Source organism: Heloderma suspectum, chromosome 6, assembly GCF_057233095.1.
Source record: "Heloderma suspectum isolate Gila_16-S chromosome 6, 16-S_ref, whole genome shotgun sequence".
NCBI lineage: Eukaryota > Metazoa > Chordata > Lepidosauria > Squamata > Helodermatidae > Heloderma > Heloderma suspectum.
In genome coordinates this window covers 93,915,375-93,987,463 of record NC_139463.1, presented here as the reverse complement: position 1 = coordinate 93,987,463, position 72,089 = coordinate 93,915,375, and the positions used below count along the sequence as shown (strand labels likewise).

Genomic DNA, 72,089 nt, shown 5'->3' with positions numbered 1-72,089 from the left:
GTCAACATGATTGTTTATGGTGTTTTTGACAATGTGATAGAAATAAATCACAGGAGAAATGTCCTGTTTGACTATATGTAACATGGACAGCGTGCAGCTAACTCATGTGCTATCTTCAAGCTCCTACACCAGAAACATTTTCTACGGTGTGTGTTTCCTTGTGACATGCTTCCCAGTGGGAGGGTACACCAAATGCCTGTGGAGTTAGTAGTCAATACTAGGGATGGGCGAAAGTCCCTTACCTGATTCCGCAGCTTGCTTCGCAGTGGGGGGGAGGCGCCCCATCCCTTCCCTCCGAAATTCTGGCCGGGCGGGAGGTGCCCTGTCCCTCCGGCTGCGAAACCTCCTCTCCTGCCGGGACGCAAATGGCAGCAGCCATAGCCGCCGCTGTTTGTGTCCCTGCAGTCAGCCGTGATAGGCTACTTAAATGTTTACGTAGCCTATCACAGCTGACTTTGAAAAAAAAAAAAGCGCATACGCAAATGGCGGCGCCCATGGGTGCTGCCATTTGCATTCCTTATTTTGGCACGTGTAGTCTACATAAACAATTACATTGACTATGGCGAAAATAAGGGGAATGCTATTTGCCACACACACACATAATGGAAGAATATAGTTCTTCATATTCCCTGGTATGTTTATTCCTCATTTTGTCCATTCCCTGATCATGTGCAGAGTGTGCTTTTTATTCAAACAAAGAGAAGGTTGCTGATCTTTCCCTTCATGCTGCATCTGTACAAGTGAAGTGTGACTGCTTCAGAAAGAACTTTCCATTATACTGTCCCTTTTTCTTCATGAGTTTCATAACAGAAGTATGATGTAGTGGTGAGAGTCCAGCCCAAAGTCACACAGTGAGATAACTAACAGGAGGTTTGCTAATGAGCTGGATGTGGAAATACAAAGCTGAGTTGGGGGCAAGTGGGGTGCTGACATGTGTAGGAGTAAGTTGCATTGAACTCAGTAAGACTTACTTCTGAGTAGACATGCACAGAGTTGGTTCTCCTCTCCATTTTAGCCTCACAATGTCACCAACAAGGCTGGATGTGGAAATAGAAAGCCTAGCAGGCGGAATAATACTTGTGCAGGGCTCCAGACTGGAGCAAGAGCGCATCGCTCAGGCACACCTAGGGCAGCCTTGTTTTGGGAAGCCCCGAGGAGGAGGAAGTGTTTTGGCTGAAAGTAAACGGAGACGGAGGATTTTAATTGAAAAAGAACACACACAAACAAGGCGATGAGCACAATTCATTTTTTTTAAAAAAACTTACGTATTTATTATCGAAATATACTACCTTGCGTTTTTATTTACGAAAATTTCGCGACTCTGTGCGGATGACCAAAAAAAAGCTGCATGACTGCTGGCTCCACAGGACCTCATGGTGCCGTCCCGCAGAGGATTCTGTTGCACAGATAGAAGGGAATTTGATCCCATTTCAGTCCGTGGTGGAATTCTCTGACATCCCTATACCACCAGAGAACCATAAGATTTGCTTGTAGAATCTGCAAACACCTCCATGAAGAATTGACTGTTTTGTGGGTACATTTGACTAGCTAAAATTGCAATTTGTAATTTATCCCTGGGGTTTTTGAACAGCACCATATATTTTGCATTTAGGCTGATGGTGCGGTTGCTTTTTCCCTTGCAGAAAATATTCTGTGTGATGAAAAAATACTCAAGTTCCTGTGGTGTACATACTGGGTAAAGGCCTTTTCGACTTCACAACTCTCAGACGCTGACAACATCAGATCGTCTATCACCAAAAAATTTACTTTATTGAGGGGTAAGAAATCATTATCATCACATTTTGCAGGCAAACCCTCCACAAACTGAATAAATGGGTATTTACATAGCAGATCTTTGTACAGAGGCTGCCAACAACCATAACACCACACAATATTTTCAGGTACAACCAAGAACACACTGTGAGCATTGTCCAGCATATTTTTGATGAAAAAGCTTTTCCCACAGTTGCTAGGCCCCACTAGAATGGCTGAAAAAGGGTGTTGCCAGCATGTATTCATAGTCAAAATCCATATGGCGGTGTGTTAAACCCTTCAGTAATAACTTTTTTATCATATATCACCTTTTGAGTTTTCCTGAGAGTCTTAGTTTCCAGAGTCCAATGGCTTTTGTTCCTTACAATACCTGTCTGCTGTACGACAATCTCACAAGGCGGTCTGTACTCCCTGTCTGAGACGTAGGCAAAAACTAAGTCTTTGAGACTGTTGAAATTAATTTTTTCACAGTTAGTGGTGTTCAATGTAAGGCCTTTGACCTTCAAAATTTTTTTTCCCTTCTCCTGAAAGTTTAAAACCATAAGACTTAGGACCAGCCGACACAAACTCTGTGATAAATTCATCTGCAGGGATTTTGCTTGTGAGGTCTCCTAACTAATCTCTGAGAGGGGGTAGCCACTGCCCCTCCCTACTCACAAATATCACAGAATCTGTATCATGATATAAACAGCGCACTTGCAAGCCATCTAGCAAAGTGTAGAGCTTCATCCAAGCATATGCTGTTGTAAAGGCAGCTATGAAGACATTCTTCCTACCTAGAGTTATCATGCGGTCTTCAGAATGTTTCCAGGACACACCTGCTGCATCAGTATCAATAAATTCACACATTGAAACTGCTTAAGCATCAGAAAACAGAATCTGAAATAACTCATCAGGGTCTCTCACCACTTGTGTGTTAGGCAGGTTTGTCCTCTGGCCAAATTTCCCCCTCAGAGAATTTAAAAATGATTTTGCAATTTGCTGTTTTGTGGGGTTCACGGCAATCTCATTGAGGCACAATGCCACCCCTTCATTTTGGAGATAATCAGTGATATATCGCTGTTTATCTTCTGCGCTGACACACCAGTGTGGGTACCCTGAAGCCTCCTGTTTTTGGCGAAGGTGCATGTCAATGTAATCTGAAAACAAACGGGTGGTCCGCTTTTCAAAATGCCAGACTTCATAAATTTTCACAACCTTGTAGCCCTTTTCTACAGCTGCATTCAGCTCAACAGTGCACCATGTTCCTAGCAGAGCCCGTTCCTCATCAGAATGTTTACACGTTTCCTGCTGCTGCGCTGCTGCACAAGCTGCACACAGGGCAAACATGAGCTTACCACCCACCTTGGTAGGGAGGACCGGGAAGAAAAAGGGTGGGTAAACCTTACGTTTTGCAATCCCAAAGTAATCTGAGAGCGGTTTAAAGTTCTCATAAATTATTTTGGGGTGACCACAAGGGTATGCTTTATTCTTGTTCACATAGGGATACAGGCTTGTAAAATCATAGTAATGAATCCGTTCCCCATCTTCAGGTTTATAATACAGACAGACCGCATTAGTATGCCCCCCAAAGAGAGCATCTCTAGGTTCTAGAGGGTCTGGAAAATGAGCACCAGCAAGAAAACTCTTGAGGTCCTCATCTGTTTTTAACATATGCCTCCACTCGTGTTCCCATATAGTCCTGAGTTCAAACCCCATCAGTTTCAGTTCAGCAGCCCTTTTTTGTGGGACTTGTACAGGAATTCATATGTTTTACCCTGCAGGGTATCCTCTGGAGAATAACACACTATACACCCATGCCAAAAGCAGCTGTGAAATTCAAAGACTGTCTTCTTATTATCTATGACCGCATAGCCATCTAGAAAATAAGGGCCAGCTTTGAATTCCCCACCCTTTAAGGCATGCTGAATCTGAATGTTTTCTTTATGCTCTATGTAGCTCAACCACTGAATTGCAGGGGTAGAAAACCGTTTACACTACCAGTGATAATTATCCGGTGGGGGTATGGCAATGGTGTACTCCATCAGAAACTTAAACCTATACATTACAAAAGATGTACTAGCCAGAGTGGGGTATTGGAATGGATCTATTGCTAACCTTTTCTTCACATACTTCTTCTTACCATTCCAAAACTCTCTCACTGTCTGTGTCAGTTCCATGATTTCGTGTTGGTACTTGGTGCATGCCTGCTCCAAAATATTAACATCTTGCCTGCAGTAAAACATCAACTCCTTCTGCATTTCAAAAGTTTTTGACTTGTTCTTATTATCATACCATGCTAAAAAAGCCTCTCTCTCTCCAGGCATCATGTATTGGGCACCATAGTCCTCTGCTTTAGGCAGTGGGCCCACATAGTCCCCATTCTCAGGTTTGTAAAAATAATGTGGGAAGTAGCCCTTGGTGCCGGTAAAACCCAAGGCTTTTGGTAGCTTTGAGAGGGCCATGGGTAGATGACAGAGTGAATCAATAAATTTTATATCTAGACCCTTCACGGTGATACACAGCAATTTTCCCCCTTGAGTAATAAGATCTACAGTAAGTTTCTCTCTAATCAGCTGACTGAGAATAAAGTAACCATCATACCCCTTTGAGTTATGGGCTATAAAAGTGCACCCTTTGAAATGCACACTGTCTGTGAAGGTCTTGATAAATTCAGAGAGACAAGAATCACCCTTAAACTCCCACGTTTTGCCAGCCATGGCCCACTGGCTTACATCCCCATGCGCTTTCACATGCCGCTTTCTCTTCTTCTTACCCTTACCTGGTTTATCCTTAAATTGTTCTACAGTTTCACCCGCAAATGCTTTTGCAAAACAGAAATTAGGAACATGAAATCCTGAAGACTGGTGCGCTTCAAAGTCATAAAACACATATTTCACAGACACTTTAGGCTTCTTAAGATGCCCCATATAGCACTTATGCTTATCACCATCTATGATAAACCCCCAACAGACAGTGCACCGCCTTCCTGGACAACACTCAAAGTTATGATCACATTTCTGGGAAGTCTGACGGTATTCACAATAGTCTCTAAAGACACATTTTACTTTACCCTCTAAGGCCAATTCTCTAAGTCTATTTAAGCAGGCGCTGGATCTGCAGTTCATCCGACAACGTCCGCACCTCTTCATTTTACTGACATTTACAAGCACAATCTGCACTCAAGCAGAGCCTGCACATATATAGACAACTGTGACTGTGGGTAAAGATTGTATTGCATATTTCACAATAGTTTTGAGCTCCAAAAACCGCCTTTACACTATGCACACCATAATAATGATCATCGTGTAGCATCATAGTATAGGTTTTGGGGTACCTAGGCCCTGGTACTTTAAATAGCCCCCAACCTTTTTTTGCAAAACGTATGACTTGAATGTTGACCCTTAAATGGTTTTCAATCAATGAAATGTTGCTGAGGGCTAGTTTTTTCTGTTCAGAGCAACCAAGTTCCATATGTAACTGTCCGGCGGCGGTCGACAACTCTGCATCTGTGAGTGTCCTCTCGGCCATTACTGCTAAAAGACCCCCAGCAATGTAGAGATTGGTGCCTGTGTAATTTAGATCTACCAAATGTTGTCATTTTCTAAGGATGATTTGACTGTTTGGGAGAGAACCTATTTTCCTACTTGGATTCCCACCGCCCCGTGGAGCCCTCACAGTTGTAACAACCAGCCACAGCGTAACATCCCCACATATTTCAGCATGGCTTTGAAGGAGATTACTGATATGGGATAGAAAATCTTCTACATGTAAAACATCCCTATGTCTTTTAACTGAAAAAAGAGGATACACTAATCCTCCGCGGTCCAATCGTAGTTGGACAAAATCTTGAGGAGAGATTCTCCTGTTAACATCATCCAGGATTTGCTGGATTGTTGTGTATAATGCAGTCACAGCCTGTGAGAATGTTACATGTTCTAAATTAACAAATCTAAATTCTTCACCTATGTGCATTGACCTGTAACGCTCATGTTCCCACTCCCACCTACGCACAAGTTCTGCATATACTTGAGGGGGTTGGTCCTAGGGATGTACGAAACCCCCCTTACCTGGCTCTGCCGGGTTCCACTGGGGGGGGGGAGGCGCTCCATCCCTCCCCCAAGAATCCTCGCCGGCTGGCTCCTCTCCACGGGGATTCCGCCGAGCCGCTGGCCAGCTCCACCAGCAGCCGGACATCTGGCCGCTGGCTAGCAGGGACGCAAATGGCAGCGGCCGTACCCACCGCCGTTTGCGTCCCTGTATTCAGCTGTGATAGGCTACGTAAAGTCTTACGTAGCCTATCACGTCTGGGTTAAAAAAAAAAAATTACGTAGACTAAGATGGCCAAAAATAAGGAACGCAAATGGCGGCGGACGTAGCCGCCGCCATTTGCATACGCATTTTTTTTTAAAGCCAGACATGATAGGATATGTAAGTCTTTACGTAGCCTATCACGTCTTGTAAAAAAAAAAACCCTGACAAGACTGCAAATGGCGGCGGCGGCAGCCGGTCGGAAGCCCAGCCTCTGCAGCCACCGCCTCCGCCGCCTCCGCCGCCTCCGCCGCTGCCCGGAAGATCCACCACAGGTAATTCTCATCCCGGAGGGATTCCGTGGGTGGGCGGGGGGGTGACAGGCCATTCCGCCACAGATTTTGGGGGGGCCAAATGCACTGGCATTCGGCCTCACCGAGATCTGTGGTGGAATTCTCTGCCATCCCTAATCGCCACGTACTGGTGCTCCCTGGTCATGCAGATTCATTTTTACCAATAGCAGCAGGTAGATAGCAGCAGGTGGTTCCCCCCCCCCCACAAACCCCCTTAAAACATACAAATTAACTAGAAAATACATGCCTTCTTTATAGACCTGTGACTTCAAGATTGCTTTTGGGGATTCTTCTATGGATAAGGAAAAAAAAAAAGATAGACCAGCTTTAGAGAAAGAGCCTTTTTTTTTTTACAATATAACAATGCCAGAAAGGGAGATATATATATATATATATATATATATATATATATATATGAAATGAACTTGCCTGCAAGCATACTGCGCCTCTTTTAGAATACTGAAGGGTGTTTTAGTTTTTCTGCCGGGGTAAATTGGGAAAAGAAGCATAAACTGTATTGCATTTTATTTTAGTTTATCTGCACCCATCTACATTAGTTGGCAGAAGGAAAAAGAGTTAAGGTATACTCACATGTATGTAGGCTTCCAGGTCCTTCCCTTCAGGTTTGGGGGGGTGTAAAGACACAGAGAAGTGCAGGCTCTTTTTATCAGCGCTAGTCCTATTGTGTGAATTCTGGTACTGTGATTGGATAAAGTTAAGGATCCCCTCACCCCTAAGGTTGGCCTCCAACCCATCACTAAACCACCCTACTCAAAAACACGTAATGGTCCCCTGTAATCTACCCCCCCAATCTGGAGACATGCAGCATGAGACATTTCAGGGCCCACCCCCTCTACCCTGTAATGGAAACTAGTGATAGAAGTTGATTCTTTCAAAAATGATTCTGACAAAAATAAAATAATAATAATAATAATAATAATAATAATAATAATAAAAAGGGAATAGTTTTCCCCTACATATAAATGCACAAAGTTGGGGGTGTCCCCTACCACCCCATCATGTTTATTTTTAAAAAATGGATACCTATGTATCCATCATTTTAAAGACAGTTATTGAGTTTTTCTCTCTCTCTCCAATATCAGATGTTTACATTAATGCTTTTTTTTACCAAGCTGCTAACAGCAAATGTGAGAGGACTAGGCCATTGCACCCCCCCCCTCTTCTAAAGGGCAGGCCATGTAGGATTTTTACAAAATCTAAGTGGCACTTAAGGAATGTTTTACTTTTTCTTTTCTTTTTTAAGACTCTTGAAGGTTTTACTTGCAGCCCTTGTGTTCTCTATATTTAATGATTCTTCCAAAAATGATTCTGACAAAAATAAAATAATAATTTAAAAAGAAAAGAAAAGAAAAGGAGGGAATAGTTTCCCCCTACATATAAATGTGTAAAGATTAGATTAGAACACTGGTTGTTTTCCCAACACTGAAATTTAGGAACGCCCTACTCAAAAAACACATAATGCGGTTTCAGGGCCCATGTAATCTACTCCCATCTGGAGACATGCAGCATGAGCGTTTCAGAACCAGCCCTCTGTCCTGTATTGGAAGCTAATGATAAAAAGTTGATTCGTAAAATTTAGCAACACCCTACCCTAAACAGATTATGGGGTTTCAGGACCCATCTCAAAAATGGGAATTAATGCTACAAAGTCATTTATAGGGGTGAGCATAGTTTTTGGGAAACCTAGCAGCATTTTTAAATGTGTATAGGGTTATGGGTCAATTGCAGGTAAGCTTATAGTAACTTTTAAAGATAAGGCACAAGTGCTCTGCAGAAAGAACTTAAAACTTTCTAACAACAGAGGGAAACGTTGTGGTTGGATCCTGATATTCTGTGGACTCCTTTGCTTGATCTGCATCTTCTTCATCTCAAAAGTCACTTTACAGGGGTGATCATAGTTTTTTTTTTGAAGGGGGGCTAGCTAGGGTATTTTTTTTAGAAAATCTAAGTGGCGCTTAAGGAATGTTTTACTTTTTAAAGACTCTTGAAGGTTTTACTTGCAGCCCTTGTGATTTCTATGTTTAATGATTCTTTCAAAAACAATTCTGACAAAACAAAAAATGCAGCAGTTTTCAAAAGAGCCATTTTATTCAGAGTTTTGCTTTACAGATGTAAGAAAATATTTATAGGACCTGTTTCTAATCACTTTCATTACATGATTTAAAAATACATGATAGGTATTTTTCAGGGTTTCATCCAGTAGTTTCAGGGCTTTGTGTGAACGACCAATTTTAGACACCAAAATTAAAACTTTATCAACACACACTTGTGTTAGCACGAGACAGTTTAAACTGTATCCGATTAGAGTAATAATATATAGTATACTTTTAAATGGGGATGTACGAAAGTTCCGCCATGGATCTTGGGGAGGCCAAATGCCAGCGCATTCGGCCCATCGAAATCGGTGGCAGAATGGCCTGCCACCCCCCCCGGCCTCCCCCCGGACGAGACTTACCTTGGGCGGATCTTCCTGGCAGCGGCAGCTCTGGCGGCAGCTCCGGTGGCGGCGGTGGCGGTGGCGGAGGCAGCTGGTCTTCCACCAGCTGCCACCGCCACCATTTCCAGTTAAAAAAAAAAAAAGTGATAGGTTACATAAAGATTTGCATAGCCTATGACAGCTAGGTTAAAAAAAAACACGTGATGGGCTACGTAAATGTTTATGTAGCCTATCACGGCTGACTTAAAACAAAAACAAAAAAAAATGCACGTACGCAAATGGCGGCGGCCATGGCCACCGCCATTTGTGTTCCTTATTATGGCACATCTTAGTCTGCGTAAACATTTTCGTAGACTAAGGTGGCGAAAAAAAAGGGGAACGCAAATAGTGTAGACACTACGTTATTTGCGTTCCCCATATTTTCGCCATCTTAGTTTACATAAATGTTTACGTAGACTATGATGTACCAAAATAAGGAATGGAAATGGCGGCGGCCATGGCCGCCGCCATTTGCGTATGCGCGTTGTTTTTTTTTTAAGTCAGCCGTGATAGGCTACGTAAACATTTACGTAGCCTATCACGGCTGACTGCAGGGACGCAAACGGCGGTGACTACGGCCACCGCCATTTGCGTCCCTGCTAGCCAGCGGCCGGATGTCTGGCTGCTGGCGGAGCCAGCCGGCGGCTCCGCAGAATTACTGCGGAGCACAGCGGGCTGGCCAGGATTCCGGGGGGGGGGAGGAACGGAGCACCTCCCCAACATCCAGGATTCCGGGGGGAGGGACAGAGTGCCTCCCCCCCATCATCAGCATAATCCATGAAAGGTAAGTGATTTTCGGAGATCCCTACTTTTAAAACGTATTTTCCCCCATACAATTCTCAGCTTTCTAGAGATGACACTCTTTGGCCAAGATAAGCATTCATGTGAGGATTGTACTGGTGCTTGGATTATACATCCAATACATGTATCATGTAGATATTCAAATAAGCAGAACTTCAGAATTCCAAAAACAGTGGTTCTGACAATGCATTGCATTGCTCTGCGGCGCTTTCTGGGTGAGCTGAAGCTTGTTTCATCCACTTCCAGGCCTAGAATACTTTTCAGGATGACATGGCCTGGCTGCTCCGTTGACAGATCAGCACAACCCTAAAAAGAAATTAAGAAAATACTTTTGGTGTCTCCTAAACACTAGGGATGTACGAAAGGCACTTACCTGGTCCCACAGCTTGCTTCACGGTGGGGGGGAGGCGCTTCGGTTCTCCCCCCGAAGTTCAGGCCGGGGGGGGAGGCGCCCCGCCCTGCCTCACCCGGCTGAAATTCAGGCCAGGGGGGGAGGCGCCCCGTCTCCCTGGCCGTGAAATAAAAAAGTGAAAAAAAAACAAAACACCCATGATAGGCTATGTAACGATTTACGTAGCCTATCACGGCTAGATTTCCAAAGTCAGCCGTGATAGGCTACGTAAATCGTCACGTAGCCTATCACGGGTGACTTTGAAAAAAAAAAAGCTCGTACGCAAATGGCGGCCCCCATAGGGTGCCGCCATTTGTGTTCCTTATTTGGTCCCTGTAGTTGACGAAAGATTTACGTAGACTACGGCGAAAATAAGGGCAACGCTATTAAGCGTATAAGCATTGCCCTTATTTTCGCCGTAGTCTACGTAAATCTTTACGTAGACTACCGGGACCAAATAAGGAACGCAAATGGTGGTGCCCTATGGGGGCCGCCATTTGCGTACGCACTTTTTTTTTTTCAAAGTCACCCGTGATAGGCTACGTAACGATTTACGTAGCCTATCATGGTTGACTTTGGAAATCTAGCCGTGATAGGCTACGTAAATCGTTACGTAGCCTATCACGGGTGTTTTTTTTAAATTAACTTTATTTTCTAATGGCGGTGGCAGCAGCCGGTCAGAAGACCGGCCGCTGCCCCCGCCCCCGACGAACCGCCGCCGAACTCCTGCGGGGACCCACCACCGAGAGGGACATTCGAGGGAGGTAAGTCCCATCCCGGGGGGGGTGGCGGAGAATTTCACCAACAATTCCGGGGGGCTGAATGCGTTGGCATTCGGCCTCCCCGAGAATCGTGGAGAAATTCTCCGCCATCCCTACTAAACACACACAGCATGTATTTAATATCGATGCTACAAATAATCACACGTACCTTTATTTGAAAGTTTCCTATTGAGGCCATCTTCCATAATGCCACCGGCGATGGCCCCTCTGCTTTAATTTCAACAGTTTTTCCAAGGCCTTCTGCACCAACATTATTCACACAGGGGTCCTGGAAAATGGAACAATCTATTATGAAGCTGTATCCTGCCTGTAACCCTTTTGCAAACTTTTGAAACCACCACAAAATATCTCCTAACCATCCATCCATACACATAGATAGAAACATTGAAATCTTACCTGTGCTACAAGGTTCTCTAGTGAAATGGCCTCCAACATTTTCTTCCACATTTGGGAAACCTTGGCCTCCTCGTCGCATAGAATTTTAGGTGATGGAAAAGCAGAGTCATCAGAATGCTGAACGTTATGTAGCCTATCACGGGGGTGGGTTGTTGTTTTTTTCGCGGCCGGGTAGACGGGGCGCTTCTACCCAGCCTGAATTTCGCTGGCAAGGGATGGGGCGCCTCCCACCCGGCCTGACTTTCGGCCGGGCGAGGTGGGGCGCCTCCTCCCCCTCGCATGAACTTCGGGGGGAGAAGTGAAGCGCTTCCCCCCCACTGTGAAGCAAGCTTCGAGGACAGGTAAGGGACTTTCGTCCATCCCTACTTCTGGGTCAGGCAGGTGCTCCAGGGTTGGTCTCGGGGGTTCCCGGCGCCTCCAGACTCCAGAGCCCCTCTGCCGCCAGACATATTGCTGGGTTTACGGGGTCTGTGGCCTTCTTTGTGTAACTCAGCGCATGAGGTTTTGCAGTTTAGTGACATGCAGTTTCCCAGGCGGGTGGCCTTTATTCGGCTGAGGAAGTCCAAAACTGATCAGGCAGGAGGGGGTTAGTGTGTCACTGTTCCCAGCCCTGGTGCCAGACCTTCGTCGGTTGCCGCCCTGGGGGGCTTTTCTCAAGGTCCGGGGGAGTCTCACTATAGCCCCTTCTTCAGCCATAGTGACTCCTCTCCCCTGACCAAATATCAATTCTGAGTAGTCACTCAGCGAGCCTTGAAGGGCTCACATCGGACAAAGAACAGTCCGTCAGCAGATGGCGCTCCAAGACGTATCGGGCCTATGTGAGGCTGTTGCCGGGGCTTTAAGGACTTAAGGATGCTGGTGTTCACATGCTTGTCTCTTGTTCTTTCAGATGTCCGGACTGTGAGCAAACCAGTGCAGGTGCTCATCTGTGGGCTCAGCATGGTTTTCTTGGCTGGTTGGAGGGCCTCCTCAAGTTGCAGAGCCTACCTGGGGCTCAGCCGGTATGCCACCATTCAGTGGTTGGGCAGACGTGATATGTGTTGGGAGCACCTTCTGCCCACATTAATCCAGCAAGGGCTGGTGAAGGTTCCCGTGCAGACTCTGGTTCTGCACATAGGGGGGGAACAATTTATGCCTGCTGAAGGGCAAGGCCTTGATTCTTCAAGCCTGAGATTTACAGCTGTTTCAGCATTGCTGGCCTGGAATTGCCATAATTTCGTCCAACCTGAGCCTAGAGTGACATGGAGGGATGGCTGGGATCCTTGAAGATGGTGGTCATCTCACGAACCTAGGCAATGTTTTCTTTTGGCGGATCTGCGAAGGGGCATCCGGGAGTTTTTGCTGCATAGATGGGGGAAGGATGACTAAGCAGAGGCTTGTTGACCTCCTGTGGCAGTTCTGGGTGGGCACTCTGCTGGGGGAGAGGACAGGTGAGCATTCATAGGCACTGTTTCAGGTGACTCGTAAAGCCTGATGCTTTCGGCTCTGGGTTTTGTGGCCCAAGTTGGGAGATACGGCTTAACTCTGAGGCTGATCCTCCTCACCCACTTGGGTTCCATGTGTTGGGGGGGGGGGTGATAGGGGAAGGTCTCCCAGCCCAGAATTGGGTGGATCTGCATGGTGGCTATGGTGGATGCCATGCCTCAGACAATGAATGCCTCACTCAATACCTGTCACGATTGCTTGTTTTCTACATGCCCACCGGTGCTTCCTTCACAGATTGTAATATGTCAATAAATGTGGCCTAGTTTTATCCCAAATCTATTTGAGTCATCTTGTCATTTCTACCCCCTATTCACCCACAAGTCCCCTCACCCTGCATCTGGCTTGCCTGGCCGGGGGGGGGGGGATGTTGCAGGAGGGAAGGGCAGGACGAGGTCGAAGGCCATTGGCCTTCAGTCTTGATGTCCTGGTGGGGTGGGGGGCGAGCCAGCTGATATTTAGGCCATGCCACCCCCCTTTCCTCCTTCATTTCAGCTTTTCTGGCTCCCTCCCTCCAGCCCAACATGCAGTGTGGGTTGTACTGGTCATCCTATTGGGGGCCAAGTAGGAATTTTGGCTCTTAACCAGATTAGCTGGGCTATGGGTTTTTTGCCTACTTCACACTGCAGGTGGGATAGGGAGTAATGTAGGCTAATTGGTGTCATACGATTGCTGCTTTCATCTGGTCACATAACTGTACTGGCAGTTCCGAGTGTAGGGATGGCGGAGAATTTCTCCCTGAAACTTCGGGGGGCCGAGCGCCAACATGTTCGGCCCCCCGAACAAGTTTCGGGGAGAAATCCTCTGAACCCCCCCGCCCCCCGCACCCCCCCCGGGATGGGACTTACCTTCGCCGAATGTCCCTCCCGGCGGCGGGTCCAGCCGGCGGTTCGGCGGGTGTTCGAGCAGGGCGGGAGCGGCAGCCGGTCTTTTGACCGGCTGCCGCCTCCGCCATTGCAATAAAAGGAAAAAAAACACCTCCCCCTGATAGGCTACGTGACGATTAACGTAGCCTATCACGGCTAGATTTGCAAAGTCAGCCGTGATAGGCTACGTCAATCGTCACGTAGCCTATCACGGGTGACTTAAAAAAAAAAAAAAGCGCATATGGATAATGACGGCCCCCATAGGGAGCCGCCATTCGCGTTCCTTATTTGGTCGCTGTAGTCTACGTAAAGATTTACGTAGACTACAGTGAAAATAAGGGCAACGCAAATAGCGTTGCCCTTATTTTCGCCGTAGTCTACGTAAAGATTTACGTAGACTACGGCGAAAATAAGGGCAACGCTATTTGCATTGCCCTTATTTTCACTGTAGTCTACGTAAATCTTTACGTAGACTACAGCGACCAAATAAGGAACGCGAATGGCGGCTCCCTATGGGGGCCACCATTAGCGTACGCGCTTTTTTTTTTTTAAAGTCACCCGTGATAGGCTACGTGACGATTGACGTAGCCTATCACGGCTGACTTTGCAAATCTAGCCGTGATAGGCTACATTAATCATTTTTTTTTAAAACTTTCACGTTCGCGGCGGGGCGAGGCGGGAAGCCTCCCCCCTGGCCTGAATTTTGGCCGGGGCGAGGCGGGAAGCCTCTCCCCCGGCCTGAACTTCGCGGGGGGAGCAGCGAAGCGCCTCCCCACCACCACGAACAAGCTTCGGCGAAAGGTAAGGGACTTTCGTCCACCCCTACCGAGTGGGCACTCCTCTGGGGGAGAGGACAGGTGAGTATTTGTAGGCAGCGTTTCAGGTGACTGGTAAGGCCCAAGGCTTTCGGCTCTGGGTTTTGTGGCCGAAGTCGGGAGATGCAGCTAACCTCTGAGGCAGACCCTCCTCACCCACTTGGGTTCCGTGGCTCAAGGGGGGGTGACAGGAGAAGGTCTCCCAGCCCAGAATTAGGTGGATCTGCAGGGTGGCTATGGTGGATTTTCCATCTCCAAAGTTGATTTTCTCTCTCACACACACATCTGTCAGTATCATATTCTCAAGCAGACAAGTTATATGACTGAAAATATGAGTATATGTTATCATTTCCTCTCTAGCACCAGACCATCTTTCTGGCATCCATTGATGATCTTTCTGGCATCCCTTTCTTCCTGGAGGTCATTCCAAACCCACAGCCCTTGATTTTCCAACTTGTTTAGACATGACAAACATGTTTCCTTTTGCAATTCCACAGGGAACCTCCAACCTAAATGCAGGGTTATCTTTCTCTTTAAATTGCAAACAAGCTATAATTTTGCTCCTTGTCAAAAATCCCTGTGGAGTTAAAAGTACAGTAGCTCAACTAATGACACAACCTGTGAAGGATGATACAAATATGCCCTGAAGCATCCAGAGGCAGGGTAGGGCCTGGGAAGAGGCAAAGATCCACCTGTCTTTCACTGATACCTTACATATTAGAATATATGCTTCAGGCCTGCCAGTAGAATGAATTAATTTTTTGGTCAGGCTACTGTCATTTTGGGGACTCTATTGAAACTGTTGTTGATGGAAATAGGGGGATGTATGTCTAGAAAGAGGCTTTTGACTCAGGATGGTGGAACTAGTCATATTTTTGCTGATCCTGTTTTCTCATATTGTCTGCAAGACTCACATTATTCAATGCAGTTTCCGTGATCCACACCATCCAATTCACAAATATCATCAGTCAGGAGACCTCATCATTGGTAGCATTGCTTCTCAGATATTTATTGTCTCCAAGTCAATAAACTTCACAGAGGAACCCCTGCCAATAGTGTTTGATGAGCTGAGGTAAGGACTTCATCAGGTTATTTTTCCTTGTATTTACATTTCTTCCACCCCAGAGCTACCAATGGATTTGGTAGTAGGAAAAAAGGTTAAGAAAATGAATGGACAAATCAGACATAATATGTGAAATCCCTGGTGAGGATATCTTGCACTTCTTTTAAAAAATTAATATCAGGCATGGGCTCACTGATTTCATTTGGGGCCATGGCAGTAGGAAATGGGGACTAACTTTTTCCATGCACAGTTTCACCAATCCAAGTTGCCAATTCCAATAGCTTTTCTCACCCCCTCCCCATATATATATATATATATATATATATATATATATATGTGTGTGTGTGTGTGTGTGTGTGATGAAATTATGCCATGGTTATTTATATTTGGTTATATTTTCTTGAAAGGCAAACAGTAGCTATGTGAGGAGGGTAATTCAGATTGAAAGGAAGTGGCCAGGGATGGAGGGAAAGAGTGGTTAAGCCCCTGACACTGGTTCCCCAGATCCATTCTGAAACAGCATGAATGGCATGCCCAAAGGAGGAGTGGGGGAGAAACAAACCCTCATTTACAAGTCACTTTTAATTCTCTTAAGCTTATCACAATTCTTAACTTTCTCCAAGTCCCAAAGACATTTCTCATAAGCAGACCCATTCATGATTCTATGAAGTGACACTAGACTTAGGGTGCAATCCTATGCATGTTTAGACTTAAGCTTGCTTCAAGAAATGAGGTAGAAATGATGGAAGAATGAAAGGATAATGAAGACAATGCATGACGTGTGGAATGTTCTTCTGTTACCGGAAACAACTTTCATTCTAGCATAGTGACGAAGAATTATCAACACATCCTAGCCTTGGCATTTGCGATAAAGGAAATTAATGCAAACCCTCAGATTTTGCCCAATGTCACTGTAGGCTTCCACATCTATGACAGCTATTACGACGCACAGTGGACCTACCATGTTACAATGCTACTTATATACACACTGGAGAGATTTATCCCCAATTATACATGTGGCATCCAGAATAAGCTTACTGCAGTTATTGGGGGACTGGACTCCCAAACCTCCCTTGATGTGGCAACCATCTTAGATGTCTACAAGATCTCACAGGTAAGCCATGTGAATGGATGTTTCACACTGTCTTCACACTTCTTTTGCTCTTCCTGATGCTGTTTTGTTACATAGAGACCAAAGTCTTTCTATGAAAACCTGCACATCGGGTTCTCATATTTTCCCCCCTTTCTACAGTAACCCAGAAAGGCTGCTAAAGGGAACTGATTGTCTCCTGTGCTGTTTCCCTAATACAGCTCAGTGTGGATTGTTTAAATTGCAATGAAGTTGGTGAAGCTGATATTTAATTTGCAATTCTAGTAAGCCTATGAAAGATGCATGAATCTAAAGAAGAGTATGACTGGTTGAACCTACACAACAAAAAGTTGAAGTATGAAGTGTTCATATTCAGGGGTTTTAGCTAGCCAGCCAGACCCACTTCCAGGATATTATATTGCATCCCACAAACCCATCCAGGTTTTCTCCACCCCCATTCACCTGCAGCAGACACTCAGAATTCCTTGGCTACTTTTATCCTCAGCCTTCATTGGCTGATTTGGCTACATAGCCCTCAACACTCAGCACCTGAATTTTAAATTGGAGGGAGGGAATAATATATAAGGAACAGAGAACAGAAATGTAAGGATAGAAATAGGTCTCATCTCTCTTGCAAACAATGCAGTATCCTAATTAGCTGATGAATTCTTTCTGGAGGAAGCAAAATGGCAATTGTTTGACCCCCACAGTATAATCTGATATTCGGTTCTACCTTAGCCAAGCTTTCTTTTACAATGTCAGGGCATAGTTAACCTGTTTATTTACTTACATTTATACCATGGAAGGAAGTGAGAGTTCTAGTGTTGATCCTATCTCCTTACCTTTTATGGATCACACTGGATGTGCCCCCTATTGCCCTGGGTGTGTTGAGATAAGCTGTTCATATAAAATGGTTAGGATCCTGATAACTCCCACTCTGATAATTCCATCTTCCACTGCATCTATAATTTTCAGTTATTTTCCTATCATTGATTTCCCAAAGGGTGTCTGGACCTTTTCTGCCAGTCCCTGTTCATCTCTGGTGTCCTCTATGTAAATGGCCTCAGCTTGCTCTGGGTATCTTATATTCAAATACACACACTCTCTCTCTCTCTTCTGCCCAGTTCTATTCCACTTCCCTTTTGCTGCCAGGTTTATGCAGGAAAGGGAAGTCATGGAGGGTGCATGAAAAAGTCCTGTGGTCTTCAAGTTTTATAACTTAATTCTGAGAGAACTGGCCAGTCTTCTTACACTCTGAGGCTCAAGGAGGAAAATAATAAGCTGTATTAAATATAAGCCCCCAAAATGTAAGTCCCTAAATTTTTCCACAGTGGCCTGAGGCCTGCAAGAGATTAACAAAAGCTACTTAGGGTGCATTCCAATTCATGTTCAGAAAAAAAATAATCCTGCAACTCCCAGCATTCCCCAGCCAGCCATCTAGGTATTGCTGACTAGGGCTAGATCTACATTACTGCTTCATAGAGGTACTGAAGAGCACTGATAACTGTTGGGGCACATTCTATATTCTGCTATCGTAATGTTGTTTCCTGCTTTTTTTATTCCACATTATGCAAAATACTGCAATAAGTGTCGTTGTGTGCCAAACGAGGTGTAACTGTGCAAGAGGGATATAGCGTTACCATGATGAGATCGTATTGATATGACACAAGGTGTAGCTCTGGCCATAGTGTATGGAAACTGTTACAGAAAAGTTGTTGCTGCTGTTATTTATTCCTTCTCCTTTCTACATCTGTCTTCAGGTCATATATGGCTCAGCTCTAGGAACAAATAATAAAACTCCTGGCCTTTTCTTCTACCAGATGGCCCCTAAGGAATCCCTTCAGCACTTGGGAATCCTCTCTTTGGTTCGGCATTTTAACTGGCTATGGATTGGGATCCTTACTATGGATGATGACAAGGGAGAAAAAATTGTTCAGACTGTGCTTCCACTGTTTTCTCAGCATGGCCTCTGTTTTGCCTTTGCAGAAAAAATCACCAAAATACGTGGTATCACTGAAGATTTGGTGAAGCGGGTTGTAAAACTGCATTTTACAGTCATGGAAAGCAAAGCCAATGTAGTGGTGATATATGGAGAATCTTTTACTGTGGCATCTTTGAGATTCTTGCCATACCTTTCAAAGCTAGAAGATAAGCAAAAAGGGAAAGTGTGGATAATGACTGCCCAGATGGAGCTCACTTCATTTGTCTATCAAAGGGATTGGGATACAGAAATACTCCACGGTGCTCTGTCTTTCAGCATTCACTCCAGTGATGTAGCAGGCTTCCAATCTTTTGTTGAGAGCAGAAACCCTTCCAGCACAGCAGGAGATGGCTTTATCAGGGAATTCTGGCAACATGCCTTTGGCTGTGTATTCCCAAATTGGGTTTGGGGCAATGTGAAGAGGGATATTTGCACTGGGGAGGAGAAGCTGGAGAGTCTCCCTGGACCTTTTTTTGAAATGAGCATGACTGGCCACAGCTACAGTATCTACAATGCAGTCTATGCTGTGGCCCAAGCATTGCATGTGATGTCCTCATCCAGACTCAACCATAGACGAACCATGGAGAGAGAAGGACTGAAGCTTCAGAATCAAGTGCTGTGGCAGGTAACGTGCCAAACATTCTCATTTGCACATATGGAACTTATTCTTTCTGCCTATTCTTGGTGTCTCTTTTGTAATTGTTACTTGTCAGCTTGGACCTCAGTGTTGGTCCTGATCATTGCCAAGATCTCTCCTTGAATTTTCCAAATGTTTTCTTCCCTCATGAAAGAGGTTTCCATTTTACTGCTTCATTCCCAGGGTGCTTTAGAATTCCTTTAGAATTTGTTTTGGATGGTGCCTTTGAGCTTTCCTTATTGTTGCAAGGTGGCTGAGAATTATGTATTTGTGGTTCCCCATGGTCCGCTTTCTGTTACTCATCTCTTCATTGCTCTGCAGCCTCCCAGGCTTCCTGATCTAAAAAAAACTCACTAGGAGGAGTTACCACATGACATTTTCCCATGGGCTTTAATTGATAGGCAGGAACCTTGGGAGGTTGCAGATAGGGATGGCGTAGGTGCCCATCTCTGCCTGGGATTCTAGAGGACCACCTGCGCCCCCTGAGCTGCTCCCATTGAGCCCCTGCCCTGTTTGACCCCCCCACACACACTTGCCAAGCTGCCTGCACTTACGTGGGCCCGATCCTCCTCTGCCATGATTGCCATGTTTTTTTTTAATCAAAACATGGCAATTGCAATACTGTAGACATAGACTTATATGCAAAATGGTGCCATGAATGTTGTATATATAGGTGATTTGTGGCACCATTTTGCGTATAAGTCTATGTGCGCAGTATTGTGATCGCCATGTTTTTCCAAAACATGTTTTTTTCAAAACATGGCAATCATGGTGGAGGGGGGGCGGGGCCTGGGTTAGTGTGGGCAGCTTGGTGAGCAGGTGTGGGGCTCAAGCATGGGTCTGGGGATGTGTGAGTGGGGCTGGGGCTGGGCGGGTGCCTGGAGAACCCAGAAGGGGGGTTCTCTAGCTGCAGACTGCTGGAGTATAATGAAAGATAAGACACTCAGACACAGTCTTCAACTGCCTTTTAACTAAAGTAAGGACAAGAATCCTGCACCCAGCAGGATTAGATTATATTAAGGGGGAAGTTTACTAAAATTTTCTTCTCTTATGTCCCCCCCCAATGCAATTTATTTTCTATCGAATTGCACTAAAATTGTCCCAAAAAATTCAGCAAAGCATGAGACTTGAACCAATATGGAATTGTTGCCCCACTCCTATAGCACACTTATGTTGTTGATTTGTACTTTGCTTCAGCAGCAGGTAGATCCTGGGCGGGAGTCAGTCTCCCCATCACTTCCTTAGTTAAGAGATCATCCATGAGGCTGCACACATCTTTTACGGTTTCACACACACAAAATGAATTTTGACTGGAATCACTCCACTCGAGTAGCTAACTCAGCTGGTGAGGCAAATAGGACTGTAGCTGAGTGGGGCCACTGAGAAACACAAGAGGAGGTGCTGGTATGGTCAAACATTTGCAGAAGTATTTCAAACATATATTAAGGGGGGGGGAAACTAATATTGCCCCCCTTCTCCCAAATTCTCATTGACTACAGAATCCTGACTATTAAGTGTGTGAGTGTGTGTGTGTGTGTGATGGACACCCGGGGGGGGGGGGATGGCATATACTGGAAGAGGCCATGACTGGCTGATTGGCTGGAACTCTGTGTAGGAGCACTTTACACTGCAATATTTTGTTGCAGGTTCCAGTTGTAACTTCCAATTCCTCTTTCCCTTGGGCCACTGAAGAGCCAATGTTACTTCTAGTTTCCCTTCTGTAAACTCTGCCTTTTTGCCTGTGAAGAAATAAGAACAATTTTGAATATTCAGGGATGCCTGATGTGTGATGTGAGAGATCCCTTCCTCACAGACTTCCCTCACAATGCCTTATCCTTGACCCTGTTTCAGATTTAGAAAGATGAACGGGTCTCCCAGACCATACAAGGGAACATGGTTAACTGGGGGGTGGGGGCTTTGATACATCTTGACTGAACTTTGGGTATAATTACATATTTATTAATATTAGAGAGTTAAGTAAAATAAATTAAGTCCTGAGTCATAGGGAGGTGCTACATGTCACAGACATTAGAACTAAAATATGACTGGACTATTTCGGAGGTGTGATCCCAGATCCCAGACATCATGACTGTTTTAGCCGTGACTATTCTTGTGTTCATTATTCATTGAGAGTGGAAGCTCTGTGTTTTCTTTTTAAGTAAAATAAATAAATAAATAAATAAATACAACTATTTTAATACAGAACACTTTGTAAATGTTCTTTGTGGAAAACACATTCATAAAGCTTCATCACACATGCAGCTAGTGCATGAGAGCGGGAGAGAGAAGAGAGATGTATCACAGATGCACATTCATACACACACATACAATGTTTATACAACAACATGCACAGAGCCTTCACTCTCTGTAACTTGCCATGGAGCTTGTGGTGTGTGTGTGTGTGTGTACTTCTTTAAATAAGCTAATCAAACAGGCTGCCAGAATGATTGAAACTGGTTGAGAGAACTGTACCAATGACAGTAAGTTAATGCCTGAATCAGGGACCTGGATAAAATTGGGACAAAGACTAGTTAGGTTAGGTGGATGCATTTATTCCTGGTTGTTTTATTATCCTGTATGTTTTATTATACATTTCGGGTGGTGGTGGTTTCCATTCAATTTTTAAAACTGTTCCTCATTGACATCTTTGGTAAAATTTATATATCAAAATAGCATTATTTGAAATTTTATATTTGCTATTGGGGGAGGTGGGAGGTTACTAACTCCACCCCCAAACTACCAAAAGTACATACCTGAGACCTAGAGAGTTTTAAGGCTGTTTTGGTCATGATAGTCAGAGAAATAGGAAATTACAGCTGGTAGCAACAGAAAAGGATACAGGACAGGAAGGAGAAAAAGGAGTGTGGGTAGACTATTTTGCCATTTTCTTCTTATGGAACAAGTTGTTTCTCATGCATGAAAAACTGAGAAAAATCTAGACATTTTAAATGTAAATATTAAAAATGAGAACTGCTTCCACCAAGTGTAGATATCGGTATGTCTTTGTCTGAGATATCCAGCACAGTCCTGCCCAATTGCAACTCTGAAAACTTTTGGCTTTTCTTTTACAATCTAGCTCCATTATTTTCTGAGACATGTCTCATTCAACAACAGCGCTGGACAAAAGGTTTCCTTTGACCAGAATGGGGAGTTAGTAGCTGGTTTTGATGTGATCAACTGGATTTTTTCCTCAAACCAATCCTTTCATAGAGTCAAAGTTGGGAGGATGGATCCCCAGGTTCCTTCTGACCAAGCATTCACCATGCATGAGAATGCCATTACATGGCACAGCTGGTTTAACCAGGTAGGATCCAACCACAGTCTTATTCCTGCTGCACAAAGTTGATTTCTCTGAAGGGTGATCAGCCTTTGGAAAAGACTGCTTTTTTATTTAAAATGCCACAACAAATGAATTGATATAACAAACAAGGCTGCAGGTACCTCCATCCTGGCGGATTATGACTGTTCAAGTGACAAAGTGAAGGAGGGAATTCATTTGTTTATTTAAAACATTTATATGCCATCCTATTTAGGATATGCATTTCCATTATTTTGAATTGATGCATACAAGTCTCATCTTAAGGCAGCAGATTTTTTTATCAATGCATATTAAGAAGGAACATGATCGAATATTCTACCAAATTCCATCCAGAGGATCACAATAGATGTCATATGGTCACTTGGGTTGACACACATGTGTGTTTCTTCTCTGAATTTCAGGTAGGGATGGCGGAGAATTTCTCCCTGAAACTTCGGGGGGCCAAGCGCCAACGTGTTCAGCCCCCCGAACAAGTTTCGGGGAGAAATTCTCTGCCCCCCCGCCCCCTGCACCCCCCCGGGACAGGACTTACCTTTGGCAAATGTCCCTCCCGGCGGCGGGTCCGGCCGGCGGTTCGTCGGGTCTTCATCCGGGTGGGAGCGGCAGCCGGTCTTTCGAACGGCTGACGCCACCGCCATTCCAATAAAAGAAAAAAAAATGCCCCCATGATAGCCTACGTGACGATTAACATAGCCTATCACGGCTAGATTTGCAAAGTCAGCCGTGATAGGCTATGTAAATCGTCACGTAGCCTATCACGGGTGACTTAAAAAAAAAGAAAAAAGCGTGTACGGATAATGGCGGCCCCCATAGGGAGCCGCCATTCCCGTTCCTTATTTGGTCGCTGTAGTCTACGTAAAGATTTACATAGACTACAGCGACCAAATAAGGAACGGGAATGGCGGCTCCCTATGGGGGCCGCCATTTGCGTACGCGCTTTTTTTTTTTAAAGTCACCCGTGATAGGCTACGTGACGATTTACGTAGCCTATCATGGCTGACTTTGTAGATCTAGCCGTGATAGGCTACGTTAATCGTCACGTAGCCTATCACGGGGGCGTTTTTTTTTTTAACTTTTAATTTCACGGCCAGGCGAGGCGAGGCGCCTCCTCCCCGGCCTGAATTTCGGCCGGGCGAGGCGGGAAGCCTCCCCCCCGGCCTGAATTTCGGCCGGGCGAGGAGGGAAGCCTCCCCCCCCCGGCCTGAACTTCGTGGGGAGAGCAGCGAAACGCCTCCCCCCCACCGCGAAAAGCTGCGAGACCAGGTAAGTGACTTTCATGCACCCCTAATTTCAGGTAATGCACTGTTGACAAAGGTGAATTAAGTTATCAAATGTTATTCCACAATCAGAAGACAGAAGAAGACAGGAGACAGAAACAAAATTCAAAGTGATCTTGATAGACTAGAGCGCTGGGCAGAAAACAACAGAATGACATTTAACAGGGATAAATGCCAAGTTCTGCACCTAGGAAAAAGAAACCAAATGCACAGTTACAAGATGGGGAATACTTGGCCCAACAATACTACAAGCGAGAAGGATCTTGGCATTGTTGTCGATCACAAGCTGAATATGAGCCAACAATGTGATGTGGCTGCAAAAAAGGCAAATGCTATTTTGGGCTGCATTAATAGAAGCATAGCTTCCAAATCCCAGGAAGTACTAGTTCCCCCCTACTCAACACTGGTTAGGCCTCATCTGGAGTACTGTGTCCAGTTCTCTCACTTTAAGAAGGATGCAGACAAACTGGAGAGGGTTCAGAGGAGGGCAACAAAGATGATCAGGGGACTGGAAACAAAGCCCTATGAAGAGAGACTGAAAGAACTGGGCATGTTTAGCCTTGAGAAGAGAAGACTGAGGGGATATATGGTAGTGCTTTTCAAGTACTTGAAAGGTTGTCACAGAGAGGAAGGCCAGAATCTCTTCTCGATCATCCCAGAGTGCCGGACATAGTATAATGGTCTCAAGTGACAGGAAGCCAGATTCCGGCTGAACCTCAGGAAAAACGTCCAGACTGTTAGAGCAATACGACAATGGAACCAATTAACTAGGGAGGTGGTGGGTTCTCCCACACTGGAGGCGTTCAAGACGAGGCTGGACAGCCATCCGTTCAAGACGAGGCTGGACAGTTTGAATAAACCTAAATTTTCTCATGGCTTCATCCCACACCAACATAATAATACTTGAAATGTTAGGACTAGATGGACTGGGCCTATTATGTTGATGTCTCCAACCTAACAGTAGCCTTATAATTTTCTAGTCAGGTGATAATCTGGAGGAAGCACCCATGTGATTGGCCCCACCTATGAACCACTTGTATTTAGGGATGTACGAAAGTCACTTACCTTTTTGACGGGGTGATTCGCAGTGAAATCCTAACCCGGTCGGCTCCACTCCAAGGAGATTCCGCAGAGCCGCTGGCCGGGACCGCCTGCAGCCAGACATCTGGCTGCTGGGCAGCCTGCAGGCAAAAACAACAACAACAGCATATGCAAATGGCAGCGGCTATGGTGGCCGCCATTTGCATCCCCTTTTTTTTGCTGTTTTAGCCTATGTAAATATTTACGTAACCTATTACGGCGAAAAAAAAGGGGAACGCAAATAGCGTAGTAGGTGCCATTTGCATTCCTTTTTTCCCTGCCGTTTTAGCCTACGTAAATATTTACGCCGACTACGCTATTTGCGTTCCCCTTTTTTTCGCCCTAATAGCTTACGTAAATATTTACGTAGGCTAAAACAGTGAAAAAAGGGAACGCAAATGGTGGCCGCTGTAGCCGCCACCATTTGCATATGCTGTTTTTTTTTTTTTAGCTTTCCATGATAGGCTACGTCCTATCGCGGCCTCCGCAGGGACGCAAATAGTGTTCCTGCGTTAGCCCTGATAGGCTACGTAATTATTTACGTAGCCTATCACAGCTATGATGAGGAAGCGAATGGCAGCTGCAGTGCGGCCACCATTCGCAAGTCAGAGCGGATGGCAGCCGGTAAGTGCTCTGTTTTGCGCACCTTTCGTGGGGGTGGGGTGGGGTCTTCATTCTGCTACGGATTTCGGGGGGCCGAATTCACTGGCATTCGGCCTCACCAAGATCTGTGGCAGAATTCTCTGTCATCCCTACTTGTATTTCAAACATTAAGAGGGGAACATAGGAGAAAACCACAGAACAGTGGCTCCTGCACCAAGTCAGTAGCATATAAAAAGGCTCCAGAATTTTAAGGATTCCAGTCTCATTATTCACACCAGATTTTGCTTGTTTTCTTTATTTTATGGATTAGGCCCAGCCTATTTCTGTATGTACTGAGAGTTGCCTTCCTGGTTTTAGCAAGAAGGTAAAGGAGGGGGAGCCATTTTGCTGCTACGATTGCATTCCATGTCCAGAGGGAAAGATTTCAGACCAGAAAGGTAAGAAACAAAGTATACAAATGAATCAAACAAACTATGATCAAGTGCAAATGAATATAAAATGAGGGTTATTTCCTCTCATGTTTGAAAGATAACAAAAGGATTTGGTAGGGACAGGCTGGTTAGGAAGTAGATGAAGATGAAAGAATATTCATATACAAGTGTTGTTTGTGTCTGTTCGTTATCTCATTCTGTGTAGATATGCAATAAGCTCCTAAATTATACTATATTTCTTGTAAGACCTAAAATATCTTTCAATGAGTTTCCACTGCTCATTGCTGTACTCAAATGTGGGCTGCTGCTTAACAATCAGTTATAATTACCTGATCGGAAATTAATTTAAGAAGAAAGCTGCAGTATTTTCTTCAACACCTCATTGCCATTATTCTTAGCTTTGTCAAATTGACATTTAATGAAATCAATGTAATTTATCTCCACTTATCCTTGAAATCATTTTAAATACTTCAGTGGCACTCTCTTTAATAAAAATCAGCCATTACATGAAAATATACCCTGCAATGTGTTCCGTCCTTGATAAACACTGACAAAGCAAAGGACTAAGATTCTTCCAGGTGTGTGTGTGTGTGTGTGGGGGGGGTAGGTGCGAGGGGACTGGGCAGACAATTGATCTTGAACTATTATGTCATTGTGGGTTGAAATGCAGAAAGTCAGCAAGTATTTCTCATATCTTCTCTTTCCCCTACATTTCAACTCAGTCAGTACTTCACAATTGATTGGTTGGCTGAGTGGGCCACAATACTGTCATTTTAAACCTCTGTCTTGCACGGAATAATTTTTATTGTTTGGTATTAATATAATTATTTTAAGTAAATTAAATTGGATGAAGATATCTATGATAGGAAGAATAGGAGTATGTTGATGAATAATATGGCAGGTATCTGAGATTAAACTGACATTTTTCTGCTTCTTTTTAAAGACATGAATGACTGTTACAACTGTGAAGATGAAAACTATCCAAACAAAAACCAGGATTTATGTATTCCCAAGGATATACGTTTCTTGTCTTATGAAGAGCCCCTGGGGATTGGTTTAGCCAATTTTGCACTTTCTCTTTCTTTTCTCACAGGTCTAATGCTGGGAATATTTATGAAGCACCACAACACTCCCATAGTCAAAGCCAACAACCGGAGCCTTACCTACACTCTTCTCATCTCTCTGCTGCTCTGCTTCCTTTGTGCATTGTTATTCATTGGCCGTCCTCAGAAGGTGATGTGTCTCCTCCGACAGACTGCTTTTGGCATCATCTTCTCAGTGGCTGTTTCTTGTGTGCTGGCAAAAACTCTAACAGTGGTTTTGGCTTTCATGGCCACCAGGCCAGGATCCAGGATGAGGAAGTGGGTTGGTAAAAGACTAGCCAACTCCATTGTTCTTTCCTGTTCCCTTATCCAAACCAGCATCTGTATTGCGTGGATGGCAACCTCTCCCCCATTCCCAAATGCTGACATGCACTCACTGACTGCAGAAATAGTACTGTATTGTAATGAGGGATCTGGGGTCATGTTTTACTGTGTCCTGGGCTACATGGGCTTCCTGGCAATTGTGAGTTTCACTGTGGCTTTCCTTGCCAGAAAGTTACCTGACAGTTTCAATGAAGCCAAATTTATCACTTTCAGCATGTTGGTCTTTTGCAGTGTTTGGTTATCCTTTGTTCCAACCTATCTGAGTTCTAATGGAAAATATATGGTAGCCGTGGAGATCTTTTCTATCTTAGCCTCAAGTGCTGGTTTGCTGGTTTGCATCTTTTCTCCTAAATGTTATATTATTTTGTTGAGGCCTGAGTTGAACAACAAGGGACAGCTAATAAGAAGAAACTGTGAAATTAAATAATTCAAATAATTCAGTATGCCCAGGACTCTTGTGTCTTTTTCCCCACTTCCTGTATTCTTTCTTTCATCCTTGAGCCTCAGTCTCTTACGTATTGTTTGGCTCTGATGTCTCTTTCCACAACTAACTAGCACTAATGAAGTATTAATTTAGCCCAGTCTTCAGAACCTGGTGCCTTCCAGATATTTCTTACCTCAACTCAATCAGCACCTTCAATCTTGGTCATAGGTTAGCAACGCTGGGAGCAGTAGCCAAAGACCATGTTCCCTTTTGTTTTCTGCTCTTTGCCTCAGTAATGTGTGTATGTGAGAGAATGATTGTTAGCGAGTGTGTACACCATCACTTACTGCCTCCCCATTTCATAGAATGCAAAACATTAATAAAAAACTGGATATAGAGACACAAAATATTCACCAACATCTGGATATTGTTCTTGTATGTCTATTTCAAATGAAAATCAGTATATATTTTATTAAAACAGTCATGGTTTATGTCTTGATATTCTGCAGTAACTAGTTTGCTTATTTACATGCACCTACAACTGACTAATTCATTCAGACTGCAAGGAGTTTAGATCCCACCCACCCATGGACCAGTATGGCATGTTTATTATTATCATCATCAGCATCAGCATCATAATCATCCACATCATAACCATACTCCTGAACACTGAGTGCTTCCTTCAAAAAGAGTTGAGGGGAAACGGTTAACCACCATTTCACATTGCTTTAGCCCCGGTCTGTTGGGACTATTCACCACTTGAAGAAATGGGAAATATAGAACAAATCAGGGCTGTGCACCACTTCAGTTCAAATCCTAAATTCAGAAGTGGATCAGGGTGATTTGGACTGAATTGGTCTGGTTTTGGAGCGAAAGCAGTTTGAAACAAGTTGGAATTATCCAAACAGCTTTGGACCAATCCAGACAGCTGCCTGCCCAGTCACATAAGCCCTGTGCACCTTACCTGGACCTATGGGGAGCGCCCACAGCCATTGCACCCTTGGAAGGAGTTGCCATTTTCTTTTAAAATGGCAACCCTTCTTCCAGTAATACAATGTTGAGTCAATTGCGGCTGTAAAGGGGCTGCAAAATGTATGCCTGTTATTGTGGGTAGATGGCCCCTCCCTCCAAGATAGCGATGACTGTGGGTACTCCCCAGGGGTCCATAGAAGGAGCAGGGAGTTCTTGCAGTGGGGATGGGGGTGGGCATGCAGCTGATGTGGTTGTGCGGGGGGTGGTATTCGGGTGTCTGGATGTTGCTTCAGATCTGGAGGCTAAAGTGGGTCAGCCTGGCTACAGATCAGGCTGAGGTGGGTCAGGGCTGATTTGGAAGCTCTGAATTGGCCATCAAAGAGGGTCAGTGGCTCCCTGCACAGCTCTACAGCAAACATTACAATAGCTGCTGAAAATTACAACCTACTGTGAGGAACTGTTGACTAGTAGCCAGCCAATGGCTACCACGCCCTTCATGCAAGATCAGTACTTTGTACCCAAAGTCTGAAAATGTGCAATACTACTAGAGGGGACATATGCCAATCGAAAAACAGGTGCTGTGCTCCTATAAAGATAGAATAGGAAGACAGCTTAAGCAGTGCTTTGGTGTTTTCGTCAGAGGACAAAAAAATAGTCTCCAAAGTTGATTTTCTCTCTCTCACACACATCTGTCAATATCATATTCTCAAGCGGTCAGGTTATATGATTGAACATATTCATTTCCTCTCTAACATCAGACTATAGTTCTGGCATCCCTTGATGTCATTCCGAACCCACAGTCCTTTACTTTTCAACTCATTTAGATATGACATACATGTTTTCTTCTGCACTTCCACAGGGAATCCCCACTTTAATGCATGGTTACCATTCTCTTTAATTAGCAAATGGATTATAATTAATTTTGCTGATTGTCGAAAAACCTTGCGGACTTGCAAAGTCTAGTAGCTAAGCTAATAACATCAACTGGGAAGAATAAATATAACCTATAACATGCAGAAGAAGGGCTAGGGATTGGGAAGAGGCAAAGATGCACCAGTCTGTTCCTGATACCTTACATTTTAGAAACTGTGCTTAAGGCCTAGCAGTAGAATGAATTCATGTTCATTCTAGTGGTCAGGCTATTGTCATCTTGGAGAGTCTATCAATACTGTTTTAGATGGAAATAGGGAGATGTATGCCTATAGAGAAGATTTCAACTCAGGATGGTGATAGTGGTCATATTTTTGCTGATTCTGTTTTCTCATATCGTATGCAAGGCTCACATTGTTCAGTGCAGCTTCCGTGATCCACATCATCCAGTTCACAAATATCATCAGCCTGGAGACCTCATCACTGGTAGCATTGCTTCTCAGATATTTATCGTCTCCAAGTCAATTAACTTCACAGAAGAACCCCTGCCAACAGCATTTGATGAGCTTAAGTAAGGCCTTGATCGGGTTAACTTTCTTTGTATTTACATTTCTTCAACCCCAGACAAATGGATTTGGTAGTAGGAAAAAGGATAATACATATATGCCCAAATCAGACATAAGATGTGAAATCCATGTTGAGAATCTCCTGCAATTTTTTTAAAAAAATTAATATCAGTCAGAGACCCACCGATTCCAACTGGGGCCATGACAGCGGGAAAAATGAATTAGCCCCTTTCTCGGTCCTGTTTTGCCTATCCAAATTGACTACAATTGGCCAATCCTTGGAGCTTTTTCCCACAATGTACAGGTTTGATGAGATTTTGACATGGATATTTATATACTTTCTTGCAAGGCATCAGTAGCTATCTGAGGAAGGTGATTTAGATTTGATAGAGGCAGCCAGGAGTGGAGGGGAGAGAATGATTCACTCTCTGACACCAGTTCCCTAGATCCATTTTGAAGCTGCATGAATGGCATGCTCAAATAAAAAAACAAAACAAGCCTGTATTTATGAAAAAAATGCTATGATGGATATAAGCTTTTCTCTCCTCTGTTAGTTACACCTGGAAGGAAAAAAATCAACCGAACTATATCATCGTTTCCACTTTCATAGGACCATATTTAGCACTCCAAACAGAGCAAATAAATCCACACACACCCCTGACAACATAGAGTTTAGCACATGTATCTCTTTTAATTCTACTAAACGTACAAAAATTCTTCACTTTCTCCAAGTTCCTGCTGGTATTTCTCCTAAGCAGACCCTCAAACGATTCTGTGAAGCTGCATTAGACTGAGCCAGTCTATTGGTCCATCTAGTCTAGTGCTTTCTTTTACTGGCAGCTGCTCTTTAACATCTTAGGCAGAGATTTTCACCAGTCTTGCCTTGCCCAGATGCATATTTAACATGAGATGCTAGGGATATACTTTAAATCCAGCTACAAAGTATTCATGTGCTCCCAAGTGAAGCCAACTCAAAGATCAAATGTCTATCTCCTTCTCTTGTCAACATTTAGTGGAAATTGGGGATGTGACTTTCCAGAAGGATTTTTTCCAAGTTAATCCATGTCAGTATTTGCAGGATTATTTCATTGTTTGTATCATCTTGAAAAGAGATGATGATGAAGCAGCAGCAGCACTTGAGGTTAAGTTTAAGGCCATTTCCATACTTTCAAGAATCCTGCTCTTCAGAATTCTCCGATACCATTCCTTCTTGTATTTCTGTGATTTCATTTTAAATACAGTAGAGTTTGCCTGCATCATTTGATACACATAATAGGAATTGTTCTGCTTATGAGAGACACCAGGACAACCTAGGTAGAACTAGAATCCTTATTAAAGATTGTCTTCTTATTATATTGCTGTCAGGATTCCTTTAGCCCCCACTTTACTTCTAAGCCCAAACATACACAGACGAGAGGCTTCAGTCTACGGCTTTTAATCCATTACTTCACAGGGTCATAGAGATGCAAATTCTCAGTGACCCTCAGTCTACAAAGGAATGCCTTCACAGGATTGAAAAGGAAGTTACGAAAGTTGCCCACCAAGGGAGAAGGTCTGACTAGCCTAATTTAAGGGGGGGAAGTCCCTCTCTTCTCATGAGGCCTCTATTATTATTATTATTATTATTATTATTATTATTATTATTATTATTATTATATTTATATCCCACCTTTTTCCCAATACTGGGACTCAAGGCAGCCTCACAACGTTAAAACTTCTACAATTAAAATGTATGAATAGAAATATAAATACAACTGTACAAAAGTTAAAAATATAATTAAATCATCAATACTAAAATTGTAAAAACATTAAAACATTAAAAGACAACCACCACAACAAGAATAATATCCATACGTCACATTTTCACAGGTCCAGACTAGTTATCCCCAAAGGCCTGCTGGAACAAAAAAGTTTTTGCATGCCTCTAAGTGCAGCTGTTCATGCAAGACCAATTGGGTAGACTAAGTTCCACCCTGGCCTTCTCTCTATTTGCTCTGTGCCTGCGTCTGGCATCTGGCATCTATTAGGTCATACTCACCCAGACCCCACTGCCTCTCATGGGGGAGGGGGGTGTAAAGAGGGACCTTCATCCTCAGCCAGCTGGATGTTTGCAACCTGGGAAGCCGGCCTTCTCATATCTGGACTAGCCTGGGAAAACACCTCTCCCATATCTGGCAGTTCTCCTTCAGAATCTGAACTGCTATCCCACTCCCTGAGCTCAGAAACACCCCTGACAATTGCATCATGGACTCTGTTGAAGTACACCCTACTGTAAAATATATGTCTTACCACAAAAGTAAGAGGAAGTCATGTTCTAAAGCTGAACATTGATACTGTTTGGTTCTCTGATGTTTATGTAGGCTACCTTAGACTTAATCTTGCCACAAGGAATGTGGTAGAAATGTGAAATAAAGAATAATGAAGACAATGCATTGTAGAATACTATTCTATTACCAGATGCAACTTTTGTTCTAGTGTATTGACGAAGAATTACCAACACGTCTTGGCTTTGGCATTTGCAGTAAAGGAGATTAATGCACACCCACAGATTTTGCCCAACATCACGTTAGGCTTCCACATCTATGACAACTATTACAATGCACAGTGGACCTATCATGCCACAATGCTACTTATATACACACTGGAGAGATTTATCCCCAATTATACATGTGGCATCCAGAATAAGCTCACTGCAGTTATTGGGGGACTGGACTCCCAAACCTCCCTTGATGTGGCAAACATCTTGGATATCTACAAGATCCCACAGGTAGGCTAAATGACAAGATGTTTCACACATCCTTTCCTCTTCCAGATGCAATTTTATAGCCTAGGGACAGAAGTGTTTCCCTGAATCCCATTCATACTCATTTTCCTGTCCAAAGAATACTAAAAAAGGCTGCCAGAGGGAATGCCCCCCCATGCTCTTTACCAAATGAAGCTGAATCCTTTCAACTGCAATGAAGTGAATAAAACTGAATATTTCTAAAACTAGATATTCATTTCCTAATTAGTTGACAATTCTAATAAGCATATGAAAGATGCATGAAAATAAGAATTGACCAGTTGTACAACCTATACAACAACTTGTTGCAGTGTGAAGTGTTCCTGTTCCTATTCAGGGGTTTCAGCAAGGCTCTGCCTCAGTCAGTCTTTCAACAATGTTGGAGCCTAGTGACCCTGTTTATTTTGCATTTACACTAGGGTAGGAGGAGCAGAGAATTCTAGCTTTGATCCTATGTCTTTACCTGTTATGGGTCACACTGGATGCACCCCTCATCACCCTGGTTGTTTTGAGATTTGCTCTTTAAATGGAATGGTTATGTTTCTGATAACTCTCCCTCTGATAATCCCTTGTATAGTTTTCAGCTATTTCCCTATCTGATTTTCCCAAACTGTCTCTGACTTCTTGTTGTCATTGTCCATCATCTCTTCTGCTTTCTCTGTACATGACCTTGGCTTGCCCTGGGTATCTTATATTAAACTATGGTCTCTCTCCTTTTGCCTAATTTTAATTCATTTCAGCTTTCCTTGTCAGAGTTATGCAGGACATTTGTTTTCATGGAGGGTGAATGAAAAACTCTTTCAGTCTTCACATTTGATAACTCAATACAGAACTAGCCTGTCATCTCACATTTCTTTGGGTAGAAAGGGGAAGAATAATAAACTGTATTGAATGTAAATCTCTAAAACCTTCAACAGTAGCCTGAGGCCTGTCACTGTCTCAGAGAAAAACAAAACAAAATCCAATTACCTTACAGGATTATTGTAAGGATTGCTGACATCACGCATGTGATGTGCTTTAAACAAAACAATGGAAATGGTTATACAAATGTAGTTTTTGTTGTTCTCTCCTCCTTCTCCCCTCTACATCTTTCTTTAGCTCATATATGGCTCTGCTCCAGTGATGAGCAACAAAACCCCAGGCCTTTTCTTCTACCAGATGGTTCCTAAAGAATCCGTTCAGCATATGGGGATCCTCTCTTTGGTTCGGCATTTTAACTGGGTATGGATTGGAGTCGTTACCATGGATGATGACAATGGAGAAAGATTTGTGCAAGCAGTGCTTCCACTGTTTTCTCACAATGGGATCTGTTTTGCCTTTGTAGAAAGAATCCCAAAAGTACGTGGTGTCACTGTAGGTTTGGTGGAGAAGGTAGTAAAAATGTATTTTAATATCATGGAAAGCAAAGCCAATGTTGTGGTGATGTATGGAGAATCTTTTACTGTGGCATTTCTGAGATACTTGCCATACCTTTCTGAGCTAGAAGAAAACATTACAAATAAGCAAAAAGGTAAAGTGTGGATAATGACTGCCCAGATGGAGCTCACTTCGTTTGTCTATCAAAGGGATTGGGATACAGAAATACTCCACGGTGCTCTGTCTTTCAGCATTCACTCCAGAGATGTAGCAGGATTTCACCACTTTCTTGAGAGCAGAAACCCTTCCAGCACAACAGGAGATGGTTTTATCAGGGAATTCTGGCAACATGCCTTTGACTGTGTATTTCCAAATGGACTTTTGGGCAATGTGAAGGGGGATATTTGCACTGGGGATGAGAAGCTGGAGGGTCTCCCTGGACCTTTTTTTGAAATGAGTGTGACTGGCCACAGCTACATCATCTACAATGCTGTCTATGCTGTGGCCCATGCTTTACATGCCATGTCTTCATCTAGACCTAAACATAGCACAGTGATGGGCAGATGGGGTGTGACATCTCAGAACCAACCACTGTGGCAGGTAATAGGTTAACTTAAATACCCACCTTACTCTGTGTTCCTGTTCTTCCTGGCCCATTGTCAAATGCCACTTTTCTGCTTGGATTGTGGTCGTGGTCCTGGATCTATGTAGGAACATTTTCTCAGACTATACTTCAAACTGCATTGCTGATGAGCACTTCAACATCAGCAGGTAGATCATTGGCCAAACATTGTATCCCCATTACTTTCTGAGATATAGAGAGCATTCATAGTGGACTGAAACTGACATGGACAAATGTTGCAGTTGTGGTTTTTTTTTAAATTTCAGCTGCTGTTATTGTGCTATAAAGTGCAATAAATAAATAAAATGTTAGGTTTATAGAGTCATCGCCCGCTTATTGATATTGAGAATGTGATGCATACCATTCTTATGTGTGTATGTGTACATCCTCTTTCTTCACTTGCGTATTTAATTAAATTTGTGTATATATTTTATACATCCATCTGGGTAGATTTATGAGTGTTGTATCCAATGTTAGTCCTATTTAGAGTAGAAATTAGGTTGACCTAAGTTAGACTAATATTGAATAACACCCATTAAATACAGTCCATAGTCTGGAAACCATATAGCATTATAGCAGATTGTTTGAGTTATTTCTACCGAGTATCTGAAAAATGCCTGATGTGTTTGCTATTTGGGCATCTGAATGAAATCTTATACATTTCTTCCCATTGAGTTACATGTAGCTTAGTCCCAAGTTAAGTGCACTGAATTTAATCCACTCAAACAGGGTGCCAGGATAGTGGAAAATCTTTCACTGAGACTTCAAAAGGAATTGAAAATGGACTTCAAACAGTGAGAAACATCTAGGCTTAAATCTATATTTACAAGTGGCTCCAGAAGAAAAGGAAATTGTTTCCATCCAGGTCAGATATTGGTGAATCGTGGTCTGAAAGTGGCAACACAGTTATGCTCAGCTGCAAACTTTCGTAAATTCATTCCTTTTCCATTAGCTCCACCACTTTCTCAGAGGTGTCTCATTTAACAACAGTGCTGGGGACAAAGTTTCCTTTGGCCAGAAGGGGGAGATAGTGGCTGGATTTGACGTTATCAACTGGATTTTTTCATCAAACCAAACTTTTCATAGAGTGAAAGTTGGACAGATAGATCCTGAGGCTTCTCCAGACCAAGCATTCACCATCAATGAAGACTCCATAACGTGGTACAGGTGGTTTAACCAGGTAGGATCCATGATCTGAAGAAAGTTTGAGAGGGGTTTTGTTGTTGTTGTTGTTGGTTGGTTGGTTGGTTGGTTGGGTTGCATTATTTTAATGAATAAGTGCTGATTATTATTTCAGATGTGCAAAGATAATTTAATTGAGTGGTGCTCAGTTTTTATAAAACACTGATTTTAACTGATATTAGTACAATGGGTTGTATGAAACTGTTATCTATGCTGGTGGAAGGCCCTTTGATCTAGCAGAGAATTCTATGAACAAAAGTGTGTGTGTGTGGTGTCGTTTTCACATATTCCCCGTTTGTACTTCAGCCCTTTGTACTACTTCCAGTGCTGTTCCAAAGGGTCATACAACCTCCAGAGCAGTGTCAGGAGGTGGGAATTAGGTAAATGGGAGTCTCTATCACTCTTGGATGCAAAAAAAGGAAGTGGGGGGGCAACCTTTCAAGAGAGGAGGGGCGAGGAAGGGATGAAAGGAGGATTTGGGAAGTCAAGGTTTGATATCATCAGGCTGTTCCTGATGCGCAGCAACCAAAAGGAGGGGGAGAAGCTGTCAATCCATCATACACAGACCACTCACTCCATTTGGTAGTACATTGTACACTTGTGTCCCTTCCTCTTGACTCGGTTTGCACAACCAAGTTAATTCTTGAACTTCATAGTTGACCATCTCTTCCAGAATAGGGATGTACAAATCCCTTACCTGGCTCCATTCCGGGGTGTCTGTGGAGGGGGGGAGGTGATCCCTCCCTCCCCCCAGAATCCTCCCTGGCAGGCTCCGCTCTGCGGCAAGTCTGGGGAGCCGCTGGCCGGGGCCGCCCACAGCCGGACCTCTGTCGCTGCTGGGCTGCGGCTGCAAATGGTGGCTGCCGTAGCGGCCGCCATTTGCGTCCCTGTGTTGCCATGATAGGTTACGTACATATTTACATAGCCTATCATGGCTAAGAGCAGGGACGCAAATAGTGGCTGCTATGCCATTTGCATCCCTGCTTGTTTCGTGATAGGCTACGTAAATATATACGTAAACCATCACGGCAACTAGGGATGTACGAAACTAACTCACCTTTTCACGGAATCTTTTGAGGTGGGGGGGATGGGGGGAGGTGATCCAGTCCTCCCCCCCCCCCGGAATCCTCGACAGTTGGCTCTGCTCTGCAGCCAGGCCGCAGAGCAGCCGGCCAGGGCTGTCCGCAGCGAGATTTCCGGCCGCGGACAGGCTGCTGTGGACGCAAATGACGGTCGCCGTAGCAGCCGCCATTTGCATCCAGCCAGACTGTCAAGGGCTCCTTGGAGGGCTCTCTCAGTCTAATCCAGTAGCCATGTCCAGATGCAGACAAAGGGATTCTTTTCAAAGCTTTATTCTTCTTTTACAACTTACAACTCTACAGGTAGCAACTAGATCTGAGCAGCAGCATCCCTATGCCCTAAGTTGGAACAGTTGGTCCCCATTTGAAGGGCAAGTACTGGCAGACCCCTGAATATAAGGACTAGGGAGAATCCCTCCCCTTTTCCCTTGGATCCTCTGGGCGCAACCGTTCTTTGAGCGCGAACCATTTGACCCCGCTCTCTGCGTCTGCGCCGCGCATCCCCCCCAGTCTGCTATCTGTGCTGAGTCACTCCATGGACTGCTTTCTAAACTAGGAATGTGGGTGGGAGGAATCTCCGTCAGCTGTTGGTCCTGGGAAAAAAGGAGCGCGCTCCTCTCCCGAAGGAGCGACTGCTCTTCCTCAGCATCAGAACTACTCTGGGATTCTATGGGCTCAGTGTCCACCCTGAAACAGACAGCCATGACAGGCTACATAAGAATTTATGTAGCCTATAATGGCTACCCCCCCCCCAGAGTACGCAAATGGTGGCGGCTATGGCGGCCGCCATTTGCATTCCCTATTTTTCGCCGATTTATCTTACATAAATATTTACGTAAGATAAAATGGCAAAAAGAAGGTGAACACAAATAGCGTAGTGGGTGCTATTTGCGTTCCTTTATTTTTCGCCATTCTAGCCTACGTAAATATTTATGTAGGCTATTACAGTGAAAAATAAAGGAATGCAAATAGCGCCCACTAGGCTATTTGCGTTCCCCTTTTTTTCGCCGTTTTATCTTACGTAAATATTTACGTAAGATAAATCGGTGAAAAATAGGGAACACAAATGACAGCTGCCATAGCTGCCACCATTTGCGTACGCTGGGGTTTTTTTGGGGTGTGTGGTGTGATAGGCTACATAAATTCTTACGTAGCCTATCACAGCCTCAAGGATGGCAATGGTGGCAGCAGCAGCCAGCCGCGGCTGGCCAGGAGACCAGCCGCTGGAGCCACATCCGCTGGAGCCGCCGCTGCCGCCACCGCCACCACCACATCCGCTGCATCTGCCCCAGGTAAGTGCCATCCCAGGGGGATTCCGCAGGGGGGGGCGGGGGGGGGGCAGGAGGCCATTCCACCATGGATTCCGGATGGAATCCATGACAGAATTCTCTGCCATCCCTAACGGCAATGCAGGGACGCAAATGGCGTAGCAGCTGCCATTTGTGTCCCTGCGTTAGCCGTGATAGGCTACATATATATTTACATAGCTTATCATGAAAAAAGCAGTGATGCAAATGGCCTAGCAGACACCATTTGTGTCCCTGCTCTTTGCCGTGATAGGCTACATAAATACTTGCGTAGCCTATCACGGCTAAAGTAGCGAGGGAATTCAGGAAAATGGCAGCCGCAGACTGGGGCAGCTGTTCGCAGCCGCAGACGAGGGCAGTGGACAGATGATAAAAGGTAGGGTCCATCCCGGGGAGGCTTCGTGGGGTAGCGGGGGGGATTGCTCCTTTCCGCCATGGACTCCGGGGTGCTGGATTCTAAAGAATCCGGCCTCACTGGAGTCCGTGGTGGAATTCTCTAACATTCCTATTCCAGAAGAATGAGCCAACTAGAGAGGAACCAAAATAATGAGGAAACATGTGGCAGGCAAAGGGGCCCCAGCTGCAATCCTTTCTACTAGCTCTTTTGGCCAGGGAAAGATGCACCAGAAGGCTGGGTCTCTGACAAAATTGGTACAAATATAAATCTAATTAGAACATACACAACCAGGGAAAAGGGGTGCTTGAAGCTATGCTTTGAAGATAGATGGAGGTTTTAAAGATCCATTTTCCTGGGTCGGAAGACCCATTCGTGAAGCTGATTGGAAGTCATGGTCTCAGCAGCAACAGGGAACGGAAGTCTTTTAAAAATGAGACTGTTGGCCCACCATGTCCTATGGCCAGGAACAGACTGAAGCAGCCAGGCTAGGGAGCTTGAGTGCAAAATAACGAACAAATGAAATGAAGGACAGAAACACAGTGATTCAATCCTCCTTATCCCCCGCCATGTGGTTTTGTCAGTTTCCATGAAAATAGCATATGGCCTAGAGGTGTCCCTAGGCAAGAAACCTTGATTTTTTTTAAAAAAGAAAGATAGGTACAGGGGCTAGGCAGTTACGATGAATAAAACACAGAGAAAACTTTTTGTTTTCTGTTTTCCACTTAACTGGCACCAAAGTGAAAGAAAGTGCAAGAGGACAGGGGTGGATGGATGTGGAGTACACAGTAGCAGAGACAGTAGGACTTGAACATCAAGCATTTTTAAAGACAGGACCCAGTGCTCCTACTTTCCAGGTCCCTCAGACTCCACCAAACCCCCTTTAATGTCCCTGCTCCTGGGAAAGAGAACTTGCAAAGATCATTGAATATTGGAAAGTCCCTCAATCTGTTCCCTTAAGCACTGGGACTGAAGAGCCCTTGTTTAACCATTCATTCTGATTAGAAGCTAAAGCTGTCATTTATGAAATTCCAACATGCCTGCTCCCTCTCCCCACACCCACCAGTGCTGTTTTCCTTATATGGAGAGCATGGGAAGAATGTATCAGTTTTTGGAGGCACACTATCTGTATCCCTGCTGGCTGTGTCTAGCTGTTATGTTCTCCTCCTCCTCGTCCTCGTCCTCCTCCTCCTCCAGTAGAATAGGCGCAGAGCCTTCAGTCTAGATCTCAACAGCCTGCCCCCCCCCCCCTCACACACATAAGGTTCACAGTCCAGATCATCCATCCTTCCCCTAAACTGGGATTAAAAAAGAAGAAGCATGTAGGTTCTAGACAAAGATTTAAAATGCTGTCAATTTTGGCCCAGTTTCTTTCCAAACCCTGAATCTTCAGGAGTGATTTCCATTTGGTCCACTATGGAGGACCCTGCTTTGATTCAGACATCTCCTAAATCAGACAAATTTCTTTCTGGATTTGGGATTCAGCTGAATCCAGAGCACACCCCAAATAAATCGATAATGCTGCCACTATAGAATAGCAGTTTCCATACCACGTTAATAACATATGAAGAAACAAGAACAACCCCAGAACCTTGAGGACTCCAAGCTCATTATTCTGAAGATAATCATTCCCCTCTTTTACTTATTGATCAGGTACAGCCTCTTTCCATATGTAGTGAGAGTTGCCATCCTGGTTCGAGCAAGAAGGTGAAGGAGGGGGAGCCGTTTTGCTGCTATGATTGCATCCCATGTCCAGAAGGGAAGATTTCAGACCAGAAAGGTAAGAGATATACTGTGCAGAGTTATAAAATCAAATGGCTATATTCCAGAGGAATGTGCATATAAAATCATGTATGAATCAGGGCTATTTTTTCCTTTGTATTTGAAATATATGTAATCATTTCCTCCTGGGCTCAATCTCCACAGAGGTATCTTCCGACACTGATGCAGATTAAAAACACATTTTCTTGAACTGACATCTACTCCTCCCATGGCACACATAGCCAATGAATCTGGTATAGACTTTTATCAGACAAACGTAATCTTAAACCACATTAATTTGGCTATGTAGGTGGAGTCTCAGTCTACAAGTTTCGTTTCGTTTCGTTTTGTTTCCTTCCTTCCTTTTTCGTTTCTTTCTTCTTTTTTTACATTCATTAAGCTTTTTCACAGGTGTGATGGTGAAAAAGAGTGGAGGGTTTTTTTTTTTAAGTTACCCCAAAAGCAATGTGCTGACTTTCTCAGGAGTAAGCCTCATTGAAGAGAATGTAATTTCCTTCTGAGGAGACATGTATATTGGTATGTTTTCAGCTAGTTGTTCCTTGAGGCAAAGAAATAAAAAAGGACAAAGGAGAGAATTGGGAAGGCTTGTAAAGAAAGGCATTCCAAACTTTATTTTTTTCAATGGCAGGGGGAGCGGGGAAGGAAAGCACCATTGCAGGAATTGGGTAATAACTTCTCTCTGTCTGGGGACATCAACAAGTTTCCTTCCTTTGTTTTTTTTTTAGTTTTTTGTTTGCTTTGTTTTTTTACATTCATTAAGCTTGTTCACAGGTGTGATGATGCCCGTGGAGATTTTTTTTTTAAAGTCATCCCAAAAGCAACATGGTGACTTCCTCAGGAGTAAGCTTTATTGAAGAGAATGTGGTTTACTTCTGAGCAGACATGGTTATCGGCCTGTTTTCAGCTAGTTGTTCCTTGAGGTAAAGAAACGAAAAGGACAAAGGATAGAAAGTGTCTTTTTTACATTCATTAAGTTTATTTGCTGGTGTGTTGATGCAAAGGAGTGGAGTTTGTTCGTTTGTTCATTTTAAGTCCTCCCAAAAGCAACATGGTGACTTTCTCAGGAGTAAGCCTCATTGCATTAACTCTGGGCAGGGCAGAGGAAGTAGGGATGTGCAAAACCACCCCAGCCCAGGTTCTCCGGGCACCCGCTGAAGCGCCCCCCTGCCCCCCCCCGGACTTATACTCAAGGCCCCAGAAGCTTGGTGAGTCGCAGTTTTGCTGCCTTTTTTTTCTTACGAAAAAAGGGAGTTTAAAAAATGAGCAGTTAAATATGTGCAGTTTCTTCTAGCGCCCTTATTTTCATTTTTAAAAAGCAGCCAGATCATCAGTGGAGGGTGAAGCCGACATGAAGGGTTAACTCCTTCCATTCCTGTTGGTCCACCTTTAGCTGACATAACTTTCTGTTCCTTCTCACAGCACTGAAGCCACTCCTCCTCACCCCGGAGTAGTACTGCAAGTTTAGGACACATTGAGTCCCCAAATGCATGGATGTCACGGTAACTGGAAAATACATCACAAAAAGACTTTCCAAAAATGCAGGTTTTATGGCAAGAAAATCCGGGACTGATACACATTGGGGGTAATGTCATGTGTCAGGGCCGTGTGTGAGATGCAGTAGTATTGCAATAAATACTCCGTGTAGATTGGGCCCTGGTGATATTTCACATATTCAGACAATAGAAATTACAATGCATTCTGAAGAGGCTTAGGTAAAGATGGTGGGTTATTCTGGCTCCATTCAAAGATAGGAATCACAATTCAGTGATGGGAATGAACTTCCCATTCTCAAATCATTTCACAAGATTATTGTAATCTTTTTGAAAGATCTATCAGCCATACTTCATGTCATTGCCAAATTGACATTTGAGTATTGCAGTGTTCTTTACTTTGGGGAATTCCTTGAAATTCATTCAGATGCTTCCGTGATCCAGAACTTGGCAGCCTAGTCCTTAATAGAATTAGGAATTATGTTCTCTTCCAAAAGGCTGAATTCATGAAGGTGGTCTTGTTCATGGAGTTTGTTATTTTTTGAAAATATTAATATACCAACTCTAATATATAATAGCATCAGTATCTGAAGCTATTGAAAAGAAAAAAAGGACATCCTAAAAACCCTCCTTAATTTAAAATTGTTACTTCATTTTTTCCTGCACATATTCTTCCTTGAAATACTGTTGACTGAGATCAGACAGTAATTATGTACCTTTTTTATTTATGTAAAATGAAAAGCTTCTGCATGTTGGTGAGATTTAGACCATATATTTGCTTTTACAGACACTGATGACTGTTATCACTGTGCAGATGAAAACTATCCAAACAAAAACCGGGATTTTTGTATTCACAAGATCATAACCTTCTTGTCTTATGAAGAATGTTTGGGAATCATTTTAGCCTGTTTTGGTCTTTCTTTTTTTTTGACCACAGCTCTGGTGCTAAGAACATTTATGAAGCACCATAGTACACCCATTGTCAAAGCCAACAACCGGGACCTCACCTACACTCTCCTCATCTCCCTCTTGCTCTGCTTTCTTTGTGCATTTCTCTTCATCGGCCATCCAGAGAAAGTGACCTGTCTCCTTCGACAAACTGCTTTTGGCATTATCTTTTCAATTGCTGTTTCTTGTGTGTTGGCAAAAACCATCACAGTGGTTCTTGCTTTCATGGCTAACCAACCAGGTTCCAGGATGAGGACGTGGGTGAGGAAAAGACTGTCCAGTTCCATTGTTATTTCCTGCTCCCTTATCCAAGCAGGCATTTGTACTGTGTGGCTGGCAACCTCTCCCCCATTCCTAGATGTAGACATGCACACAGTGCCTGGAGAAATTGTTCTGGGATGTAATGAGGGATCTATGACTATGTTTTACTTTGTCCTGGCCTATATGGGCTTCCTCGCTATTGTCAGCTTCACTGTGGCTTTTCATGCCAGGAAGCTGCCTGACAGTTTTAATGAAGCCAAGTTCATCACATTCAGCATGTTGGTCTTTTGCAGTGTTTGGTTGTCCTTTATCCCATCCTATCTGAGCTCCAAGGGAAAATACATGGTAGCTGTTGAGATCTTCTCTATCTTAGCCTCTAGTGCCAGCTTGCTGGGTTGCATCTTTTGCCCCAAATGTTACATTATTATACTGAGGCCTGAGCTGAACACCAGGGGACAGCTGATAAGAAGAAAGGATTGAAATGTCTGTGCATGTTGTCATTGTCTAGATTTCACCCAGGGGTGTGTGCACATGGGTGCACCTTGGGTGTTTTTCTGAGAGTTTCTCTCAGCAGCTGCTGTGTGTAGATATTTCACAAAGCTGTCCCTTGATTAAAAATTCTGCTACTTCAAAGACCATAGGAACTAGTGCTATGACAAAGCCTGCTCCCTGTTTTCAGGAACCCTTTCTCTCCCTGTAAGAGAGGCATTGTTTTTTCTGCCTCTTCCTCAGGGAAGGGGAGAATTTCAGAGAATTTTCTCCTTGGGGAAGGGGAAAGAGTTTTTCCATATACTTGTTTTAAATGTAGGCATTTCTTGAGAGGTCTTTTTTTTTTTTTAACACCCCCTGCTGGAAGGAGGCAGGTGTCCACTCCTTCAATGAGCACCATTATCCACTCAAATGGCTGCTCGTTCTTTTCCCTAAGTATCCTATCTATGCAAATAGGAGCCTTAAAAGGGCAGCATCTGCAACATTACAGGAATAGATCCTAGGGTAATTTATCATCTACAGGGCCTAGTTAGAGACAGTCCCTAACCACTCAAAAAAACAAACAAACAAAACAAACAAAACTGCTGGACAACTTATAGAGTTATTTTACAATTCCAATATTTTTTTCTGTCACTAATCACCAGATTACCTGTCACAGAGACCCTTATATAAGATGCTTACATCAAACCATATTTGCCATTTTAACCCTCTGTATGCCCCAGATGTTTGGAGGTGCTGAGATAATAATAAGCCAGACCCAGGTTTGCTTACAAGGAGCCTTTACTGAGTACTTACAGCACACAGGCATACCCAATGGTTGGATCAGACAGCTTCTTATGACTATCTTGGCACCTCCAAACCTTAGCAGCACACAGCCGGGGCATACACCCTTCTTCTGTGTACCCATAAAACAAAATAGTTACCTATAAGTAATGAAGTCAACAATACCCATTAATGTAAAGTACAAAAACTTATACAAAAGGAACATTTGTTTAATCCCCCTCTCTCCTCAAATTCTTCCTACAGGGCATTGGGGATCTATTAACTACAAATCCCCCATTTTGTACCACAAATTCCAAGTTTTGTACCACCACCAAAAGTGTGAAAATGAGATACCCTTAGGTGGGGCCAGGTGATGCAAAAAATCCACATTCTTACATTTCCTCCACATCTATGCCAAAGTTTTGTGCTAGTTTTGTGCTCTTTTGTTACACAAATAATGAGTTTTGTGCCACCACCAAAACTGTGAGAATGACATTCACTTGATGTGGCATGGCAAATCCTAAAAAATATCCTCATTTTCATATCACTTACAAACCTATGCCAAAGCTACGTTTGTGCTTTTTTAATGCCACAAATCTCATGTTTTGTGCTGCTACCCACAAGTGAGTACTGATGTATCAAATGCAGGAGTTTGCACAGACAAAAACTTCACGTTCTCTTCACTCCTCCAAATGTGTGCCAAAGTTGGTGCTGTTCTGTCCTGAAAAACCCAGTTTTTTCTGCTTGAGGCTTACTGAATTCAATGGGGCTTGCTCCCTTGTGAATAAAGGGAGAGTTTTACACTTCAAAATAAATGTTTGAGTTATTTAGATATTTTAATAAAGGAGCATGAGCTTTTGTGGGTTGCAGCCCACTTTACAACTCAGGAATTGTAGCACTAAAGAACACACAACTAGAATAAAACATTGCACGGATTTGGAAGAGATATGAGAATGTGGATTTGTTTGCCTTCACCTGTCCCGACTTACGTGCATGTCATTTCACAATTTTTGTGGCAGCACAAAACTCAGGATTTGTGACAGAAAACAGCACAAAACCTCAGAAGAGGTTTCAAGGAGGTATGAGAATGTGGGTTTTTTTGGCTTTTGCTTTGCATGAAGGTTAGGCCATTTTCATGCTTTTGGTGGTGGCACAAACCTCGAGAGTTGTGTCACAAAAGAGCCCAAAGGTAGTTTGGTATAGGTTCAGACAAGATATGAGAATATGGATATTTAGCATTCACCATGCCACACCAAGGGAATGCCATTTTCACGCACTTCAGCTCTCACTCTAGCATAGTAACTAAGAATTACCAACACATACTGTCCTTGGCATTTGCAGTAAAGGACACCAATGAAAACCATTAGCTCTTGCTCAACCTTGCCTTAGGCTTCCACATCTATGACAGCTATTTCAACCATGCCACAATGCTACTCATATCCAAGCTGGAGGAAGTTGTCCCCACTTGCATATCTGGTATCCAGAATAACCTAATAGCAGTCATTGGAGGGCTGGACCCCCACATCTCCCTTAATGTGGCAACTCTTTTGGATATCTACAAGATTCCACAGGTATGATGTATTTGTGATAGTACCTCTCTGTGTGGAGCAAAGGTCTTTCACATGTCTTTTACACTTCATCTGTCTTTTCTACATATCCATGGACCTGAAAAAGGAAAGCTTCTCTACAGTAGCTCAGATCATGCATATAAGGACATCTCAGTAACTGTCCTAAATACTCAGATTACTTTTCTTTTTCTTTTCTTGTTTCTTGTTTCTTAGGTTGTTCACACTGAGATCTCATTAATTTCATTAATTACCACAGTGGTGTGAGAATTGTGTATGCATAGCTGGGTCTAATGCCACACCTGATATCTATAGAACAAGGATGGGCAGCACATGGGCCATGGGCCACATACAAGCCCCTGGCCTTCTGTGGCATCCTTCACCTCCCATTGCCCCTGTCCCCTCAGATTTGCTGTGGTGATAGCGGCAATGGCAAAACCATATATGTAGTTTGCACCTGGGTTTAATGCTCCATTTGGCCACTGTACTGGCTTGCAGCCAAAAGCCAGTGGCTAACCACTGCATGTTTTGTTGCGGCCACCACTGAAATTCAGCAGCATGTAGCAGCAGTGTCTGGGCAGGTAGAAATCGCTGATATAGAAGGAACTCTCCACCTTACAAACTGGATCCAGAATTTTACTGAAGAAACCACAACAATCTTGAACGCTGAGTAACTTCTATTCAGACAGATGGAAGTATTAGTGGGAATATGAGAGTCATGTGCAGATCATCCCATTCCTGTAATGGCCAGGTGTGTTGAATACTTTCACACAAACTCCAATGGCATGCATTTGGGAATGGTGTTCTGGACAAACAGAATGAGTTTCAATCGATCAACAGACTGAACATACGCATTAACTGACAGCATAACATGAATTCTGGATTGACCCCCAGTTTATATTTTGAGGCCCTTCTTTCCCTTTCACATGTACACCATCAGACATGATAGTCCTTTTTATTTAAATATTTCTAGGCTGTCTTTTAGGGCAAACTCTCACAACACGGCTTAACATAAAACAACTATAACATTCAGTCTCATATTTTAGTAAAAACAATGGTTTAAAACAGCAGTCTAAACAATGCACAAGTCAGTAAAACACCATTACAGATTAACTAAAACACTTTCAACATGTTGAAGGCAGCAGCACTGTCAAACATTTCAGAAAAAGCAGCCCAAAGTAAGAGGAGTTCGAGGCAAGTGCAAAAGCCTCTACCAATGGGGCCATAGTACAGATCATTTTGAAGTTTCTTGGGCCACCAATCAAATTGATCTTGGTCCTATGAGCACAGCCTCCGAAGCATGGGAACGTTCATCTGGTTGAAGGGTTTTTTTGGGATGGACTGGATCCAAATGATTTAAGGCATTACAAGTCAACACCAGCACTTTGAATTGGGAAATGCACAGGCTTTATAAGCCTCAGATAGGACAGGATTCAGAATTGTTTTTCTGATGATAAGAGAGAGAAATGACCCTATTAAATGTTTGAAGAGCTAATTAACAAAAAAGAAAAAAGAAAAAAAGGAAATTGTACATGAAACAATTGTGTTGATGATTACTTTTTTACCTAGTGCACCTAAATTAATCTTCCGAGTTGCTAGTATAAGCTGTCACGTTTCTCTGCACATCTGCCTTATGTCAACTCAGTTATCTATGCCCAGTTGGAGAGGCAAATCAGATTTACAAATGGCCTCTGTGTTTTCAGAAATGGAGATCAGCCAAAATGCCTTGGTAAGTGCAACACCTATCTCCGATACCTGCAACACTTACCACAGACTAATTCATTCAGACCAATTCATGCAGTGTTTGGGTTCTTTTGCTCTCATGGACCCAGTCTGTTGGAACTTCTTATGACTTGCAAAAATGGGAAATGTACAACGAAGATTAGCAACTGAAAATTGCACCCTGTTGGGGGGAAGTGTTGACTTCAACCAATGTGTGCTTTCATCAATGCCCTTTCTGCAAGATCAGTACTGGATATCAGAAGTCTGGAAATGTGCAGTACAACTAGAGGGGACATGTACCACAATTACAGTCTTTTGCACAATAGAAAAACAGGTGCTGTGCTCCTATCCTTATAAGGATAGAGTAGGAAGGCAGCTTAAGCAATGTTTTGGTATAGTAATGGGAGGGCAAGAAGATCATCTCCAAACTAAGTCAATTTCTCTCTCACACACACATCTGTCAATATTATATTCTCAAGCAGTCTAGTTATACGATCAAATACATTCATTTCCTCCTAAGCACCAGACCATCTTTTGGGCATCCGTTTCTTCCTGGAGGTCATTCCAAACCCACAGCCCTTTCCAACTTGTTTAGATATGACAAACATGTTTTTGTCTGCAATTCCACAGGGAATCTCCAACTTTAATGCAGGGTTACCTTTCTCTTTAATTACCAAGCAAGCTATAATTAATTTTGCTGCTTGTCAAAAACCCCTGTGGAGTTACAAGTACAGTAGCTAAACTAATGACCCAATCTGTGAAGGATGATACAAATACTGTATAACGTGTAACATTGAGATGCAGGGCTAGGGATTGGGAAGAGGCAAAGTTGCACCAGCCTTTCCCTGATACTTTACATTAGACTATATGTTTCAGGCCCACCAGTAGAATGAATTAGTGTTCAGATCAGGCTACTGTCATCTTGGAGACTCTATTGATGCTGCTTTAGATGGAAATAGGGGGATGTATGTCTAGACAGACGATTTCTGCTCAGGATGGTGGTGGTACAAGTCATATTATTGCTGATTCTGTTTTCTCATATCGTATGCAAGGCTCACATTGTTCATTGCAGCTTCCATGATCCACACCATCCAATCCACAAATATCATCAGTCAGGAGACCTCATCATTGGTGGTATTGCTTCTCAGATATTTATTGTCTCCAACTCAATAAACTTCACAGAAGAACCCTTGCCAACAGTGTTTGAAGAGCTTAAGTAAGGACTTGCTTAGATGAATTTTCTTTGTATTTACATTTCTTCAGCCCCAGAGCAATGGATTAGCTAGTAGGGGGGCATTCACAATATAATAAGTGAATGCCCAAATTAGACATAAGATGTGAAATCCATGATGAGAACCTCCTGCATTTTTTTTTTTTATAATAGTATCAGTCAGAGACCCACTGGTTTTGACGGGGGGCCATGGCAGTGGGAAATATGAATTATCCCCTTTCTCTGTACTGTTTTGCCTATCAAAGCTGACCCCCAACCTCAGGAGTGATTTGCCCCAACAAACAGGAATGATGAGATGTATGACATGGACATTTATATGTTTTATTGAATGACAAACATCAGCTATGAGGGTATTTTAGATTGAAAAGAAATGGCCAGGAGTGGTGGGGTGGGTGGGACAGAAATGGTTAAGCCTCTGAAACCAGTTGTCCAGATCCATCTTGAATCAGCAGGAATGGCATTTTCAAATAATAATTCTAAAAACACACACCTCATTTCTGAAAGAATGCTACGATGGATATAAGCTTTTCTCTCCTCCACTAGTTATACCTGGAGGAAAAACAACCAAACTATATCATCCTTCTCCCTTCCATATGACCATATTTAGCACTCCAAAAAGGAGCAAATAAATTCATACGCATACACACACACCTGACTACATAAAGATTAGCACATGTAGTTCTTTTAATTCTCCTAACCTCATCAAAATCCTAAACTTCCTCAAAGTTCCTATAGACGTTTCTCCTAAGCAGACTCTTAAACAATTATATGAAGTGGCATCAAACTAAGGGCACAATCCTATGCATGTTTAGACAGAAAACAGTCCTATAATTCCCAGCATGCCCCAGCCAGCCGTGGTGGCTGGAGCATGCAGGGACTTTTAGGAGGGTTTTTTTTTTTACTGTCTAAACATGCATAGGATAGCGTCCTCAATCAGATTATCGATCTATCTCGCCAAGTGCTTTCTTTTACTGGCAGCATCTGTAGGCAGAGGATTTTCCCAGCCCTGCCCTACCAAGATAAATATTTAACAGGAAATCCTGGGGATTTATTTTAGATTGAGCTTCAGAATGTTCATGTGCTGACAAGCACTGGCAACTCCTGGATGAAATATCTGTCCCTCACTTTGGTCAACATTTAGTGGAAACTTGGCGATGTGACATTCTAGAAGGATTTTTCCAAGTTAGTCCATGTCAATATTCTCGGGATCATCATCCCAGCTGTTTGTATCATCTTTTAAAGCTATTATTATTATTCACTTAAGTTTAAGGTCGAGACTATTTCCACAATACAAGGATTCTCCTCTTCAGAATTCTCTGCTACTGTTTCTTCTCATATTTCTGCAAGTTGGCTTGAAATACAGTAGATTTACTTCCATTGTTTGCTATAATATTTACATAAGAATTGTTCTGCTTATGAGAGACACCAGGACTACCTTGGTACAATCCTTATCTTTGATACTTAAAACAAAATGTTTATTTCCAGCAGTGATTTCATGATTTTCTTCTACTCTTTTATGCTGTGAGTGTCTTATAATGTAGAATATGAGTTTTATTTGTATGAATTAATATTTCTGAATGTGTTTAAAAAACCATCTTATTATTTTGTATCATGGACTCTGTTCAAATGCACCCTACTTTGAAATATATATCTTACCACAAAAGTAAAAGAAAGTCATGTTCTGAAGACGAACATTGATACTGTTTGGTTCTCTGATGTTTGTATAGATTACCTTAGACTTAAGCTTGCCACAAGAAATGTGGTAGAAGTGCTGAAATAAAGAATAATGAAGGCAATGCATGAAGTGTAGAATATTCTTCTGTTACCGGATGCAACTTTTATTCTAGTGTATTGACGAAGAATTACCAACACATCCTAGCTTTGGCATTTGCAGTAAAGGAGATTAATGCAAACCCTCAGATTTTGCCCAATGTTACTTTAGGGTTCCACATCTATGACAGCTATTACAATGCACAGTGGACCTATCATGCCACAATGCTACTTATATACACACCGGAGAGATTTATCCCCAATTATACATGTGGCATCCAGAATAAGCTCGCTGCAGTTATTGGGGGACTGGACTCCCAAACCTCCCTTGATGTGGCAAACATCTTGGATATTTACAAGATCCCACAGGTAGGCTAAGCAAAGAGATGCTTCACATGTCCTTTCCTCTTCCAGGTGCAATTTCGTGGCCTAGAGACAGAAGTGTTTCCATGAATCTCATTCATACTCATTTTCCTGTCCAAAGCATATAAAAAAAGGCTGCCAGAGGGAATGCCCCCCCATGCTCTTTACCTAATAAAGCTGGCATGGGTCCTTTCAACTGCAATGAATTGAATGAAACTGAATATTTCTAAAACTAGATATTCATTTCCTAATTAGTTGACAATTCTAGTAAGCATATGAAAGATGCAAGAAAATAAAAAGAAGTATGACCACTTATACAACCTATACAACAAATTGTTGCAGTGTGAAGTGTTCCTGTTCCTGTTCAGGGGTGTCAGCAAGGCTTTGCCTCAATCAATCTTTTCTACAATGTTGGAGCCTAGTGACCCTGTTTATTTTGCATTTACACTAGGGTAGGAGGAGCAGAGAATTCTAGCTTTGATCCTATGTCTTTACCTGTTATGGGTCACACTGGATGCACCCCTCATCACCCTGGTTGTTTTGAGATTTGCTCTTTAAATGGAATGGTTATGTTTCTGATAACTCTCCCTCTGATAATCCCTTGTATAGTTTTCAGCTATTTCCTATCTCTGATTTCCCCAAACTGTCTCTGACTTCTTGCTGTCATTGTCCATCATCCCTTCTGCTTTCTCTGTACATGACCTTGGCTTATCCTGGGTATCTTATATTAAACTATGGTCTCTCTCCTTTTGCCCAGTTTTATTTCATTTCAGCTTTCCTTGTCAGAGTTATGCAGGACATTTGTTTTCATGGAGGGTGAATGAAAAACTCTTTCAGTCTTCACATTTGATAACTCTATACAGAACTAGCCTGTCGTCTCACACTTTGGGTATAAAGGGGAAGAAGAATAAGCTGTATTGAATGTAAGTCCCTAAAACCTTCAACAGTAGCCTGAGGTTGTCACTGTCTCAGAGAGAAAAACAAAATCTTTAATAACCTTACAGGGTTATTGTAAGGATTGCTGACATCATGCATGTGATGTGCTTTAAACAATGGAAATGGTTATAAAAATGTAGTTTTTGTTGTTCTCTCCTCCTTCTCCCCTCTACATCTTTCTTTAGCTCATATATGGATCTGCTCCAGTGATGAGCAATAAAACCCCAGGCCTTTTCTTCTACCAGATGTCCCCAAAGGAATCCCTTCAGCATATGGGGATCCTCTCTTTGGTTCTGCATTTCAACTGGATATGGATTGGGGTCATTACTATGGATGATGACAGTGGAGAAAGATTTGTGCAAGCGGTGCTTCCACTGTTTTCTAAACATGGGATCTGTTTTGCCTTTGTAGAAAGAATCCCCAAAGGACGAGTTCTCACTGAAAAGTCAGTGAACCAGGTAATAAAAATGTATTTTAATATCATGGAAAGCAAAGCCAATGTTGTGGTGATGTATGGAGAATCTTTTACTGTGGCATTTCTGAGATACTTGCCATACCTTTCTGAGCTAGAAGAAAATATGATGAATAAGGAAAAAGGTAAAGTGTGGATAATGACTGCCCAGATGGAGCTCACTTCGTTTGTCTATCAAAGGGATTGGGATACAGAAATACTCCACGGTGCTCTGTCTTTCAGCATTCACTCCAGAGATGTAGCAGGATTTCACCACTTTCTTGAGAGCAGAAACCCTTCCAGCACAACAGGAGATGGTTTTATCAGGGAATTCTGGCATCATGCCTTTGACTGTGTATTTCCAAATACAGTTGAGGGTAAGGTGGATATTTGCACTGGAAATGAGAAGCTAACCAGTCTTCCCGGGCCTGTGTTTGAAATGAGTGTGACTGGCCACAGCTACAGCATCTACAATGCTGTCTATGTTGTGGCCCATTCTTTACATGCCCTATCCTCAGCCAGACTAAAATACAGCACAATGATGGGCAGGAAGGGACTGACACTTCAGAATCAACCACTGTGGCAGGTAATGCATTATCTTAAACACACACACATATACACCCCTACACACCTTCTTGTGTCTCCCTGTTCTCTCTGTCCCATTGTGAACTGCTCCTTGTAAGCTGGGATTTGGATGCTGGTCTTTGACCAATGCAGATATGTTTTCCTTGTCTATAGGTTCAACCTTCATTCCTGTTGATGAACTTCATCAGCAGCAGGTAGATCACTGGCCAAAGATAGTCTCCCCATTATTTTCTGAGTTGCAGAGGTACTTCACAGAAGACTGAAATTGATGTGGGACAAAAGTTGCAGCTGCGTTTTGTTTTAATTTTAGCTGCTGTTATTGTGCAATAAGCTTCTAGGGTCATTGCAATTTTATTGATGCTCAGGAGGTGCTGCACACTGTTCTCATGTTTGTATATCACATCCTCTCTCTTCACTTGCATGCTTAATTAAACTTTCCTATACATGTCTACCCACTGCATTATGTGTAGCTTAGTCCCCCGTTAAGTGTATTGAACTCAATCCACTCAAACAGGGTGCCAGAATAACTTTAAATCCTTCACTGTGTCTTCAAAAGGAATTGAAAATGGACTTCAAATAGTGAGAAATGTCTAGGCTTAAATCTTATGTTTATAACTGGCTCCAAGAGAAAAGAAATCTGTTTCCATCCAGGACAGGTATTTGTGAATCATAGTCTGAAAGAAGCAACACAGGTATGCTCAACTGCAAACTTTTGTAAATCCATTCCTTTTCCATCCAGCTCCATCACTTTCTGAGAGGTGTCTCATTTAACAACATTGCTGGGGACAAGGTTTCCTTTGGCCAGAAGGGGGAGATAGTAGCTGGATTTGACATTATCAATTGGATTTTTTCATCAAACCAATCTTTTCATAGAGTGAAAGTTGGACAGATAGATCCTGAGGCTTCTCCAGACCAAGCATTCACCATCAATGAGGATGCCATAATGTGGTACAGGTGGTTTAACCAGGTAGGACACCTCTGAAGAAAGTTTGGGAGTTGAAAAATGAAGAAGCACTGATTCTCATTTCTGATGTGCAAAGTTAATGGAATTAAATGGTGCTCAGTCTTTATAAAATACGGATTTTAATTGATATCAGCACAATGGGTTATATCCAAGTGTTATCTATATTGATGGAAGGTTCTTGATCCAGCAGAGACTTCTATGAGCAAAAGTGTGTGTGTGTGTGGTGTCATTTTCACATATTCCCCTTTACTTCAGCCCATTGCACCACCTCCAGTGCTGTTCCAAATGGTCATACAACCCCCAAAACAGTGTCAGAAAGAGGGAATTAGGTAAATAGGAGTCCCTGTTACTCTTGAATGCAAACAAAGAAAGTGTTGGGATGAGTGCTCAAAGGACGGTTGGAGAGAAAAGGGTGAGAGGAGCATTTGGGAAGTCAAGATTTGGTGTGATCAGGCTATTTCTGATGCACAGTTAACAGTAACCAAAAGGTGGGGGAGAAGCGGTCTCTATCCATCATACACAGATCATTCACTCCATTTGGTAGTGCTTTGTGGACTTGTGTCCCTTCCTCTTGACTGGGTTTGAACAAGCAAGTTAATTAATTGTTGAACTTCAGAGCTGACTACCTCTTGTGGAAGCACGAGCCAACTAAAGAGGAACCAAAATAATGAGGAAACATGTGACAGGCAAAGGGGTCCCAGCTGCAATTCTTTCCACTAGCTGTCCAGAGAAGGATGCAGCAGAAGGCTGGGATTCTGACCAAATCGATGCAAAGTTAGATCTAATTAGAACATATGCATCCATAGAAAAGGGGTGTTTGGAGGCTACACTTTGTAGAAAGCTGTCCAAAGATTGACAGGGGTTTTAAAGATACATTTTCATGGGTTAGAAGACCTGTTCCTGAAGCTGATTGAAACTCCTGGTCTCACCAGCAGCAGGGGGAAAAGTCTTTTTAAAGTGAGGCTTTTGGCCAACCATGTTCTATGGCCAGGCACAGACAGAATCAGCCAGGCTAGGTGAGCTGGAGTGCAAAATAAGTAGCAGATGAATGACAGAACCACAGTATTTTGTACCCTATTGGGGCCCTTTCTCTCTGTTTTTGTCTGATGAGCAGAATTCTGGGGTTTGCCTCTCTCAGGGAAAGATCAGTTAGAGCTCTTATGATGGGACCAGGGTTTCCCAAGAGAATACGTATCCATTGGCAAGGACTCAAGATGTTAGAAACCCACCAGACATTGCAGGAACCAGTCTAAAATATCAGCACACTGACATCACAAAATTCTTGAGTTTTTATATATTTTAAGCAAAAGATGTAATGTCATGACTAGCATGACCACAACACAAAGGGCACCTGAAAATCCTTAAGAATCAGGTAAGAACATAAGAAGAGCCCTGCTGGATCAGACCAAGGGTCCATCTAGTCCAGCATTCTGTTCACACAGTGGCCAACCAGCTGTTGACCAGGAACCCACAAGCGGGACACAAGTGCAAGAGCATCCTCCTGTCCACGTTCCCCAGCAAATGGTGTACATAGGTGTACTGCCTCTGACACTGGAGGTAGCACATAGCCATCAGGACTAGTGGCCATTGATAGCCTTCTCTTCTAGGTATTTATCTAACTCCCCTTTAAAGCCATCCGCATTGGTGCTGCCATTAGTGCCAACAACAAAAGATTTGAGAACTGTGCTTTCCACACTCATCAGTATAACAAAGGAGAATATGTTATGCAAATGGATGCTCCATCAATGGATGGGTTTCTTAATGATGCTACTTGTGAAACAACTTTCAGCCCCTTCATTTCCTTATTTGTACCTCAAGAGTGTTACATATCTATTAGGAGGGGCAATCACTTTTGAACTGGTTATCTGCATATCTTATTAATTTTGCATCATGCCTATTGTGAGGTCTCAGAATTTATGCAGCTCTGATTGATCAAATCAAACTTACATATGTCTCCTGGAGCTTCCTTTGCTCATCTTCACATTAACTACACCAATTCTCTTAAAGGCACCATACCCATGGCTGCCAATATGGGGTGTATGCAGGGCCTATGCTCTAGCCAAGTGATCTGCTAACACCTACTGTATCAGAATGTTTGAAAAAGTATGGAACATAGCATTAATGGTTGGCAAGGACTCAAGATGTTAGAAACCCACCAGACATTGCAGGAACCAGTCTAAAATATCCATGGCACTCCTACTCATGTCTCCTCACAAGTAAGACCCACTACGTTTGATGGTGCCTCATCCCAGGTCAGTGGCTATAGGATTACTCGGTGAAGGTAGCAGTTACTTTCCTATGAAAAACTAGTGCCCTGCTTCCAAACCCTACTTGCCTGAGCCCCCAGCAACTGTTTTTCAGGGTGCCCTACATGCTTCCCCATTTTTGATCCCTTGCACTTTAACCACTCTTAAGGTGATTGGGACTGAAAAATGGGGGGGGAGCGTGGGGCACCCTGAAAAACAGTTGATGGGGACTTGGGCAAGTAGGGGTTTGAAGCAGGGCACTAGTTGTTCATAGGAAAGTAACTGCTACCTTCACTGATTTATCTTTTTTTAATGATGATTATTTCTTCATATCTCTTGTTCCTCCTAACTTTCTAGACATGCATGCCAAGTTTCAAGTAATTTGCCCAAGTTTCAGAAACTATAAGTCCCGCCACCCAATTAATAGCCTTCTCACCCATCCATCATCATCATCATCATCATCATCATCATCATCATCATCATCCCTATTTCTCCAGCAACTAGTGTAGATAGGCATACTGTCTCTGACACTGAACAGTAGTATATTATCATCCTGCGTAATAGACATTAATAGCCTTCCTCACCATTCATTATTATTATCATTATCATTATCATTATCATTATCATTATCATTATCATTATCATTATCATTATCATTATCATTAGGGTAAATTAACGAGTGCCATTTCAGCACAGTTGGAGAGGCTGTCACTGACAAGTGGAAAGGGGCAGTGGAAGCGCCTTGGCTGTGACTGCGAAGAGCAACCATGGCCATGCTCAGTGAGAGTGGCAGGGCTTTCTGTCACTCCTGCTGAGCAGCTCACTGCCCAATGCTCTAGAGTGGGTGTCCCAGGTTCAGATGACATGCCAACCAATCATGGGTAAAACAACCCCTAGAACAACCCATTGGTTGTTATCGTGTGTTGTTTACAAACTACCCCACGGAAAGCTGTCCAGGTTCGCATGACACGCTAGCTCATAATGGATAGTCACCTGGGTAGTCACCTACAATGGGTAAGTGCATCGTGCAAACCTAGTCACTGTCTGTATCTCTCTGGGATACAGACATTACTGTAGTTCCGTGTCTAGCCACTACTTAGTGTAGGTGCCCTCAATTTAGATCTCAAAAGCGCCCCTCACCACACACACTTGAGGTGCCCTCAATCTAGATCTCAAAAGCCCCCCTCCCCGCACACACTTGGTTCCCAATCCAGATCATCTCCCTACACCTACTCACAAGTAAAAAAAGAATTAAAAAGATGTAGCTGCTAGACAAAGATTTAAAATAGTGTTTTGGCCATGTTTCTGTTCAAATCCTGAATCTTCAGCGGTGATTTGGATTTGGTCCACTTTGGGGGACCCTGCTTTGATTCAGACATCTCCTAAATCAACCCAAATAGTTTCTGGATTTGGGATTCAGCTGAATCCAGAGCACACCCCAAATAAATCGATAATGCTGTCACTATAGAATAGCAGTTTCCATACCACTTTAATAACATATGAAGAAACAAGAACAACCCTAGAACCTTAAGGACTCCAAGCTCATTATTCTGAAGATAGTCATTCCCCTCTTTCACTTATTGATTAGGTACAGCCTCTTTCCATATGTAGTGAGAGTTGCCATCCTGGTTCGAGCAAGAAGGTGAAGGAGGGGGAGCCGTTTTGCTGCTACGATTGCATCACATGTCCAGAAGGGAAGATTTCAGACCAGGAGGGTAAGAGATATACTATGCAGAGTTATAAAATAAAATGGCTATAATCCAGAGGAATGTGCATATAAAATCATGTATGAATCAGGGCTACATTTCCTAGGTATTTGAAATACATGTGATCATTTCCTCCTGGGCTCAATCTCCACAGAGGCATCTTCTGACACTGATGCAGTTTAAAAATGCATTTTCTTGAATTGACATCTGCTCCTCCCATGGCACACATAGCCAATTAATCTGATGTAGTCTTGATATAAATCTTGCTTTTGTGAGACAAATGTAATTGTAAACCACAATATTTTTTTTATATTAATATACCAGCTCCAATGTATAGAGTTCCTGAAGCAATTCAGATAAAAAATAGATATCATAAAGCTCTCTCCTTAATGTAAAAATGTTACTTACCTTTTTCCTACTTTCCATGTTGTATGTATTATTTCTTGAGATCCTGTTGACTGAGATCAGACAGTAGCTACATAGCTTTTTATTCATGTAAAAGGAACAGTTTCTGCATGTTGGTGGGATAAACATGTGAGATTGAGACCATATATTTGCATTTACAGACACTGATGACTGTTATCACTGTGCAGATGAAAACTATCCAAACAAAAACCGGGATTTTTGTATACGCAAGATCATAACCTTCTTGTCTTATGAAGAATGTTTGGGAATCATTTTAGCCTGTTTTGGTCTTTCTTTTTCTTTGACCACAGCTCTGGTGCTAGGAACATTTATGAAGCACCATAGTACACCCATTGTCAAAGCCAACAACCGGGACCTCACCTACACTCTCCTCATCTCCCTCTTGCTCTGCTTTCTTTGTGCATTTCTCTTCATTGGCCATCCAGAGAAAGTGACCTGTCTCCTTCGACAAACTGCTTTTGGCATTATCTTTTCAATTGCTGTTTCTTGTGTGTTGGCAAAAACCATCACAGTGGTTCTTGCTTTCATGGCCAACCAACCAGGTTCCAGGATGAGGAAGTGGGTGAGGAAAAGACTGTCCACTTCCATTGTTATTTCCTGCTCCCTTATCCAAGCAGGCATTTGTACTGTGTGGCTGGCAACCTCTCCCCCATTCCCAGATGTAGACATGCACACAGTGCCTGGAGAAATTGTTCTGGGATGCAACGAGGGATCCATAACCATGTTTTACTGTGTCCTGGCCTACATGGGCTTTCTCACAATTCTCAGCTTCACTGTGGCTTTTCTTGCCAGGAAGCTGCCTGACAGTTTTAATGAAGCCAAGTTCATCACATTCAGCCTGTTGGTCTTTTGCAATGTTTGGTTATCCTTTATCCCATCCTATCTGAGCTCCAAGGGAAAATACATGGTAACTTTTGAGATCTTCGCTATCTTAGCCTCTAGTGCCAGCTTGCTGGGTTTCATCTTTTTCCCAAAATGTTACATTATTATGCTGAGGCCTGAGCTGAACAGCAGGGAACAGCTAATAAAAAGAAAAGATTGAAATGTTTGTGGATTTTGCTATTGTATAGATTTCATGGGGGGGGGGGGATGCATGGAGACACCTTGACTTTTTTTCCTGAGAGTTCCCTCTTAGCAGCTGCTTTATATAAATAAATAAATAAATAAATAAATAAATATCTTTCTCAAAGCTATCCCTTGTTGTAGCAGTCTACTGGAGAAGTCTTGTTGTCAGTCCAGCTTCCATTTTTCCATCTTATATTGAAACCCATCATCTGCTTTTTAATTTCTGAAGTATTTAACATTCTTCTCTCATGGCTGTTAACAAAAGGGAAACTCTCAGATGAGTTCTTGAGTCCAAGTGAATGGAAGCACATTGGCTTCTTTATTGCAACCATTTATTGCAACCATTTTGTTTGTTTATTTTTGCTGCCCTTCAGATTACAGTATAATTAAATCAGATATGTGGGCAGTGTTCAGCATAACAAAAATACAAACACACACACACACACACACACACATACACACACACACATATTTGAGAGAGAGAGAGAGAGAGAGAGAGAGAGAGAGAGAATAAGACTGTAACACTTCAAAATAGACTATAACTTCCTAATTCAAGTCAATAAAATGACTGGGTAAATTAAACTATTTTTTCTTGGTACCTAAATGTAGGGATGTATGAATCCCCTACCTGACAGTCCGGGGTGGGGGGATCCGTGCGGGGGGGAGGCAATCTGTTCCTCCCCCAGGAATCCTCTTTGGCTGGCTCTGCTCCGCAGCGATTCCATGGAGCTGTCGGCCGGCTCCGAAGTGCCAGCGATACAGCCGCCATGCCTTAACATTTGCCTTGACATTTGTATGCCAAATGGCTGCATTTACCTTAAACAAAGGCCTTTACGGCCGTAAATGGCATCCCGGATGCCATTTGCGGCCGCAGTCAGTCCCCTTGAGCCAGCGATACAGCATGACAGCTGTATTGCTGGCAATCCGGATCCAGAGGATCCGGCTGAAGAGGATTCCGTGCAGAGGCCACATGGAGGTAAGTCTTCTGTTCCGCCATGGACTCCGGGGGGCCAGATTCTTTAGAATCCGGCCTCATTGGAGTCCGTGGCAGAATTCTCCGCCATCCCTAACAATTCTACCTCACCCCAGCTTTGTTTGGCTGCATAACTTTCAGCTGTGATCCTTACTGTAGCTTGTGTCCTGACAGCAGCTCCTTTCCTCATTCACCATGAGGACATCCAAAACATTTTCTTTTTGAAACTTGACAGAATGAGCTGCTGGAAAGGGTATATATAGTTCATGTGTGCAAAGAGTGGTTCTCTCCCACTAAAAATAATTTGAGGAAAATGTCCTACGTCAGCTCAAGGCTGGCCCAATTTGGGGGCCTTTCAGGGAAGCAATGGGGCTTTGCATCCAGTGAATCTAAGCCTGCCCCAACCTTCCCCCAGAACACCCCACTTTGTGGGCCACTTCCAGTGGAAATAATGATAGCAATGTTGACAGCAGGTGACCCTTGTGGGGAAGGGCTTTCCATAAACTGTGTGGCATTGCCCAGAAAGCCTTTTTCCTTGCAGATGATTTTTGCACATTGGATCGGTTAAGTACAGGAAGAGGGTCTTGGCAGAAGAGAAGATCTTAGAGCACAGGCTGGTTGATATGGGGAGTAGGCACACTTTCAGATGTTTGGGACTCAGGCCATTTAGGGTTTTAAAGGACCTGGAAGTGAACTGGCAGCTAACTGCACTCTTTTAAATCTGGTATGTTATGGGTAAAGTGGCATGCACTAATTAAAATGCTGGGAGCCATACGTTGTACTACTTCTGAATCCTCTTCAAGGACAGCCCCATGTATAATGCATTGCAGTAATCCAGCTTCATATATAATGCATTGCAGTAATTTAGTTACTAAAGCATGGATCATTGTGGCCAGGCTATCTCTGCTGAGAAGTGGCCACAGCTGGTAAAATTTCTGTAACAGTTAAAAGTAGGAATGTTGGAGAAATCTGGTTAGGCGGTGGAGCTCGATGAGCTTTTGTTGGTGCACAGTGAGTTGGACCTGCTGATGGAATTTCTGTAAATTATTATTTTGTGTGTGTCAAAGGACATTTGTGCACATTATAGCTGTAAATTGCTATTTTTACGCAAATCATGGCCATAAATTGTGTGATTTGTGCAAATTATGCAATTTGCAGCTGTGATTTTTGCAAATTACACAGATTTGCACAATTTGCAGCCATAATTTCTGCAAATCTCTATTTGTGCAAACTACCCAGAGACACCCCCACCCCAATGTATGCAAAGACGCCAAAACTTGGGGAAACCATGTGGCTTGGCTTACAAAAGGAAGCCGAGTCGAACATGCCCTGGAGATCTGGTGAGCCCCAAAGGGCCAGATTTCCTGGTGATGGACATCCCTAATAAAAAAGGCATTTCATACATAGAGCTAAATTGGAACTTGGGTGTCAATTTTGGATCTAGGTGTACCCCCAAGCTGCAAACTTGTTATCTTTGCGGGAGTGCAACTGCGGCCAGAATAGGCTGAATGCCTATCTCTGTAGACATTGGAATTAACTATCCGCATCACCTCCATATTATTATGATTCAACTCCAGTTGATTGGCCCTCATCTAGCCCATTACCAAGTGTAGGCAGTGATTGCACACTTTCACAGCCTAATCTGCAAAGGAGAAATAGAGCCAAGTTGTATCAGCACCCAAAAGGCACTAGACTTCAAATCCCCAGGTGACCTCAACTAATGGCATCATGTTGATATTCAAACAAGACAAAAGACAAACCACCACAACACACATGTGGGGAATAGGGTGAAACCTTGCTGGAACCATAGCAAAAATGCTGAAGGATTGAGGAGATGTTCCCCAATACCACCCTATGGAACTAATTCTGCAGGTAGGAGTGGAACTAGGGATGTATGAAATGTACTTACCTTTCAGCGGATTATGTTTATGAGGGGGGGAGGCATTCTGTCCCTCCCCCCGGAATCCTTGATGGGTGGGGAGGCGATCCATTCCTCCCCCCCGGAATCCTCAATGGCCGGTTGTGTTCCGCAGTGGCTCCACGGAGCAGCCGGCCGGGCCCAGGCCAGAGCCATCCGCAGCCAGATTTCCGGCTGCGGAGGGCTCTGGGTAAAACAAAGACAAAAACAAAAACCGCGTACGCAAATGGCGGCGGCTACGGCCGCCGCCATTTGCGTTCCTTATTTTTGGCCATCTTAGTCTACGTAAATATTTACGTAGACTATGATGGCGAAAATAAAGGGGAACGCAAATAGCGCCCGCTACGCTATTTGCGTTCCCCTTTATTTTCGCCATAATAGTCTACGTAAATATTTACGTAGACTAAGACGGCCAAAAATAAGGAATGCAAATGGTGGCTGCCGTAGCCGCCACCATTTGCATACGTGGTTTGTTTTTTTTTAACCCAGCCGTGATAGGCTACGTAAATCTTTATGTAGCCAATCACGTCTCTGTAAAAAAAAACCCAAAAAACCTCCAGACTACAAATGGCGGCGGCGGCAGCCGGTCAGAAGACCAGCCGCCGCCGCCACCACTGCTGGAGCCACCGCTGGAGCCGCTGCCACCTGGAACATCCGCCCCAGGTAGGTCTCGTCCTGGGGGGGATCCACAGGGGGCGGGGGGGTGGCAGGCCATTCCGCCACAGATTTCGGGGGGCCGAATGCACTGGCATTCGGCCTCACCGAGATCTGTGGCGGAATTCTCTGACATCCCTAAGTGGAACCATCACACCAATTCACTTCCCTATGCCAGATCATACCAGTGGTCCAGAAGGATTTGAAGCCTGATGGTATGAAAAGCTGCTGTTGTGTCAGAAAGAATCAACAAGGTCACAATCCTCCTGTCTTTCTTCTGACAGAAATAATCCATAAAGGTGACCAAGGGTGTTTTGATACCAGGACTGAAGTCAGATTGAAATGGTGTAGACCAGTGGTCCCCAACCTTTTTGGGATGAGGGACTGGTCCATGGAAGACAATTTTTCCACGGACTGGGGGGGCATGGGACCAGGCCGCAGTAGGGGTGTGGGAATCCCCCTTACCTTGGGTCCAAGGGGATATGCATCCCTGTTCTTTGCAGTAACAGGCTATTTTTGCAAAGAACAGGCTCCGGCCGGGGGCAGACTTCTGGCTGCTGGGGTGGAAATGGCATCCGCTATGCGAACGCCATTTACATCCCTCTTCTTTGCAATAATAGGCTATTACTGCAAAGAACAGGGCCAGACCCGGCGAGGATTCCGGGGTGGAGGGGAGGGATGGATCGCCTCTCTCCCCCCACGGACCCAAGGTAAGGGGGGGTTCCCACACCCCTACTACAGCCCGGTCCCTAACAGGCCACGGACCGGTACTGGTCCGCGCCCCGGGGATTGGGGACCCCTGGGGTAGACCATCAGTTTCATGCAGGACAGTCTAGAGTTGGATAGCCACCACTCACTCAAGCACCTTTTCCAAGTAGGGGATTTGGGGGATTGGGTGAAAGTTACTACAGTCTTCCAGTTCCAGAGAGGAGGAGGAGGTGGTGGTGGTGGTGGTGGTGGTTGCTGCTGCTGCTGCTGTTTGTTTTTGGGTTTTTTAGGAGTGGCTGCACAACTGCTTCCTTCAAGGTGGCTGGCTATCATTACTAACCTCCAGTCACACACAATCAGTCCCCTATGGCTAGATGTAATTAACCAAGACGGGCAAGGGTTGGAGTAGTTGGCCAAGCCTGTCTTGCTCCCTTGTCTACAGCTTCAGGCTGCAGCAATGGAAACTGCTCCCAAACAACTGGATTAGACAGTGCTTTGGATGCGTCCATGGAAACTGCTCTAACAATGGTGTCAAGGCAAGTATATGAGCAATTTGATCCTCAAAATGTCTCACAAAGTTGTCACAGCTGGCCTCTTATGCTAGTATATCACCTAAAGGGCCTAGTTAGAGTTGGCCTCTAACCACTCAACAACACTTTTTCTGTGTCACTGATCACCAGATCACCTGTCACAGAGTCCTTTATATAAGATGCTTACATCAAACCACATTTGCCATTTTAACCCTCCTCCTTTGTACCAGTAAAACAAAATAGTTACACATTAGTAATCCAAGTAAATAATATCCCTTAATGTAAAGTACTAAAACTCATACAAAAGGTACATTTGTTTAACCTCCACCCTCCATCCTCAAATTCTTCCCACAGGGTGTTGGGCCTCTGTTAACTATGAACCCCCCAAGCTAGTATCTTGTCCAAACATATGCCGAAGTTTTGTACCAGTTTTGTGCCACAAATCCCAGGTTTTGTGCTGCCACCAAAAGCAAGAAAATGACATACCCTTGATGTGGACATAGCGAACGCTAAAAACCCCCCACATTCTCATATCACTTCCAAACCTCTGCCAAGGTTTTTTGCTGTTTTTTGCCACAAATCCTGAGTTTTGTGCTGCCACCAAAAGTGTAAAAGCAACATACCCATATAAAAATGATGGGAGGCATAGTTAATGCTAAAAAAAAATCCACATTCTCATTTAATTTCTGAATCTATGCCATAGTTTTGTGATAGTTTTATGGTTTTTCGGGCCACGAATCTTGTGTTTTGTGCCACCACCCACAACTGTGTACTGATGCATCAAACACAGGAGTTAACACAGACCCCCCCACACACACATTCTCATAATTCCTCCCAACTGTTGTGCTGTTCTGTCATGCAAATCCCATATTTTGTGCTTCTACTGTTTACTTAAGGCTTGCTGAGTTCAATGGGGCTTGCTCCATCATGAATAAGAGGAAAATTTCACCATGAAAATAAATGTTCCATTTGTTTAAATATTTTAATAAACTAGCATGAGCTTTCGTGGGTTACAATCCAGGTTATAACTCAGGATTTGTAGCACAAAAGAGCACAAAACTAGGATAAAACATGGGCACAGGTTTGGACAAGATATGAGAATGTGGATTTCTTTAGCATTTGTTATGCCCACACACTTCTCTCTTGGCTATTTTTCTTACAGCCTCAGCCCTTGTGCACTTTCCCCACTGCTCCTGAGTGCTGAGCGGAAGTGGCAAGGTGGGGAGACACATCCAGTCATGGCAGTGTTAATCCCTCTCCTCCCCTAGCAGAACTCAAACCTTGGAGACAGTGAGGGACTGGAAACTGCAGGAGGGCCCACAGGGCTTAGGAGAGGGGAGAAGAATGGGGGCAATGGAAAGGAGCGCCCCAGGGGGACAAAAGCAAAGGAAGCAATTGCCACCCAGGCAAACCCCAAAGTACAGGTGGCAATCATTGGGTTTATCCCTCCCTGGGATTCCTCTACCCCTAGGGACTTTCACCAACCTCCACACTCCTTCCTCACCACTCCATCTTACTGATGCTTTCTGCCTGTGAACCTGTCATTCCTCCTTCTCCCCACTCAGAGTGAGTGGCAGGTTGCTGCACTTTGCCAGTGGCAGCTTTCCTACCACCTGTTTTTACCCTCTGAGCCCAGTGCCCATAGCTGGGCATGGCCAGACACAGCAGCCTCTTGCTCTTCCTCTTCCTCCCCCTCACCACATGAAAGCAGGACATCTGCTTTCATGCAGATTGGACTCGATGGCCTTGTAGGCCCCTTCCTACAAGGGGCCTTCCTTTGTGACTACAACTCCTCATGGGGGTTGGACTCGATGGCCTTGTAGGCCCCTTCCAACCCTACTATTCTATGATTCTATGATCTCTGTGCTTTGTCATGGAAAGGAGTGAGGTAGGAAGAAAGGAGAAGCAGCTGGAGTGGGGGGTAATGAGTGGGGGGATACAAGGTGTCTGGCAGGTACATTAGGGGGTCTTGGTGGGTGCAGGTGCATAGACGGTAAGTTGTAGGCAAGCATAATTTGTGACATTGTGCAACATCATAGCTGATCATGAGGCACATCAGTTAAGGCACCTGCCTTAGCTTCCAGTTTCCTGCCCTTGTGGACCTTGAGCCAACATGAGATAGCCTTAATTCTTGTCTTAAAAAAATAACCCAGGTTGTTGTTGTTGTGGTGGTGGTGGTGGTGTAATCATTCCAACTGTGGTTTGAATAACTTGTGCTCTGTTAGTGTTTATTCATTGTTATATGCATTGCGACATAATTAATGAAATGTTTGAATTAGCTGTTATTACTTTAAAAGAAAAAAAAGAGGGGTGGTTGGGGGGGGTATTCATTAGACTCCAAAGTGATTACCAATCTTCATTACAATTCATTTGACAGGATCACCAGTGAATGGGTGCTCGGATTTGAATGAAGGAGAAAATAACAAAACAAACACAAAACAACACAACACAACACAAAACAAAACAGCCATTATCTTTGTGACAAGAACATATGCAGCATGATAGAGAGATTTCTGGCATGTTTTTGAGACTGAAGACATAATTTTCTTTTCTTTTTTTCAGACATGAATGACTGTTCTAAATGTGGAGATGAACGCTACCCAAACAAGAAACAGAATTTCTGCATTCCCAAAGATTTAACCTTCTTCTCTTCTAAAGAACCTTTGGGAATCAACTTAGCCTTCTTTGCCTTTTCTTTAATCAAAGCTCTTGCGTTGGGAACATTGTGAAGCACCACAACACTCCCATTGTCAAAGCCAACAACTGAAACCTCACCTACACTCTCCTCATCGCTCTCCTGCTATGCTTCCTTAATGCATTGCTCTTCACTGGACAACCTCAGAAGGAGATATGTCTTCTCCGACGAACTGCATTCAGCATCATCTTCTTGGTTGCTGTTTCTTCTGTATTGGGAAAAACCATCACGGTGTTTTTGGCTTTCATGGTCACCAAACCAGGAAGCAGGATAAAGAAGTGGGTGGGGAAAAGACTGGCCAGTTTCACTGTTATTTCCTGCTCCCATATCCAAGCAGGCATCTGTACTGTGTGGCTGGCAACCTCTCCCCCTTTCCCAGATGTAGACATGCACTCAGCGATTGAAGAAATTGTTCTGGGATGTAATGAGGGATCTGTGACTAAGTTTTACTGTGTCCTGGCCTACATGGGCTTCCTTGCCATTCTCAGTTTCACTGTGGCTTTTTTTTTTTTTGCCTGGAAGCTGCCTGACAGTTTCAATGAAACCAAGTTTATCGCTTCAGCCTGTTGGTCTTTTGCAGTGTTTGGTTGTCCTTTATCCCATCCTATCTGAACTCCAAGGGAAAATACATGGTAGCTGTTGAGATCTTTTCTATCTTAGCCTGAAGTGCTGGATTGCTAGGTTTCATCTTTGCCCCCAAATGTTACATAATCATGTTAAATGTTACATTATTGTGTTAGAATTTTTTTCCCCATGCTGTGATAGGCTATGTAAATACTTACGTAACCGATCACAGCAGGGGGAAAAAAAACCCAGCATACGCAAATGGCGGTAGCCGCCGCCATTTGTATTCGCTGGGGTTTCCCCCCTCCCCCGCCATGATAGGCTATGTAAATACTTCCGTGGCCTATCACGGCCTCTGCAGGGATGCAAATGGCATCCCTGAATTAGCCGTGATAGGCTACGTAAATATTTACGTAGCCTATCATGGCTTGAAGGGGAGGAAGCGAATGGCGGCCGTAGGACGGCCGCCATTTGCAAAGCAGCATGGACGGGAGCAGGTAAGTGCTCCGTTTCGCGCGCCTTTTGTGAGTTGGGGGCAGGGGCTTCATTCTGCGATGGATTTTGGGGGGCCAAATACACTGGCATTTGGCCTCACCGTGATCCGTCGTGGAATTCTCTGACATCCATAGGTATGCGCCAGTATTTCTGTATGAGGTTCCCTGTCAGTAACTGCCCTGAACAAATCTTCCTCAAAGAGGTGGTACCTGGTAAGAAGGAAACTATCAGAGAAGTTCTTGTGGCCACGTGAATGGCAGCATATCACCCTTGGGCACACAGCATTATATCTTGGGATGTACGAAAATTCCGCCATGGATCTTGTGGAGGCCAGAAGCCAGTGCATTCGGCCCCCGAAATCGGTGGTGGAACGGCCCGCCCCCCGCCCCCCCCGGGACGAGACTTACCTTGGGCAGATCTTCCTGGCGGTGGACGCTCTGGCAGAGGCGTGGTGGCGGCTGCGGCTGCCGGTCTTCTGACCGGCTGCCGCCGCCGCCATTTCCAGTTTAAAAAAAACAAAACAAAAAACAAAAAAAAGTGATAGGCTACGTAAAGATTTACGTAGCCTATAACGGCTAGGTTTTTTTTAAAAAAGTGATAGGCTACGTAAATGTTTATGTAGCCTATCATGGCTGACTTAAAACAAACAAACGCGCATACGCAAATGTAGTGTAGACGCTATGCTACTTGCGTTCCTTATTTTGGCACGTCTTAGTCTACGTAAACATTTGCGTAGACTAAGACGGCAAAAACAAGGGGGACGCAAATAGCGTAGACGCTACGCTATTTGCGTTCCCCTTATTTTCGCCATCTTAGTCTACGTAAAAGTTTATGTAGACTAAGACGTGCCAAAATAAGGAATGCAAATGGCGGCGGCCATGGGCGCCGCCATTTGCGTATGCGCGTTGTTGTTGTTTTTTTAATCAGCCATGATAGGCTACGTAAACATTTACGTAGCCTATCACAGCTGACTGCAGGGACGCAAACAGCGGTGCCTACGGCCGCTACCATTTGCGTCCCTGCTAGCCAGCGGCCGGATGTCCAGCTGCTGGCGGAGCCGGCCGGCGGCTCCGCAGAATCGCTGCAGAGCACAGCCGGCCGGCCAGGATTCCGGGGGGGGGGGAGGAACGGAGCGCCAACCCCCAAGCGAGGATTCCGGGGGGAGGGACGAAACACCTCCCCCCCAACCATAAACATAATTCGCGAAAGGTAAGTACCTTTCGTACATCCCTAATTAAATCACAGAATTTGCAGGGCAATGGAACCAGTGAATATATCTTAAGAATGCACCTGGTGTCTGCATTTACATGTGAGACTTGATAAGTCTCTTTTTTTTATCTGTTTATGGTTATGTGTTGCTACTTTCTATTGATGGGTGAATTTGTCAAGCTTGATTTTGCTCCGATTCTCATTTTCCAGGACTAACTTTGCTCTGTCCCATTTCCGCATTGGATTGTGTTTTTTACTTGGCGTGCAATTATGTGCATATTTTCATGGACATTTTGCCAAATATGCATCACATTTTTAACATATTTTCCCAAATGTACATATTTTTGTACACACTTTTTTCAAATGTGCATTTTTTGTGTGTGAACTAGGGGCAGAGAATAAGGAACGCAAACGGCGGCGGCCATGGGCGCCGCCCTCTGCGTACGCGCGTTGTTTTTTTTAATTCTGGATTCTAAAGAATCCAGAATTTTTATTTTGGATTCTAAAGAATCCCCCCCGGAGTCCATGGCAGAACGGGCCACTCACCTCCGCCACCCTGCGAAGTTCGCGTCAGCTGGATCCTACCTGCTACCGGCCAGGTCCAGGTCCATCCGCTCACTCTGCTGCCATCCGCTGCCAAAAATGATTCACGTAGCCTATCACAGCAAAGAGCAGGGATGCAAATGGCATCCGCTACGCCAGACGCCATTTGCATTGGCAGACCGGCAGCGGACAGAAATCCTCGCCGCAGAGTGGAGCTGGCTGGGGAGGATTCTGGGGGGAGAAACGGATTGCCTCCCCCCCCCGTGGACCCCCCAGCGGACTCGGGTGAGTGGGTTCATACACCCCTAGTGTAACTGCATTGAAAACTTTGTGAAAGTGTAGGTCTTGACATCTAATTGCATTCTGGTTCATCTTTGGGTTCATGAAGTGTGAATTTAGTAAGTTTGCATTGAAGTGAGAACTTAATGACTTTCTTACCCATCCCTACAATGTTCCAGATTCACTGTCTCAGAGATTCCTACAAAAGATACTATTTAACACCCTTTTCTAGTCCCTATTCCTAAGCACTACCAATTTTAGATTTCCAAATTATTATGAATAAATCCTCAGGTTATCCTCTTGCCAAATTAAGAATCATTATATATTGTCTTATATGGACTTTAGAAAAAGTCACAAGATTCCAGATTTTACAGAAAAAAGTAAGTGTGAGGCAAAGCTAAAATCCCCTCACCCCAGTTTTGCAGCCTGAACCCAAAGATCTTATGTGGATTGCTATTTCCCGATGAGTAAGGTGGAGACTTGTCTGTTGGGGCAAGACAAAGTCTCTTCTCTGTACCTGCAACAAAATTGTGGAAGTCTTCGCCTTGGAAGCCTTGCTTGCCCCCACTCCCTTACTGAGTTTCATTGTGTGGCAAAAACCTTCCTGTTTGGCAGGCTAAAGTTTTATTGGTCAGATCATTTTTCATCCATTGCTTCTGTTTTATCTGCTGTACCTGTCTCTGTACTATCTCTTCCTTGAATGTTGTATTTTATGGTTGGTTAGCCACCCTGAGCAATGTGCCTGCACTAGGGGTGTGTGAAACACTTACCCCATTCCAGCTGGCAGTCCGTGGTGGGGTGGAAGGTGATCCGTCCCTCCCTGCTGGAATCCTCCCTGGCCGGCTCCACTCCATGGCATGGCCACAGACCACCAGCCAGGGCTGGCCGCAGATGGACTTCTGGCTGCTGCCGGGCTGTGGCGCAAATGGCGGCTGCTACGCCAGCCGCCATTTGCGGCCCTGCCAAGCCGTGATAGGCTACATAAGTATCTACGTAGCCTATCACGGCAAAAGGCAGGGACGCGAATGGTGGCCACTACGCCATTTGTGCCCCTTTCTTTTGCCGTGATAAGCTACGTAAGTATCTACATAGCCTATTATGGCAAAGAGCAGGGGCTCAAATGGCGGCCAGCGTAGCGGCTGCCATTTGCAGCCACAGCCTGGCAGTGGCCGGAAGATGACCCAGAGCCGCCGCCACTGCTGGAGGCGCCGCTACTGCCAGGTAGGTCCGTTCGGGGGGGGTTGGGGTGTGGCGAGGGGTAGTCCGTTCCACCACAGACTCTGGGGGGGCCTCACTGGAGTCCGTGGCAGAATTGTACAACATCCCTAGCCTGCACAAAAATGGTAAATAAATACAACTAAAATTTGCAGGGTGCAAAATGGTTTGTGTGTGTGTGTGTTTGTGTCAGAGATATGGGGGGAGGGAACAAAATGGGAGAAACATACCATTAGAACCACTGTGTGGTAGACATTCTCCAAATTCTGGCTCCTTTAGCTTAAAAATGGCTGAGTTACAGCAGTTTAAACTATAGTTAAGGCAATGAGTAAAGAACACATTCATATATATATATATATATGTGTGTGTGTGTGTGTGTGTGTGTATATATATATATACACACACACACACACACACACACACACATATATGATCATATAAACCATATTAAATGGTTTCTGAAGAAATTATAGGCTACTAACTTCCTATTGCGAGTGGAGATAGGTCAAAGAAGAGTCAGACAACAAGGCTTGGATTGAAAATTGGGCCACATTTATTGAAAATATCTGCAAAGGGGTACCTAGGACAGGCACCTGAATGTGCCAGTGACTAGCTGGCACTTTGTGGGCGAAAACACACCCAGCCTGAGGGGTGGCATCAATCTCACCACTCTTCCGGACTGCCCCTTCTGGGGAG

At 43.8% G+C, this 72,089-nt stretch overlaps 3 protein-coding genes across 3 annotated transcripts; all 3 read left to right on the top strand.

Annotated features, from left to right (window-relative positions):
• Positions 1 to 23,567: 23,567 nt before the first annotated feature.
• On the top strand, positions 23,568 to 27,745 carry LOC146341875 (vomeronasal type-2 receptor 26-like). Its single transcript, XM_084808433.1, has 3 exons — positions 23,568 to 23,739; positions 25,747 to 25,873; positions 26,961 to 27,745. Exon 3 carries the CDS (start codon positions 26,966 to 26,968, stop codon positions 27,719 to 27,721), a length of 756 nt encoding a protein of 251 aa, XP_084664559.1. The 5' UTR covers positions 23,568 to 23,739; positions 25,747 to 25,873; positions 26,961 to 26,965; the 3' UTR covers positions 27,722 to 27,745.
• Positions 27,746 to 32,749: 5,004 nt separating this feature from the next.
• On the top strand, positions 32,750 to 43,809 carry LOC146341874 (vomeronasal type-2 receptor 26-like). Its single transcript, XM_084807722.1, has 6 exons — positions 32,750 to 32,893; positions 34,007 to 34,129; positions 34,233 to 34,261; positions 35,877 to 36,066; positions 40,502 to 40,628; positions 42,908 to 43,809. Exons 1-6 carry the CDS (start codon positions 32,750 to 32,752, stop codon positions 43,807 to 43,809), a joined length of 1,515 nt encoding a protein of 504 aa, XP_084663848.1.
• Positions 43,810 to 46,007: 2,198 nt separating this feature from the next.
• LOC146341873 (vomeronasal type-2 receptor 26-like) lies at positions 46,008 to 59,587 on the top strand. The gene is made up of 7 exons (XM_084807721.1): positions 46,008 to 46,151; positions 51,151 to 51,237; positions 52,353 to 52,995; positions 53,357 to 53,397; positions 53,943 to 54,170; positions 58,002 to 58,128; positions 58,686 to 59,587. Exons 1-7 carry the CDS (start codon positions 46,008 to 46,010, stop codon positions 59,585 to 59,587), a joined length of 2,172 nt encoding a protein of 723 aa, XP_084663847.1.
• Positions 59,588 to 72,089: the final 12,502 nt, after the last annotated feature.

Bases quoted from the DNA above. Each gene is read 5' to 3' on its own strand.
- LOC146341875 (XM_084808433.1), top strand. From the start codon at position 26,966: ATGCTGGGAATATTTATGAAGCACCACAACACTCCCATAGTCAAAGCC.
- LOC146341874 (XM_084807722.1), top strand. From the start codon at position 32,750: ATGCTACTTATATACACACTGGAGAGATTTATCCCCAATTATACATGT. The intron at 34,130-34,232 runs GTATGGATTGGA...TTGCCTTTGTAG, and splicing joins TGGTTCGGCATTTTAACTGG to AAAGAATCCCAAAAGTACGT. The intron at 36,067-40,501 runs GTAGGATCCATG...CTTATTGATCAG, and splicing joins GGTACAGGTGGTTTAACCAG to GTACAGCCTCTTTCCATATG.
- LOC146341873 (XM_084807721.1), top strand. From the start codon at position 46,008: ATGCTACTCATATCCAAGCTGGAGGAAGTTGTCCCCACTTGCATATCT. The intron at 51,238-52,352 runs GTAGGCTAAGCA...ATCTTTCTTTAG, and splicing joins ATATTTACAAGATCCCACAG to CTCATATATGGATCTGCTCC. The intron at 52,996-53,356 runs GTAAGGTGGATA...CCTTGTCTATAG, and splicing joins ATTTCCAAATACAGTTGAGG to GTTCAACCTTCATTCCTGTT.